This window comes from Hibiscus syriacus, unplaced genomic scaffold, assembly GCF_006381635.1.
Source record: "Hibiscus syriacus cultivar Baekdansim isolate YM2019G1 unplaced genomic scaffold, ASM638163v2 tig00110637_pilon, whole genome shotgun sequence".
Taxonomy (NCBI): Eukaryota; Viridiplantae; Streptophyta; class Magnoliopsida; order Malvales; family Malvaceae; genus Hibiscus; species Hibiscus syriacus.
The window spans coordinates 169,159-235,400 of NW_024062808.1; the positions used below are offsets into that span (position 1 = coordinate 169,159).

Below are 66,242 nucleotides of genomic sequence, written 5' to 3' on the forward strand. Positions count from 1 at the left end.
GAACATAAATGATAAGATGAACATATAAGATAAGCTAGATGGGAAAGATTCATATGTTTAAATAAAACTATAACATGGGTTGTATGATAGAAAATTATGAAGTTATATGAGAAGATTATAGGAGTTATATGAAATTGAATTAAGTAAACAGATTAGATCACATATAAAGAAATAATAGAAGTGAGATATGTTTATAAGTCTGCCCTAGATGAATATGAATACGAAACATAAGAGTGCTATATGATTTATATTAGGATAATCTTGAGGATATATATATATAGATAGATATGAAATGAAATGAGTTATATGAATACACAATTATGTGATGAAATGGTGGATTACCTGAACATGTGAATATATATATATATATATATATATATATGTCTAAGAGAATGCATAAGATTAAGATATAAGCAATGTGACTATAAGTGTATGTGCTCTAAGTGATATGACTTATAGATATTTCTATTATAATGTTACATGATATGTTATGTTGTTAAAGGAATTATGTGATGGTATAAGAATTGATATGAAATATATGTGAAAACAAGTATATGTTATGAGACAAAACCTATGATTATAAGCTACGTGAAAGTGTTCCTATATGTTATATGAAGTATATGATCATATGTGAACAAGATATGATGAGTATGTGTACATGAATAAATGTGGTTGGGTGAGAAATGATAGAAATTATATGAAAACATGTATAGGTGAATTAGCTTTATAATTAGTACTATAGGAAATCATAACTATGAATGTGATGTGAAAGTAATCTATGTGATTATATGTTATATGAATACAAGAACATGAGATATGTTACATGTGAATTATATGGAAATGATCTACGTGTAAGTGAACTACGTGACTATGTGATAATATGAAAAGAAGTTATGTAATAAGTGATATGTGAAAGTGAATTACAAGTTATGTGAATATTTGAAATGAAATAAATGATAACGCCCATGTTATGTGTCATGAGAGCTAGAGGTATAGTTGGCATGCCAAGAGTCGAGGGTCTACGCGGTTCTTCGAGACATATGTATATTCTTTGGAACATGTGTGAGTCTAGAAAGACACATACTGATCCCTAGCATATGTATATGATTCTTAAAGAATTCTATGTGGTCCTTATGGATATTATTATATGGCACTACGGTGCAATTCTACGCGGTTCTTCGGGACATATGTATATTCTTTGGAACATGTGTGAAGTCTGGAAAGACACATACTTGATCCCTAGCATATGTATATGATTCTTAAAGAATTCTACGTGGTCCTTATGGACATCATTATATGGCACTACGGTGCAATTCTACGGGGCACTTCGGTGCATTTATACGAGCTGTGGTGACAGCATAGTACACAACCTCTATAGACTCACATATCGATAGTTCTCACATATGTACATGGGCTAATCCAGAGATATGAACAAATATAAGTTAGTGGTATGATAAATGCTATAGAAATGATATGATGTTGTGTGTGTATAGTGTTTGATTGAAAAAGTATGTGATTATATAAACTGTTAATGATGAATTATGTGTATGTATGTATTTACTGCAATTAATCTGATATGATTTTATACGATATGAAAAATGCATGGAATTGCTATAACATGATAGAACAGAACATGCATGTATCAATATATGTTTTAAAGTGCATTATAAGTTGTTATGCCTCACTAAGTCTTCGACTTAGCGTGTGATTGTTTCACACGTAGGTTTCGAGAAGAGTAAGGAGTGATGCGGAGCAAGACAGGTCAGTTTTCCTTACCAAAAGATCAGATCAGAAATATTTGACAAAGTATGTATTTGGTTATGTATAAAGTGTTGGCATGTAATAAGTCATTAAGTACGAGCACTCTGATAAAGTCTTTATTTTGATTTAAATAAAGTTTTAAATTTCCCGGGATTTTTCTTAAGAGTCAAGGTTTGAAAAGTCAATGTGACACTTCGGACTCGTATCCGGGTCGGATACGGGTTGGGGGTGTTACATTTAATGGTATCAGAGCTAAGGTTTAGCCGATTCTCGGCATAAACCGAAGTCCAAAGTGTCATAAAAGGTGTACATGCCAACATAGATTGAAAAATTTCTGATCTGATAGTGTAAGGAATACGTTGTCTTGCTAATAAAATAAGAATAGTTTAATACAGTAGAAATCCGATCGTGATAATTTCGAAGTAAGTGAAAGGTGATATTCCTGATTGTGATAGTTATTCACTTGCCCTGGCCAGGCAGGATGAAGAGCGGACACCTCAGGAAATGCCTAGTAAGATCAAAAGTTGATTTCAGAAAGCTGAAATCATATCTGAATAATGATAGAAAATTTTCATCGTTTGGAATCGGAAAAACGATGTAGAGTAGTTTTGCTATTATGTGAATAAGATAGAAGATGGTGAACGGGTGTCACCATAAGAATGTTAAAAAGATCTAATGACGTGATGATTACGTATAGAAGAACTCAAGGATAAGTGCATCAGTGACAAGCGTATAAGATGTATAAGTCAGAGCTTATGAGTTTGAAATGAAGTGATAATATTGCGCATAAACAAGAGTATGTTTATGATAAGGGTTTGCAGTTAAGATGGAAAGAGTTAGCATTGGCTAACTAGAGTATGTGATAAAAATGTACTGGAATTATAAGATTATAAGATATTGTCAGGATATGATAACCAGATCTGCAATGGATCTGGATACAGTTGCATAATTGGATCATAGTAATGTGGTATAGTAAAGGAAAAGGAAGTAAGAATTTGTATATTTAAATAAAGCTGAGGATTGATAAGAAGAGTTTGAGAATATGTATATCGATGATCAGATTATAAGACACAGGAAGTCAGAATGTTGAGTTTGAGCAAAAGAAATTTCAGGATATATGAGAATAGAGGTGAAATTGATAAGTTGAGTAAGTGAATTTTTAAGATAATTTCGATTTGAAAGGATGTATGTGTTTGGTTGATTAGGGTTTGTACCCTAGATTGAACATATATTATTGACTAGCTGTCAGAGTAAAAGTGATAGAGTTATAAGATTGAAGGAAAAGATAAAGTTGAGTTAATTTATTATGATGTGAATTTGAATATGATTGTATATTCTGAGCAGATAGCTATGATGTAGAAACTGAGATAAGTATTTGCATGGAACCTTCAGAAAGAAAAAATACAAGTATAAGAATGATAAAGAATGAAGTTATGTATAAGAAATGGGTTATTAAAGTAATGAGGATGCAATGAAGATTGGAACATAAAGATGAGTATAAGTAATAAGACAAGAGTATGTGAACATGAAAGGAAATACATGATTTATGTATAAGGAATAAGGATTAAAGAAATGAAAGGGATTGATTTAAAGGATCAGATACGATAAATATGGAAGTACAGAGGACAATTTTGATATAGAAATAAGACAAGTGTGCAAGGTGATGTGAAAATATTGTTTGACTCCTTAAAGTATATGTTTAATCACATTGAAGAAGATTTAAAGTTGTGTTTTGGTCAAATGATGACGAAATACAAGTTTGGTATGGTTATAAGGTAATTAAAGATTGATAAAGAATTTGATTGATTAAGGATTTTGAGTGATAAGAACCTGATGCTATTGGTTATATGATAAGTAACATGATAAGGATGTATAAAGGAAAAAGGTAGTTGAAGAACTAAGAGAAAGAAATATTAAGTAAAGGAAACAACATGAGAACATTAACAGACATGTTTTATCAATGTGTGTAGTGGAAATTCGATGACGAATTTTCTTTAAAGGAGGGGAGATTTGTAACATCCCAAATCAGGGTCAGTGACTAAATTGCAAATTTTGTAAACTAGGTGCTCGATTTCGAAATAAGTTAAAAGTTCATGGATTTAATTGAAGAAAGTTGATGTTGGATTTAATGATTAAGTTTGGAAATATTAAGGGTACTATGGTAATTTTTCAGGGAAGATTTTTATTTCCCTTTATAAAGGGTAATAAGCACGTAGGAAGAAAAGTCCAGAGCATTCTTCAGTCTTCTTCTTCCTCCTCTCAACCGTGAAGCATGGTACAAGGTAAGTGGGTCTTTAGTTGGTTAATTCTTTCGTTTTAAAGCTTGTTTTGATTCTTGGGATATTAAGAAAGATTAAGGAAAGCTTTAGGTGGCTTAAACCTCAAAGATTAACAAGTTATGAGAAATTAAGAAAAATGATTTTTAAGTGAATTTTTGATATGGAAGGAGATAATAGATTATGAAGTTGAATTTGACTTGTCAAGGGTTAAATTAAGAAGTAAGTGTTAGAATTGGAATTAGAACACATTGAAAATTTGGTATGATTTTTGAATCTCATATGGAAGATAGGATTTTGAGGTTTAAGATGAAATAAATGAATATAAATTGGTTTAAGTATGTGTACTAGAGTTAAGAATGAAAAGGGGATGATATATGAAGTGTTTAAGTGGAAATGAAGTAATTTTCGGGTTGAAAATATGATTTCTGGGCAAGGGGAATCGGTACCCATTCAAGGGGAACCGATACCCCTTCAAACGACAAAATTTCCAGAATGTCATGAGGGAATCGATACCCTCTCAGTAGGGAACCGATTCCCCCTAAAGGAAAATGGGAATATTGGTTTAATAAGTTCGTTTAAGTTGCTAGTATCTAATTAAAAGGTGTAGGTATCTAATGATTACCTCGAAATGTACATTTATGTAGATCCTACGCATAAAGAAATTCCGGAACGTTTGGCAAGTAAGATCGATCAAGGGAAAGATAAGAGATTGGAATTGACTAGTGAGGCCAGGTGAGTGCATATTCAATAGTATACGATGTGCGATGGGAATAAGACTTGCGATGAGTCTATTTCCTAAAGTGTTACACATGAATTCATGATTAAAGGCATGAGTGGAATATGCATGTATGTATGCTTGATTATATGGATTGATCTGTTCTTTTATGTGTTAGATGATAAAGTATAAGTAATTACATAAGAAAGGTTATGAATTATATGAGATATAAACTATGTGATCATAGTAAAATATAATTATTACTATATGATAAGTGAAATAAACTGGATAATATTGATCTATAGGATGAAGTGAGAATAGTACACTAACTAGGAGATTTGAACATAAATGATAAGATGAACATATAAGATAAGCTAGATGGGAAAGATTCATATGTTTAAATAAAACTATAACACATGGGTTGTATGATAGAAAATTATGAAGTTATATGAGAAGATTATAGGAGTTATATGAAATTGAATTAAGTAAACAGATTAGATCACATATAAAGAAATAATAGAAGTGAGATATGTTTATAAGTCTGCCCTAGATGAATATGAATACGAAACATAAGAGTGCTATATGATTTATATTAGGATAATCTTGAGGATATATATATAGATAGATATGATGAAATGAGTTATATGAATACACAATTATGTGATGAAATGGTGGATTACCTGAACATGTGAATATATATATATATATATATATATATATATATATATATATGTCTAAGAGAAGGCATAAGATTAAGATATAAGCAATGTGACTATAAGTGTATGTGCTCTAAGTGATATGACTTATAGATATTTCTATTATAATGTTACATGATATGTTATGTATGTTAAAGGAATTATGTGATGGTATAAGAATTGATATGAAATATATATGTGAAAACAAGTATATGTTATGAGACAAAACCTATGATTATAAGCTACGTGAAAGTGTTCCTATATGTTATATGAAGTATATGATCATATGTGAACAAGATATGATGAGTATGTGTACATGAATAAATGTGGTTGGGTGAGAAATGATAGAAATTATATGAAAACATGTATAGGTGAATTAGCTTTATAATTAGGTAACTATAGGAAATCATAACTATGAATTATGTGATGTGAAAGTAATCTATGTGATTATATGTTATATGAATACAAGAACATGAGATATGTGACATGTGAATTATATGGAAATGATCTACGTGTAAGTGAACTACGTGACTATGTGATAATATGAAAAGAAGCTATGTAATAAGTGATATGTGAAAGTGAATTACAAGTTATGTGAATATTTGAAATGAAATAAATGATAACGCCCATGTTATGTGTCATGAGAGCTAGGGGTATAGTTGGCATGCCAAGAGTCGAGGGTCTACGCGGTTCTTCGAGACATATGTATATTCTTTGGAACATGTGTGAAGTCTAGAAAGACACATACTTGATCCCTAGCATATGTATATGATTCTTAAAGAATTCTATGGTCCTTATGGATATTATTATATGGCACTACGGTGCAATTCTACGCGGTTCTTCGGGACATATGTATATTCTTTGGAACATGTGTGAAGTCTGGAAAGACACATACTTGATCCCTAGCATATGTATATGATTCTTAAAGAATTCTACGTGGTCCTTATGGACATCATTATATGGCACTACGGTGCAATTCTACGGGGCACTTCGGTGCATTTATACGAGCTGTGGTGACAGCATAGTACACAACCTCTATAGACTCACATATCGATAGTTCTCACATATGTACATGGGCTAATCCAGAGATATGAACAAATATAAGTTAGTGGTATGATAAATGCTATAGAAATGATATGATGTTGTGTGTGTATAGTGTTTGATTGAAAAAGTATGTGATTATATGATAAACTGTTAATGATGAATTATGTGTATGTATGTATTTACTGCAATTAATCTGATATGATTTTATACGATATGAAAAATGCATGGAATTGCTATAACATGATAGAACAGAACATGCATGTATCAATATATGTTTTAAAGTGCATTATAAGTTGTTATGCCTCACTAAGTCTTCGACTTAGCGTGTGATTGTTTCACACGTAGGTTTCGAGAAGAGTAAGGAGTGATGCGGAGCAAGACAGGTCAGTTTTCCTTACCAAAAGATCAGATCAGAAATATTTGACAAAGTATGTATTTGGTTATGTATAAAGTGTTGGCATGTAATAAGTCATTAAGTACGAGCACTCTGATAAAGTCTTTATTTTGATTTAAATAAAGTTTTAAATTTCCCGGGATTTTTCTTAAGAGTCAAGGTTTGAAAAGTCAATGTGACACTTCGGACTCGTATCCGGGTCGGATACGGGTTGGGGTGTTACACTATTAGTTAAAAATTTTATCTTTTTTAAGATCTTAAGAATCGAACTTGTGGCCGTCAAAAACAGATTAATTAAAGGAATAATCTTAAAAATAAGGATAAACTACTTGTTTAGTACATCAACTATTTCGTTTGTTCCATTTTGGTCATTCAACTATTTTTTATTACAAACTTATATCTAACGTTACGTTTTGATTTCAAAAAGTTATTAGGTGACGAGAACGAAACAAAAGGGATAGTTGAGGTACTAAACATGTCGTTTACTCTAAAAATAAATGTATCCATGTGTTATCTATAATTCTCGAACTCGAGACATAAAAAAATAACAATAATTTTTTTACTACCACGTCATTTGGTTCATATTTGTACCTATGTTTTAATATGGACAAGAATATTAAAAAATTATAAATATTTATTTATTAACAGAAAATAAAAAGTATAAAAACAACCTTATCCAAACATATGAAACGCATACGATGCGTTTTGCTTTTTCGGATTTGCTTACGGGTGAAGCGTGTGAAAGTGTCTTTTATGGCAGACATAGGACAAGGGTTTGCTTTATGAGAGTCTAATTTATCTTTAGTCCTTTTTCTCTTTTAACTTTTATGTTTTAGTCCCTTTGTTTTAGTCGAGGAATTTAGCCCTTTTGCTTGTCTATTTTAAAAAGGCTTATATCACAAATAAGTACCTAAAGTATACTCACTTTCCTATTTAACTACCTAAAGTATTTTTTGCTCAAAATAGATACCTAAACTATTCGAACTTTTTCATCCAAGTTCAAAAAAAGTTGACATGTGACACTAATTAAAGAATACTTTAGGTACTTAGAAAAAAATTGAACATATATTACTATGTATTCACCTTAAACTGATAATATTAGTGTTATCAATCTGACTTTAATTTTGAAATTAGACAAGTACATGGACTAAAGGTACATTTAACCCTTTAATGAGCTCAAGGTGCTCTTTGGGTCAAGGGAAGTGGCTGGTAATATCAATTCTCAAGCATTTTAATTATGTCGGTATAAAATAAAGTAGGGTAAATTACAACATTTCTCACTGAACTTTTGAGTTGTTCTTGTTTTGACCACTTTGAGTTATTTATTATTATTTTAGCATGACATAACATTTTTATTATTTAATATAAAAAATTAAAACATATAATAAAGTAATATTTTAATAATCTCATTGTCAACCACCATTGAGTCTACAAAATAATAATAAAATTATTTTTATATTAAATAATAATAAAAATGTCACTTCATGCAAAAGTAAAAATACAATGAGTAAAATATGAGAGAGAATAAAGTTCATTGAGGAATTGTGTATTTTGCCCAATAAATTAATAATAAATATAATTTAGAAATGCACTTTTTAATATGATCCGATTAGATAGAGTCAGATTTTTTTACTAAGATTATTGAAGTCGAATTAAGTCAGGAACAAATTTAGATAAAATTATCTTATCTCGATATAGTTATTAAAACATATTTTTATTATAATTTCATAATTTTCTATATAATATATCTAAGTTTATAAAATTGGATCGGGTCAAATTTTTGGTTACATTTTTATGGGTTTGGTCCAAGTCTAATGCATTATTTACTTTGAATTAAATTATTCATCTAGTCTAATATATATTATACAATTTTATTAAAACTCGACTCGAATTCAACTATTACTTTTGTTCCATGCCTCTACACCATGTAAATAGTTGACTTTACTACAAATGTCAACGATTTTTTATAACTCATTTATTATTTGGGTAAATTACAAATCTCCTAAAAAATAGTTGACTTTACTACAAACGTAGTCAACGATTTTTTATAACTCGTTTATTATTTGGGTAAATTACAAATTTCGTCATCGAACTTTACTCTCTCTCTTATTTTGCTCGTTGAACTTTTTAAATTTCTTCACTGAACTTAATACATTGGGGTTTTTTTCATTGAACTTTAATCTCTCCCCTTCCCCCCTCTCTATGCCCCCTATTTTGGTCACTCTACTGTTAATAGTTAACGGCATTAAAAATGATGTCGTTTTAAAAAAAAATGAGATTTTCACCAAAACAATGTCGGTTTGCATCTATATAATAGTCCATTTTAACACCGTTAACTATTTAACAATCGAGTGATTAAAAAAACCCAATATATTAAATTAGGTGAGGAAATTGAAAAGATTTAAAATATAGTGAGTGAAATAGGAGAGAGGGTAAAGTCTAGTTGTCAAATTTGTAATTTACCCTTATTATTTAAAAAAGTCAACCATGTGTACCCATTCATCTAAAGCAGCACATGTCTGTATGTGAGTCACATTCATATTATACATAGAATAAAGTAATTAGGATTTAGTCCATGAAAATATTAGTATTTATTTTTGAAGGACTAAGAAAATTATATATTAAAAAGGAAGGGTCTACACTGATCTGATCCCTTGACCATTAGGAAACGTCAAAACCATGAGAATTTCCTTTGTTTTCTCATCAAGTGGTTTTTTATAGCAAAAACCATTAGAGTTTCCATTGTTTTAACCTTCAAGCGGTATTCATATGTTATATATATAGGGTAAAGTGCACTAAAGGTCCCTAAACTTTCAAAAGATACTAAATGATCGTTATATTTATCGAATTATTATAAAAGGGTCAATTCAATGTTGTGAAATTATCATTAAATTTATCAAACTAAAATAAAATGATCATTAAATTCATCAACTTTGTGATCATAAAAACAGTGCAGTGACCATTTTGTAATAATTCGAAAATTTTAATTAATACTTTTATTTTTTTAAAGTTTAGTGACCAAAAAATTTATTTAAGCATAGTTTAGGGACCTTTCATGTACTTTACCCATATATATATATATATGTGTGTGTGTGTATTTATACAGGGACTAAAATTATCAAATAGGGTATATAGACTAAATCTATAACTTACGTATACTACAAGTACTAAAAGAATAATTTGACCATATATATACCATTTGTAGTTTCTCTCTTAAATTGATTAGGTCAGGCTGCAGGCGGGCTGCCTAGTGTGTATTGATTGACACAAAGCATTTATTTTGAGACCAATTAGAAATGGCAATGTTACTATATGGTCAAATTATTCTTTTAGTCCTTATATTATATGGTCAATTTATTTTGACCATATATACCATTTGTTTCTCTGTCCAAAACATTTTGTCCTTGTATTGCCTATTCATTTTGAATAGAAATGTTACGAATTATGAAAAATAATGATAAATAATCAATCGTAAATCAAAAGAAAAAAAATGCAAATGAACACGTAGATTTACGTAAAAAAATTTGGAAGGTTTGATCAAAATTACAAATTTTTGGAAGGTTTGATCAATAATCAATCGTAAATCAATCAGCAATGTATCTTGGAAGTATTGTTCAGAGGACCCCAATCAAAAATTTTGGAGGTTTGATCAAAAGTTTAAAAAAATTGAGGGATTTAATGAGAACTTTTTAGAAATGTGAGGGTCTAAATAAAATTTTAAAAATTTTGAGAGGCTGAATGAAAATTTTCCATGACTTTAAGAGGGCTTAAGTAAAAATATTCAATTTTTAGGACATCAATATAATTTCTTAAATTTTGTTGAAGACATTAACATTTTCAAAAAAATAATATTTTAGGGGTAAATTACAAATTTCCCAAAATTATGGGGTGCCAAAGTTTCTCCTTTTCCTTGTTACCATCCACCCCTAGCGATAATATTACAAGGAGATATGAAAAGCACACAAATCACCTTAGAAAGTACATGTATAAAATGCATAATTTCAAAAATATCTATAATATTCGATTAGATAGTCATTTTGATCCATATTTTTTAGAGTACTTTCCAACATTTCATTTTAAGATAAAAAGGCCCCTAAAGTTTGACTAAATAGTCACTTTATCCCTTGTCTTTTTTGGAATATTTTGACGCCCAACATTTCATTTTACAATAATGTCCATATTTTTTAGTGTTGCCCATTTATTGGCAACGATTTTCATCTACGTAGTGGTCTTTTTATTATAAAATAAAATGTTAGGGGACCAAAATGCTCAAAAAGAAAAAAAGAATAGATGTCAATGTGACAATTTAATCAAACATTAGGAGTATCTTTTTTAACATTATGCCTATATAAACAGAGATGGACCGAGGCGGAGGGAGGGATTTGTCTCCTGAAAATTTAAAATTATCATATATTATAGATTTCTTTTATATGTATTTTCTATTGAAAATTTGTATCCGCCCCCTGAAATTTTACAAATTTGTCCATTTCTAAAATTTTAAAAATATGCCCCTTAACATAAAATCTTGTATCCGACGCAGTATATAGATATACAAACATAAAATCCTAAACAATAAACATGTATACAGGGACATATCTATGTTGGGGCCAAAGAGGCCCACGACCCTTGTAAAAAATTTATAGATTCGATAAATTTTAGTCTAATACTATCTCAATTCATGTAAAAATAAGTATTCAAAGTAAAAAAATAAAAGAATTTATTGAATATTTAATTAAGAAGGGTTGAGATAAAGAATATAATATCATGTTCTCAATTTTTTCGATTTGATAATAATTTAAGTCACTGTAAGTTTAAATATTAAAGAAACTAGGCATTATCATGTGAATTTTGAATTTAAATATATAATAAATTATTGTATTTTACTTGAAAATTTTAATATTATGATATATGTCAATATTTAATATTAACTATGTCTCTGCAAGTTAGTGCACTTAAATATTATATTATATTATCCTCAAGTGGACCATATATTATATTATATTATATTATATTATATTATATTATATTATATTATATTATATTATATTTATTATATTATATTATATTTATTATATTAATTATATTATATTATATTATATTATTATATTATATATATTATATTATTTATTATATTATATTATATTATATTATATTATATTATATGGTATGCCAATACTAACAAAACCATGGTTTTGATAATAAAATAAACATGCAATGAATCCATATGAGCTTTGTTTATGATTAAGACTAATTAATTAAGGTTTTACCCCACAAATACCAACACATATGGATTTAGGTGGGGCGCGTGAGAGCAGTCACCCCACATTTTTTTAAATTACCATTTATTTTATATATTTTTTTATGTATTTTCTATTAAAAATTTATTTTCTTCCCCTAGAATTTTATAAGTTCAAATTCGCCCATAAAATTTTATAAGTTTAAGTTCACCCTAACGTAAACCCTAAATCCTAAAGCATGATATTTTGAAATTTGAAGCCACCTTGGATGACTTATTGACTTTGGAACATCTTTAAAGTGCAAAACTTGATAATGACCCCACTTTAGATTAATCATTATAGGTTATAGGTTAAAGTAAGGGGTAAGAAATTTAATATATCTTGAATAAAATTTTATTTTTATTTTAAAAAAATATTTTTTTTATAATTTTCCAACATTAGTTGATAATATTTCTAAGTCTTTTCTATAAATATTTCTTGAAAAAGTTAAACTAATTTAAATAAGTAAAAATTATTAATAATTAAATATGGAATAATTTTTTTATATTTTAAAATTAATATAATTCAATAAATATAATTTTTAAATTTTAAATCATAAATCATCTAAACATTATAATTTCATTTAGTTTTGGGTTAATCAATATTTTTATTGCTCGGTCCTCACTGGTGGCGGCCGTTTTAAATTAACTACTGGACTGGTCCCAAAATAGTAGGGTTATTAATTTAAGGGTAAACTACATTAGATACCACTGAACTTTAGGTGGTGTATCGTTTATACCACTAAACTTTTAATTTTGGCAATTATAGCACTAAACTTTGATTTTCATTTCAATTATACCACTGAACCCGTTAAATCATTAACGAAACGATGACGTGACTAACGACTTTCGACGTAGAAACCTCACCAAAAGGACGTCATTTTGACACGTCTGTTAACATTTAACGTGCCAGTGGTATAATTGAAATGAAAATCAAATTTTAGTGTTATAATTAACAAAATTGAACGTTAAGTGATCTAAACGATACATTACCTAAAGTTCGGTGGTATCCGATATAGTTTAACCTTTATTTAATTATATTGGGGGTGCATTATAAACATGTGGTTCGTTAATGTTTGATTAATTAAATGACTTTAAAAATAGATTATTGAATTCAAGTGGCCACCATAGGTGAGTGATGGGTGCATGGATGGAGTCGAAATTATGGAGATGAATGAATAATATTCTGTTGTGTCAACATCACTTTTTTTTTAGTATCTTTTAATATTCAATTTAGATTTAATTAATAAATTAAATCGATAAATTAAATTGATAATTATATTTAAAATTAAAAGCGATCGCAACAACACGAATGATTGAATGTTCATTGTCAAATGGTTGAAAGTATTAGAATAAATAATATTTTGTAATCACTTCAGCTTAATAAAAAAATGCTTAAATATAAAATTAATACACAAATTATATTATTTTCCATGAATAGGTGTCAAAAGTATTTTTGAATCATCTCAGTGCCTAACGTTATTATCATTTTAGGCGTTCGGACCGTTAATGGCGTTAATTTTTTTACTGACACGTGTCATGCTCTAGTAAATTTTAAAATTTTATTTAGAAAAAACATAAAAATATATATATATATTTTTAAAGAAAAGCCCAAAATTATCAAAAATATTAAGAAAAGCCCAAAATTATCAAAAATATTATAAAAACCTCCCAAAACTTTAAAAACCCTAAATCTAGTCCCACTAACCATGCCCACCATTGCTCGCTGTCGTCATTGTCGTCGATTGGTCTTCTACCTGATCGCGCCTCCACTAAAGACATGTTCCCCAACAAACAATCACTATAAAAGCGATGAAATCAACATCAAAATCACCCCGACGAATGCGACAAAGGACTACCATCAGGAAGACCACGTTGACTTCACAATAAGGACGACACCAAACGACTACGGAGATGAAAAAAGAGATGTTGATGGAGGTGGTTTTGGTCAGAAAAGATGGTAGAGTTAAGTTTAAAGTTAGAATTTAGGGTTTTGTCCTTCGACCAACTTTTTTCGTTGTTTAACCATTACAATGTTGTCGTGACAATTTACGATGTTGTGACAATCCACGACATTAACGTGACGATTTATCTGTCACGTTTGAGTAATCAATTTAGCTCATCTGTCATATTATCCGTCACGTATCAACCACCATATACTGACATGTCAATATCATAGACTGCCACATTAACACTGTAACGGTCAATGATGAAAAACATTAGTCAATAACTAGACTTATTTTTTGAGTTGAAGGGCCGCAGTTATTATTGAATCGCCAACTGATTTTTCTCTTTCGAAAAAAAAAACAGAAACAAAAACTTGTCATTGAACACTGAATAAACGAAATGAAGTTGGATCGAATCCCGAATGGAAAAGAAACCCGAGTCATAAAAGGAAAACAAATATCTACAATACATATGATAATGCCATAACCACGTTCAAACTTACTTTGTTATTCCTCCACCCCCACAGCCTACACAAGTTGATATCTTTCCACAACTGTGTTCAATAGTATGCTTTTCGAGGATTGTTCTGCAAATAAAAATAAACACACGCACAACAACATGTTATTAGATCGATCCAAGGCCAAAATATCACCATCTACTTATGAATCACACCATTGTCCGTAAAGGAAAAGATAAAAGTTACCAGGGGATTGGGTCTGTATCGATAGCCGAGCATCATTCGCTTCTTGTATTGCTCGTATATGTCGTCATCTGGGGTCACTTCTCCAGGATTATGAGCGCCGACCCCCAAATTGTTCATCTTTACATCCCCAGCCATGATCGGATCTGAAATACCTTTCCTAGAACTCCCTAAACCATCACCTGTAAGCCATGAAGCCAAGATATTAAACTTCTCCCTTCAGAGGAAAAAATGACGCACCTTTATATGATAGAAATCGAGCATGTTTCGCTGATCTTTGCCATGCCAGACATAAGCAAGCATACATATTAAAGAGAGAAGATAAATCACCTTCTTTCCAGCCCATTTTCGACAAGAGTTTATGCCCAACATTATCAGATTGGATCTTTGCCTTCTGTGCAGTCTCCTTTGAAGCTTTTTGTGCAGCGGCATCATTGCAGGCAGCCAAGAACTTCTCAAGCTCTTCCTGTGGGATATAATCGCCCATGTGATGACCTTTCTTCGCAGGAGCTGCTAAACCAACAGAAAGAGAGAAATGAGTTTTAGAAGGAAAAGAAAACACAGTGTGTCCATGTGAACACTCGCACACACACAATTCAATCAGGATAAAGATTCACCTTGAAGGGAAGGAGGTGGTGGCATCTCATCTTTGGACTGCTTAGGCATTCTCATCTTCTCTTCCTGAGCAGCTTTCTTCATGTAAAATTCCATCATTGCAATAGGATCCGCACCTGACGGTGCACTGGATGAGCCTGCACCATAGAAAAGCGTGTATAAAACATCAGGCAAACAAAATTGTCTATTACTAATGTCTGTTCGTGTCATATATAAAACTGCAAGTTGATAATACTCCATGGCTGTTTATATCAAATTCCACTCTAGAAGGATGATTTAACAGGAAAACATGATGTATATCATTAACCAACAATCATAGGTGTAGACTGGCCAAAAAATAAAAGAACAGTTCCTAATTTTTTTTTATAAAATAGAACAGTTCCTAATAAAACCTAATAACAGAACAATAACACTTTCAGATTATTTTGATAAAAAACCATGAACAACCTTTAAGCAGACAGATGTCACATTGAGTAGACATTTGAAGAATATGATGGAGAAATAAAGGAATGATAATTTTTATTCCAAGAACTTGATAAACCTAGTCATTTCAAGCCAAAGAAAGCCAAAACTCATTGATACAATAAAAAACTGAAAGCAAATATCTCATGCATCATCACCTGCTCTTCCCACTGAAGATCTAGGCTCATCACTATCATACAAAGCAGAGGCAGGTGTTTGATAACTTGATTGGTGTGGGACAGCCCTAATAGTGCTGCTTGTGGACTTGGAAGCTGAAATGCCTGTACCACATAAAGCATTAATCATGTCATTACAGAAGAACAAGACATACCACCTTCAAATATTCAACAATCTTAAATTTATTAAGATTAAAGCCTAATAATACATGACTGGTAACTTCAATTTTTATTGTCTGGTGTAGCACAGAAAATTGAGTAGCAAGAAATAAATAATAGTAAAAGTAACTTTTAAATCAGACAAAACTGCCACACAAAGTTTGCAGTTAGAGAATACTGATCCAAAGAGTTCCTAGCTGAGAGAATGGTCAAGGGGGAAAAGTTACTAACCACTTTGAGGGGTTTGTTGTTCCTTGTCCTCTGAGAGAGCCTTTTCCTCTTCAGCAAGCCGGTATGCATAGTATTTGTAATCGGAACAACTCTCATCAAAAAGGAATCTGAACACAGTAACATATCAGATACACAAAACATGGAAACCCAAAAGGAAAAAGAATGCACTCATGGGCACAAGCATATTGAACAGAAAAGATTGATGCAAAATGAACAAACTTGAAAGGTGAGTCTCCAGGGTTTTTTTGACGAGTAATATGTTCGAACTGCCTTCCATGTTTCGCAACAAAACTAGCTAGTTTGTCGGCAACTTTCTTCACAGTGAGATCGCTTGGGGATGGTGGTGCTGCATATCACTTATAAAACTGATTAATACCAAGTGTATCAAGAAGAGAATGCAAACTACTCTTGTAGCAGGCGTGCCACATATTCCAAATCTTTCATTGAACATCTCTTTCCACCAATGTTGATTGGTAATTAAGATCAAAGAATGTTTTGCCCTCTTCATCAACCACTTTAGGATCAAAGAAGATGGCCAGATGACTTCATAAATCACAGCAGTTTATGAAGAGGACTATTTAACCTAGACACCCATTAATTGTTTATTTACGGAAAGAGAAAAAGAATAATTTTTATCTAGACCTCTATTTAAGTCGGTGAGCACAGAGAACACAAGCAAAATAAAAGGTAATCCAAACATTCATAAGCCCATTCTTTTTTTGATAGGATTCATAAGCCCATTCTAGTTGGAAATTTATCTGTCATGCAACCTATGCATGTAAAATCCTTGAGTATCAACACTCCAACAGTCACCAACAGCAACACAACAATAAAAAAAAACAGTAAATACCAACATCCACTCGTTTTGAAGCTTGTTCAGAGGAATCAGATCGAGCCAATTTTTGCTTTTTAATTGGTTTATCATCTACCAACTTTCCTGCATCCCGGTCATCTGCATCCAACTTAACAGGAGGTGCCACAAGCTTCGATTTCTGTTTCAAGCTGAAGGCAAGTTTGCCTCCCGACGGAGTTTGGGCAGTCTTCCGTTCAGGGTCTACTTTATTAAAAGCAATAGAAGGCTTGACAGCTGAAGACCCTCTTACAACAGTGGGTGGTTTAGATTCCTCTAATGCTGAGGGCTTGTCTTTGTCATCCTTCTGTTGTTGAAGCTGTTTAAACCTCTCCATGAAGGAACCATCATTAACAAAAAGGCTAGATGGCACTCCTTTCTCCATTGGCAAATAGAATCCAAAAAACACTTAAAACGCTATTGACAGGAAGAAGTCACTGCTGGACAAGGAAAAGCTTCCAACATATTTAGATGTTGCAGTGAGTCTTAAGGTACGACCATTATAACAACACAAAATTAGAACGAAAAATTTGCATAACGGACAAAAAATCGAAACAGCATCAAAATAGGACCGGCTACAACCATCAGTTGATCAATCAGATTCTCCAGAAACATAATTTGCGTTTTTTTTTCCAAAAAAGGAAATGTAACCCTAAATTGATAAAACCGACCTAATTCCATAACAAATAACAACACGATAGATTCGGATCTATGAAGAACGGGAAGCATCAAATCCGATCGAAACGTAAATCCGAAGGCTGCCGGATTTTGAACAACAGAAACGTAAAACAATGAGGAAAGGGACAATACCGGCGGCGGAACCGCCGTGAAAGGAAGAGGCAAAGAAGAAACGGATGACTTACCTGAAGAGGACAAGATACTGTAGCTTTCGAGGTTCGATCCAGGTTTTCAAATCGGAAAATGAGAGAGAGATCATGGCTTCAACTCGGTTAGGTTCGGAAATCACCACAAAAAATAATATATACAAATAATGCAAATATTAATTATTATTTGGATATGATTATAAAGTAATTTAATATACTAAACAATTAGTTATTATATTCATCCAACTAATTTTTGTATCTATAACACGAACCAAATCACCTCGATAGTAAATAAATTGTTATAATTCTTTAAGGTATCGGGTTTGAACATCGGGAATGCCAAATGACTAAGAATTATATTTGAACAGATATTGTATTGTATTTAATATTTACTCTAGATTAATAAAAAAAATAGTTGTGTTTATAATGTATATATGATTTAATTGCATAATATGTCCCTAAACTACGACTCTCATTTTATTTTAGTCCTTAAATTTTTTAATATTCTAATTTTATCCTCAAATTATGATCCTCATTCTAAATTAGTCTTTAAACTTTTGATATGACCCTCATTCTAATTTAGTTCCCTATTTTTTAAACCATCTCTAAATTCATCCAAATATGTAATTAGTTTTAACTATAATTTAACCTAAACTTTATTCTTTTCAAACATATAATAATATAGCTTGGTCTAACGATTCTATTAACATGGGATGTGATTAGTATATACATGTAATTTGGGATAAAATTGAAATGTTGAAAAAGTTTAGGAACCAATCTAGATTGAATAATATAGTTTGGGGATGAAACTATTTTTTTAAAAAGTTTGATGACAAATTTAGAATGAATAGTCATGGTTTAAGGATTAAATTGAAATATTTAAAAGTACAGTGATCAATTTAGAGAGAGAATCATAACTTGAGGGATTACGATGCAATTAACTCATGTATATATTACGAGTTTGATTGAGTTCTTGACACTGATTAATCGAATATTAATTTAATTAAAAATGAAATTACAATGAAGCGGTGGGACTGCATCAATTCTTTAAATTTAATTTATATATATAATTTAAATATTTATATAATAATTAAGAAATTGCCCCCCGACTTAAAAAAAATTATACTTTGCCTCCTCAAGTTGAAATCCTGGCTTCGTCCTTATCAATATACTATTGCATTCTCTCATTTAAAATAGAAAACCTAATTCGAAAAATAATATAATTATTTATTATTTATATATATATATTAGGTAATTATAATACTATTTCTTATTTATAATTTTGAGTTAGTGAATGTTGAACCATGTGGGTTGTTAGCGAACCCATTGGGTTTGGTTAGATTTAGTTGTGTTTCATATATTGGTTTTTTTCCAACTAGGCCACGCTGGTGAAAAAAATTGGCACATTAGGCCATTTTCAAAATTATTTTGAGATCTACGGTAAATATTACTGTGTAGGGTAAACTCATCACGTCCCCATGACGAGTTTGCCCAAATAATATTTCTTATTTAAATTTGTCACGTCGAAGTGGCGAGTTCCAATAAAATATATATTTTTATTAGATTTTGTGACGTCGGAGTGACAAGTTTCAATAAAAAAATATTTTTTATTTAAACTCGTCATGTCCACGTGAGGAGTTCCAAGTCACTGTAACAAATGTCGTAATTTCTAAAATAAAAACATTTTATGTCATATTGGACTAAATAATTAGCCCGCCTACGACATTGGACTAATTTTGCTTCATATATTAGTTAGTTGGGAATTTGTTATACCAATGGTCATGTATAAGTGTATTTTAATTCATCTGGATAATATACTTTAATATTATGTTTTCTCTAAAAATAAAGATATATTCTAAAACCTAATTTAAAATAAAATACATTTTTTTATAAAAAAGTTTTTAAAAATTATTATTCGATGTTTGAATGACCTTGTATAAATCATTTTATGATGTTTGATACTATATTCAAAAATTATTTATTATAAATATTAAATATAATAAATAATATTATTTATTATAAAATATTTATTATTATTATTTTTAAGACATTAAAATAATTTAACTAATATTATTTATGATAAAAAATTACTAACTTATTAACAGCCATTGTAAATTAGTTATTTGGATTCAACACCTCTGTTGACATTAAATATTTGGGTTTTAGGGATCGAGGGTGAAAAGCATAACAATCCCATATTATTTTTAAGACATTAAAATAATTTAACTAATATAACTTGACCGGATGATTTTATTAACATGGAATGTGATTAGTATATACATATGATTTAGGATGAAATTGAAATGTTGAAAATGTTTGAGAACTGATTTAGAATGAAGGATGTAGTTTGGGGTTGGAATTAAAATGTTCAAAAGTTTGAGGACTAATTAGAATGATAGTCATAGTTTAAGGATTAAATTGGAACATTCAGAAGAATAGGGACCAATTTAAAATGAGAAACATAGTTTGAGGATGTACAATTTAATAAAAACTACCTCTGAAATTATAAATTTAAACATTCACAGACTCCGCTGCTAAACAGAAGCTTGCTTTCAAGTTCCCTATAGATCAGGAAATCAAATTAAGGTAATTTTCGAAACCCTAAGCTTAACTTCTAACATTGATTTATACTTTGATTAGCGAGAGAGATTTTGAGTCATCTGCTCTCGGCATCACTCTTCTATAACTGATTTGCGGCCGCGATCCGTTGCTTCCGCCGCTAGTTGAAACTACTTCAATTTGCCTCTTTTTTGTTTACAGTTTGCCGCTTCTATAAGGAGCTGCGTTTGCAAGGGCAAAGAAATCTTAACACACGGGTGCCCAAACTACCTACAATATGGTAACTTCCTCTCTCTCCTAGAATTGCCGGTTTACCTTCTTTTTATTAATTTACTTATTGTTACTGTATTTTTTTTAATATTGAAAACAATAACTTGGAATGGATGATTATGTTGTTCAGTCGGGCAGGAAAGAAACAGTATTGGATTTGGCTAAGTTTGTAGACAAAGGTGTTCAGGTCAAACTCACCGGTGGTAGACAAGGTCTGTTGCTAAGCTTTCGGTTTCTCTTTTTCATCATGAAGGGCTGATTTGGTAATCGAGAATCGAATGTTATGTTGGATTTAGATTATGAGAGATGCTAAAGAATTGCCAAATATAAATAATTTGACTGAGAGTCTAAAATACAATCGGTTAATATAACCTTTAAAAAAGGTTGCGATCAATTGTAACAGAAAAACTTACCAATTGTGATATTGCATAACTTTGTAGAGTAATTTAGGTTTAAACTGAAAATTTTACGTTCTCCAATCAATATCATGTAAATTGCATAACTATTCTGGTTGCAACCTAAAGAGTTACCGCCAAGAAATGCACCCAACATTTTAGGTTAAAACCCACTTGAATGTAATATTCTCAGCTGTAACCAAAATTATTATCAATTGTGCAACTTTTTAGAGTAGATAGGGTAACATTTTAGTTTAAAGCTCGCCGCAAATTAGCCTTAGGCTTCTCTTCCGTACGGTAGTTCACCGTAATTTTACATCATGGATCTAGTGTTATCTTATCAAGTTATAGTACCAACCGGGCTCTAATGCCAAGTACTGCAACATGTCATATGCCCTAGATGCATGGAGGTATTTTTCTTTTTCATATGATTTGTTTGATTGAGTTTATGTATAAACTATTTCATGAGCCTTTTTTTACTGTTTCAGTCACAGGGACCCTAAAAGGATATGACCAGCTACTAAATCTTGTCCTGGACGAAGCTGTAGAGTTTCTTCGAGGTAATTGCCTATGGTGAATTGTAAATATGCTTATTGGTGTGGTATGATACATCTTGCTAGGTTTCGATCTATATTCTTTGATGAATGGTGGAGTGTGGACACCTTGTTTTTTGAAGTTCACTGATCTGTGTCAAGTAGAAGGTGTAACTATATTTACCTATATAACAGTTTTTAGTTTCATGGTATGTCGCCCTTAATGTTCATTTTTCTTGATATACCCATGTTAACTCTCCAAGTGGGCACCAAATACATGGTAAAAGAAAATTTGATCATACTTGTATTGGACACATACCCTAGTCCCTTATCTTTAAAGTCTCACCCTAGTCCCTTATCTTTAAAGTCTCACCCTAGTCATAGTATAGGTTCAATGCTAGTATTTCACTTGTTTTCCTCGCATGAATTATTTGGCACCTTCTCTTTTGCTCCACCTCTTCTTATGATTCTTCTATGTATTGTCTGTCTACAGTCAATTCTCTCATACTACAAAGAAGTGTATGCTTCATTTTCTGCCCAGTATAAATGAAAAAAATAGTAGGATATGATGCTGATTTAGTTTGCCCTCTTAAATTGAAAATTGCAATTTGCAATGTGATTGTCGCCTGCTACCCTTTAATTAGCTTCAAAAGCACCCGGGAAACAGAGCATGGAAGTCTGTTCCATAAGTTTCATACATTGCTTATGTTGCTTCATAGAGGCGAAGATAAGGATGTTTAGAGAGTTTTTCCATTACACATGCTTGCTGCAAGATGAGCAATTAGTACCTGGTCGTTCAGATAAATTCTTGTGGTAGTTGCTACATTATGCCAAATCCATTATAAACATAGTGTATGCTTGCTGCATGCCGAGCAACATGGAATCTGGATAATCTGTTCACATGATTGAACTTATGGGAAACTTTTTATAGCAAATTTTTGCGTTAGTATTTAGTCAATTGTTATTCTCAGTAGGCCGAAACTTGCTGTTCTCTAGTTCTATTTGTCCTGTAAGCAATTAAGAATGTGGACAGTTGCAAACTGAAACTTTCTTCTGGGAGAGTTTGGTATCTTCTTTACTTTCTTTCTGAAATTGTTTCATATATCTGATGGAAACAAAAAATTGAATTGCTCTGCTATTATGGATTCTCTGCAGACCAGGATGATCCATTGAAGACTACTGATCAGACTAGGCGTCTTGGCTTGATAGTATGTTCTTTCTTCCCTTCCCTTTTGTACCCTTTACTGTTTTTTGTTCATTTTATGGTGCCATTTTGAGAAGTAATCCAAATTTTCACCAGCAATGCATGTATTTTCTCTGCTGGATTCGTATGGATTTTATAACCTGAACCAATGACCTGAGAATATTTTGGCTGTTTACATTTCTAAACCATATTCTTGGGGAATCCAGTGGAGAAATGTTAGTGTCAAGAAGATAAGATTGCCACCCGATATAGGATTTTATAAAATCCGAAGGGTTTATAGGATGTCGATACGAACACGGTATAGCATTTGAAGTTGATCAATATGTCCATATATCGATGCAGGTTTGTAGGGGCACAGCGGTTATGTTGGTCTCACCAACCGATGGCACAGATGAGATTGCCAATCCTTTCATCCAGCCAGATGGAGCCTGATCTGATCCGGCTTCAAATTGAGCGTATGGCATTCCTTTGCTGTTTACTCTCATTTTCAAACATTTTCAAGTCAGACTTCCTGTATGCATGTTTTTATCTCTTGAAAGCTATCTAAACCAAACCTCCAAACCTTTGATATTATTCGAAGTCGAAGCACCATAATCTCTAGTATAGTACTAGGGTGTTTTCGTTCTTTGCATTTAGTTCGATTGACGTCGTTTAAGAGAATCATTGTAGACACCGACGACGAAAAACGTTATAATGAATGTCTGGCTTTTGGCAACTTGTTATGTTGGTTCCTTGGGTGACTTTTATTTGCTATGTTTATATACATTTATAGCAAATTACTCTGCTCTAATGTTGATAACGCCTCCCTAGCTTATATTATCACTCGAGGGCGCGTTTGGTTAGGTTAATATATCAAAATTAGACCCCTAACCTTGGTTTTTAAGGGCGCAAAAAGTCCTTAGAGCCTAGGCACAAGACGCAGGTGCGCACCTTTCGTATGCGGGGCGTAGCATTTGTACTATATGATATAAATCAAACTAATATTTTGACAACACACAAATACTTTGTTGGGCAAACATAACTACACAAACTTGAATTTCTTAGAGAGAATAACAATTATTTTAATATTTAAAACCATTATTTTATTTATTTTTAAATGATATAAATTAATTTTATTATCAATTTAAAATCTTCATATAACTCTAAAGTATTATAAAAATTAACTTTTGTATTTAATAAAATTTATTAAATTAATATTATTAAATTAAATATTTTATTATTTTAAAATTGAATGTATATATTATTATTAAATAAATTAATTAAAAAACATAAAATATTATATAAAAACAAAAAACTTTTTTATAAAAGGATGTAAACAAAGAATGAAACTATGGGCTTGTTATAATAAACAAATATATTGAATTGAGTATAAGGGGCTGTTTGTTTGCCTCTTAATGAAATCATTCAGCGCTGAATGTTGAATCGTTCAACATTCAGCGTTGAATGTTGAATCGTTCAACATTCAGCGCGTTTGTTTCGCACCTCTGAATGATTCAGTGCTGATTGATTCAGTAAAACAGTGTTGAATGATTCAGCACAGAAGTACATTCTGAATCATTCAGAGCTAGTTATCAAACAACATGTTACATTCAGAGCCAAATTATTCAGTCTTTGAATCATTGAGTGCTTAATCATTCTGAAGTAAACAAACAGTCCTTAACTCTCCTTCACTCGTCATCTGAGTCATTTTGAGTTTAGAGAAATTCCGTTAAATTTGAAATTACATTTCACTCCAATCTAAATTTTCAAAATTCAAAATTTAATATATTTTCCATAACATTTAATATATTTAATACTGATCCATAATCTATACATATTACGAGCACTAACCATAAAATTTAATATATTTTTCCAGGCCTACAACATATTTGAATTTTGCCATTGTTTTTTGGGCGACACCTAAGTTAGCTTAGGGAGGACGATTATGCGCGGCACTATTTATTTAATATTAAGGCTCAATTATAAAATAAATGTCTAAAATATACCGCTTTCTTTTAAATAAATGTTTAAACTTTTTTGAATCATCCAGGTGTCTAACGTTATAAATATTATCAATTTAGGTGCTCCGACGGTAACTGCCGCTAAATTTCTCCGTTAAGTGATATGTGTCACGTTATGGTAATTTTAAATTTTGATTTAAAATTAAAAATAATTAAAACTATATTTAAAAAAATACAAATTTCGAAACACTTAAAAAAGTCCTAAAACTTTGAAAACTCTCATTTTAACTCCTAAACCCACACTGTCATTTATCATCGACGAACTTTCACCCGACAATCAATATCCCTATGAAATCGCGATCAATCTATGACCGATCAAAATGTGTACCCTGACAAACCCTACGCTGCAAATCACAATCCCACGCGATCCCAATTGCCAATCAGCGACAAGTATGACGACATATAACTAGGAAGATGACAAGGATTACGTCGACGGTGGTGGCCATGGCCGACAAGGACGATGTTAGCGGGTTAGGATTTGGGGTTTTTATAATTAAGATAAAATAGGGTTTTTAATAAATATAATATTTTTTAATTAAATAAATTTTTCAAAATTAACGAAAAGTGACAAATGTAACTTAAGGGGTATATTTAACGATAGTTACAGTCTGAGCACCTAAACGATAACGTTTATAACGTTAGACACATGAATAATTTAAAAATAAACACTTATTTTATGATTATGCCTAATTTTAAAACACAATGTTACTTTTACCGACGACAAAAGACAATCATCACTATTGTTACTACTCTACTTATAAAATCAAGGGTAAACTAAATTGTCATTAAAATGTAAATTTTTATTTTATGATTATGCCTAATTTTAAAACACAATGTTACTTTTACCGACGACAAAAGACAATCATCACTATTGTTACTACTCTACTTATAAAATCAAGGGTAAACTAAATTGTCATTAAAATGTAAATTTTTATTTTTTTCATTGAAGTTTCAAAAATAATAAATCGATTAATGATATTATCGATTTGTAATAAATCGATTACTCATAATTAATACTCGTTACTGAGATAATAAAACACTAATATAGTACGTTAAACCGATGACTTAACACGTTTTATCACACATTTAACTTCCCGAAGTGTTTGACCAATGTTTTTTCTCTCTACTTCACTTGTCATGCAACCACCACTAGGGGTGTAAACGAGCCGAGTCGAGCTCGAGTATTATTGAGCTCGACTCGACTCAAAAACTTTGAAATGAAGCTCGACTCGACTCGAAAACTCGCGAGCTTAAAATTTTCAAGCTCGACTCGAACTCGAAATCCTAAACTGAAGCTCGTGAGCAGCTCGAAATGAAAAAAAAATATTAAACTTAACTCGATTGAAGCCCAAACTCAAACTCGAACATGAACCTTAAATACAAGAAATCTTACTGTATTTTTTTAAATCAATACATAAATATTAATTTTATTAATAATTTATTTATAAAAAAATAAAATCTTAATATATTATATTTTCAAGCTGTTCACGAGCTTTTCGAGTCGAATATCGAGTAGCTCGTTTCGGCTCGTTAAGAACTCGAGTCGAGCTAGAGCTCGAGTCGAGTTCATTCGATCCGAGTATTTATCGAGCCTTAATCGAATCAATCTCGAATAGCTTGCGATCAATCTCGTCTCATTTACAACCCTAACCACAACCATAAAAAGAGTGTTATAATGTAATCATTGCTCATTAAATATTATTAGACTCTCTCTATTTCTTTTGCTTCGATTATTATTTTTATCTTTACTTACATTTATTTCTACATCAAAATAAAAAATAAATACCAACGAGATTAATTCAAAAGGTAAATAATTTGATATGGTTTAAATAAGATTTCATGTTCGAGTTTTTTTTGTTGTATATAGAAAATCTTCACGGAAAGGTTGACCTATCAAAATCAGATGTACGATCCGAATCGATCTAGATTACTGAAGGTAAAGTTTTGGAATTAGAGGGTGAAAAGAAAAAGAAAAAGAAGGTAAACTATAGCCCATTTGAAATTTAGAATAAAAGAAAAATTAAATTAATCAAATATTATATTTTTAAATTCAATAAAATATATATATATAATTAACAAAAAAATGAACTTATAATTCATCTATTTTAATAAATGTTCAATTAATCTAGGTAAATATGATTATTAAAGTAAATAAATATTAATATTTGTTAAAAATAACTCACAAATACTAAAAATATTTAAAATTTAGAATAATATTTATTTTTCAAGACAAATTTATAATTTTTAAAAGAAGTTACATCTGAAGGCAAATACTAAAACAATCAAAATGTCAGAATCCTAACCCACAATCGATTCTTCAATTCCTTTTTTTCGAGAAAAAGAAAAGAAAGTAAAATGAAAAAAAAAAACAGTTAGATGAGAGAATCATCTTCCCCATCTTCAACAATCTTGACGTGAATCTCTTGATTTGATCTTTTGAAACGATCTTTGAGATCGAGCATCGATCTCAGAAGCTTAGCTGATATTTCCAGGTCGGAAGAAATCGAAGAGAAAACGATTCAGACTTTGATTATCTTCGCCGCTTTTACCACCGGATTCTCCCTCGCGATCGCCTCGCGTCCCGCCGTCTTGTAATCGTAGCTGCAGTCGTGTCGATCTGAATACCGGTGATCGGCGCAGAAGAGCTCGCCGCATCGACACCGGAACCCGGTCAAACCGACTCGCCTCCTGCAGCCAGAACACCGGTTCACGACCTTCTTCTCCGTCCCCGATGTCCGTAAAAACGGCGCCGTTTTCAGCGGTGAAAACTCGGATCGCTTGTTCGACGAACGCGACGGCGCGGATCTCAACGCCTGGGAACCGGATACGGCGACCACAGCGGTCGTTGAGGTGGCGGCGGTGAAGCAATTTTGACACAGGTTGTTGGTGGCCGGATTTCCTGTAACGCCACAATTGTTGACGCAAAGCGGCATGGTTTCGGGCACCTTGAACTCGGCTTCTTCCTTCCCGGCTCTTTGGGCCATTGTTTTTTTACGAAGGAAATCAATAAGCGTAGAGAACAAAAAGGAAGAGAGACGAAGAGGAATTCAGGGGTTTTGCTTTTGGTAGAGAGAAAGGGGGATTGACAAGATTTAAATGCCAATTGATTTGGGACCTCATAGCGTTGCTCTCTTTGTGTGTGTCTATATATATACACACACACCAACTTGTATTTACGAAAGTAACCTTCTCTTTTTTTGCCAAATAAATGTATAAACTTTTTTTTAATCATTCAGTTGTTTAATATTATAAACATTATCAATTTATGTGTTCATGTCATAATTTCTGTTAAGTTTCTCCGATTAATAAAATGTGTCACGTTCTAATAATTTTGATTTTTTAAAATTAAAATATCATTATATTTATAAAAAAAACATAATTTATCTTAAATTACAAAAACTCGAATTCTTAAAAATCTTAAATCCCTAATCTTAACATGCTAGTGTCATCCTTACCGGCCACAACCATCGCTACCAATGTAGTCCTTACCATCTTCCTAGTCATACGTCGTCATACTTGTCGCCGATTGAGGGTCACGATTTGTTGCGCAGGATTCGTCGGGATACAAACGTCGATTGATTGCGATTTCATAGGATCATCGATCGTTTGGTAAAGGTGAGATTGGGTGAAGCTTCGTCAATGGTAAAAGGCAGTGACCGACGTAGATTTAGAGGTTGAAATGAGAGTTTTGCAACTTTTAACAGTGAAGGGACTTAATAAAACATTATTCTATTGTCAAAATTATTCGAGTCAATAGACTCAACAAAACATCATATAGTCAAAATATCATTTAATAATTGATAGATTCAACAAAATAGAGTTCTATAGTCGGGATCATTTGTGTACTTTACCTTTATATGTAATTATATTGCAAAAATATTTTCTGAAATTAATATTCGATAATTATATCAATAATTATTTAAAGAGTTAATTACATCACATATCCTTAAAGTATGACCCCATTCCAAAATCATCCCTAATTTGTTAATGTTTTAAAGTCATCCATAAACTATGACTATCATTTTAAATTGGTCCTCAAAATTTTAATTATTTCAGTTTCATCCCCAAACTATAACCTTCATTCTAAATTGGTCTCCAAACTTTTGAACATTCTAATTCATCCCAAGCTATATTTATATACTAATGAAATCCCTTGTCAATAAAATTGTTAGGCCAAGTTAGACTATTATATGTTTGAAAAAAATGAAATTTAGGTTAAATTATGATTGATAATAATTACATATTTGGATGAAATTGGGATGAAATTTGAATATTCTAAAGTTTAGGGACCAATTTAGAAATCAGGTCATAGTTAAGGATAAAATTAGAATGCTCAAAAGTTTAACGACTAATTAGAATGAGAATCATAGTTTAGGATGAAATTGAAATATTCAAAAGTTCAAGGACCAATTTAAAATTAAGGTTATAATTTGGGGACACATGATGCAATTAACTCTTATTTCAATTAGAATATATTTTTTAATATTTGATTGAACTAAACTCGAATTGGTATAGTAAGGAGTGACGTCATTATTTGTAAATGCGCTTACGCGTCTTTTACTCCGCCGTTCGTCAACAGCACACCATAAAACTAAAATAGTAATAACAATAGCATGAAGGGTAAACTACGTTAATAGTCACTTAAGTTTGAGGGTATTTTTATTTTGATCATTGAAACCGAAAAACTTTTATTGGAGTAACTATAGTTAAGAAAAACATTCATTTCGATAATTGAACCTTAACGACTATTGATGTAACATGCTTAAAAATCTAAATAAATTTGGAAAGCGTCGATCATTCTTTCGCATTCGTTTATGCCATTGTTTCGAGGTTTATTTGATCGGAATAGATCACTGCACTACACGTCTTATTCTTCTTTCTTTTTTCAATTCAAAATCATCGAAAAAGTCTTATAATCTCCTCAAATCATAATCGAAACTAAAGCTAAAACTTCACGATTCATCAATGTCAATTGTTATACCAGCTTGAAGCCAAACAAAATCTTTTCACCTCCGAGATTAACCAGAGATTGTTTCGTTCATCGAACACTTGTCCTTTGTGTTGACAACCAATCTTAAACTTTATGGTTCTTTTAAAACGACAACAAACGACGGTGGCCGAAATAAAAATGAATTAAAGTTTAGTGATTACAATAATTTTTTGAAAAGTTCAATAACTAAAATAAAAGAACATTAAAGATTTAGTGACCATCATCTTATGAGAAAGAACAAATTTTATTCTTTTCAATTTGGTCTCTAATTTTTCATATCAATTTTAGATTTGTTGTCCTTTCTGATGAAGCAAGACTCTAAATAAACTAGAAAAAGGAGAAAAATGGTTGAATTCAAAAACTAATATGAACAAAAAAATTGTTTAAGGACCAAATTGAGAAAAGTCACTAAGGTTAGGGACCAATAGTTATTTTATCCCTAATTCTACCTCAGTTTAGATTTCCACGTTGAATAAAAAAATAGAAAATTCCAAGAATATCACTTATAAATACCACGTGAACAATATGGTCCCCAAAATAAAATAAACACCAAGTTGTCATTTTCAACATTTTCAAGTTGCAATTTCACTTGCATGGTGATGTGTTGAGCAATTTGTCCCAATTTGAACAACTTTCTCCATCGACGTAACATCGCAGAGACCAACATGAACATGAGTTCCTTCCTAATTTTTTTTAATATTAATTAGTACTGAAAAATTGTATTTTTTAATAAATAAATAATTTTTATCAGAACCCTTCAATTAAAAAATACATTTCTAAAAATTAAAAAAAATCATTTAATCCTTTTAATAAATTTATAGTTCCGTCCCTAGTAGGAATAGGCATGGGTCAGATTAGATTTTCGGTCTACTAGATCCGACTCGAAAAATATAAATCCTCCATCCGATTCGACAAATATACACCTTCCACCCGACTCGAACATGACCTAATTTTTTGAGATAAAACCCGAACCCAACTCGAAATAATATATTTATTAAAAATATATTTTTTATTCAATAAAAATAGAAATTTAATTGAAAGAAAATAATATATAGAGGGGTTTTATCACAACTATTCCTTCATATATAAGATAAAATTATATTTTTTTAGGTCGGATATTTTTCACCATAAATATGAATTTCGACCTGATCCGAACATAAACCTAAAAAAATTGATTCGACCCAAACACGATTTTTAAAAAAAAAATCCTTCCCGATTGAATCAAGTCAAATCATAATTCGTCGACCTCATCTCTCATCCCTAATCCCAGCTTTATATCATCCCCAATTGTGTCCTCGTGAGAAAGTCTCACGTGCGACATCCTTAATATACGGCTAAGGAAAGATGCTACCAGTTTTGTTATTATTTTGTAATCTGTAAAAAAAATTACCGTAAACATTATTATTTCCACCGGTTCTGTTATTATTGGGCGCTTTACTGATTTTGTTAACATATCTGGTAAACCACTATGTAAAACATTATTTTTTTCTACCGGTTTTGTTATTATTGGGCATTTTACCGGAAATGTTAAAAAATGTTAATGTTTTAGGTAGAAATAATAATGTTTTAGGTAAATGTTTTTACTAGTTTTGTTAAAAAATAATAACAAAACCGGTAACGTCTTTCCTTAGTCGTATATTAAAACTGCAACACGATATAACTTCCCCTCAACATGATCACAATAGTTAATTTTCATTTTAAACTAATAATTTAATGTTTTATCATTTATACATTTTGTTGAAAATTATTTTAGTTAAAATTTGAATATATCGATGTCATCGTGCATCATATTTTTTGAATTATATTGATTATATTGAGAAGATATAATCAAACTATAAATTGATTCAATATTCGGGATGATAAACAAATTTAGGGTAAATAATGCATTTAGTACTTAAACTATTAATTTTGGTCTGTTATAGTACCTAAACTTTCAATTTTTTTCAAAACTATATCTAACATTTAGTTTTTGTTTCATTTTAGTACATTGTCGTTAAAAACTTAACGCATTTAGTACATAAACTATTAGTTTTGGTCCATTTTAGTACCTAAAATTTTAATTATCGTTAAATTTTGAACGATGTATTAAAATGAAACAAGAATTAAACTTTTGTATGGTGTTAGGATTTTCGTTGCTCTATCGATCAACTTAAAATGTACCAAGAGGGCATGAATTGGCCAAATAAAAATTTAGGGTTTATGGAGAGAAATGATAGGAAATTTGCACTATGATTTAGAGTTGTTCGACTTCTCAACCAAATTCACTAATTTATTCTTTCTTTTTTTAGGCTTAAGAGTAACCTTTTACAAATCCCTAATTTTCAATGACTAAACTAGAACCAAACCTTTTTTACAAAAAGATAGAAGAAAAGTAAACAAGAAAACCTCTAAAAGGTAGGTGTTTACAAATTAAGCTCATAAAACACTATATGTACAAGAGAAAATTATAAATAAGATTGAAAGAGTTTCTCTTGAAGTAGGTTGCTTTGATAGGTGTTGTAACCTTCTTCAAGTGTCCTCAACTTGTTTTTATATGTTGGAATGAGTTTGTAGGCATTTCTAGTTGGAGATTAATTTTCTACAAAAATAAACTACTCAATATAGGGATTATCAGTCATGCATTTAAGAAACTAATTGTTTTTTACCGTTGAGTTGAGTGAGTATCGATACTAGGGTCTCGATATCGATACTATTATACAATATTATCGATACTCCTTTAAGTATCGATACCATTTTTGCTTACTAGAATATGAACACATTTGAAAAACACTAGGCAATATCGGTATTGCCATGAGAGTATCGATATTTCTCTTACCTTTGGTATCAATACTGCAATAACTATATTGGTACTGTCCATGCGATATCAACACTGTACGAATAATATCAATATTGCATATGTAATACCCTAAACTCGATTGGGCCCCACATTAGGCTGCCGAGACAACTCATGATTTTTAAAAACTCTTCATTCTTCTTTTGAAACCTACAAAATGGTATCATTCGAACGTAAATAACAGTTATAAAACATTCTATAAACTAGAGCTTTATGACACATAATTTAAAACAAATACATAAGTAAGGTTCTTTAAATACACATGTCCATTAAAGCTACATTACAATACTATGAAGGAGATGCTGAAAGTCCTGCTGCGACGATGCTCTATGAACGACACAAACTAACAATCAGCGAACGGAAAACATCCTAACGTTGAGCTTACAAAGCCCAACAATATAATTGTTAATCTAGAGCAACAATAAGAGTTTCATAAACATAAGCGTGTTAAAGATGTAGTACTAAACAATAGGTAATTGTATGATCTAGATTAAGTGCTATCTACTTAAGGTCTTACTGTTATACCACTGAAGTATGAATCTCATACTTGCCTTAATCGTCTGCTAAAGGCCTCGCCCTGAGTATACCTCTATCTGGTGTCTACTCAGACTGACTGCAACTTCTTTGCATTATCTAAATGAGACTCTAACTCGACTAAGCATTATCTAAATGTGACTCTGACTCGACTGGGCATTATCCAAATATGACTCAACAGGCATCAAACACACATACAATGGTAGGCATCATGGTGTAGTCGGAGGGTCACATAACATCTCGGGACTAACACCCCATTAGCCTACCTAGGGTAATATCCAAAATTCAACATTGGAAACAACACCCAGCTAACACACTCTTCGCACCCAAGTTAGCCTCTGAAGTATACATATCCAAATATACTAATAACCCGGCTAACCCACCCATCGTAAGTGTTAGGCCTCGAACCCAAGTTAGTCATAGAAGTGCCTTACGTACTTACTTAGATATATCTGGATATTTTAATAAACAAGACACATACACACAAGACAATCATCCTCTTTTATACTGGATTGATGCACTATACATACATATCTATGGGCCTCAAGGCCATGCAACACTGACATCGCTAACCCACTCTTTGTAAGTATTCAGGCTTCGCACCTAGTTAACCACTGAAGCGCCTCGCGCATTGACAATGCCCTACCAGGGCAACTAAGGTAGCATGGGTAAACCCTAACATAGATGGGCATATTAAAGTGAGGTCTCATTCTCACTAGATGATATCTCGTTCCTCATCTAGAATATTTCAGAATGATTTATTAGTCGTTTATTTCTATTAGTTTTTAAGTTTATCTATTCTGGTTGTTCGTTACTTAAAGACATTTTAGTCATTCCATGTCTGTAAGAAAGTCTTTACATATTTCGTGATTCTACAATGATCTCCGTGGCTGCTACTCACTAGTTGTACTAGTCACTAGCCCGATACTTGACTCGGGTTCAACTCTGAGTAGTGACACTCTGGTCGCTCTTACTATGCTTTCCTCCAATTCACCCTCGAATTGGATGGATGATTGTACGTCTATCGTTCACTGACATTCATGCAGTTCACGACTCCGCTATCCTGAAATCTGTTAAATTCATGATATCGTTTATCGGTACATCCTTAGTAATGGTCCTTTATTCTTAGATACTCGCTACGTACTTGACTAAAGAAACTTGAACGTGTTATGCCTACTATGGTTACTTCGGTTGTAACCCACTCCTTCGAGTGTATTCAGGCTCCTTTGGCCATTTGCGTCCCTCACGGACTAAGTTCAATCATTATGGATCATCGTTTGCTCTTATGGGTCTTAAAGAGATCAAATCTAACCTTCCAATATATTTTTTCCCCAATATCGATACCCTAGGGTCAAGTATCGATACCCCTATAAGTATAGCTACAAAAAATACATTTTGTTGCTGAAATTTAGCCCAATATCAATATTGTCACACTGAGTATCGATACTCTTAGATGGAAATCTCTAATTTTGCCCAAATCATCCAGTATCGATACTCAAACCCATAATTATCTTATTTAGGCTCAGAAAACACCTAAAAATTGTCTCTAATGTCTTAGTTTGGTTTTAATCATGTGCTATAACTTTAGGGAGTTACTTAGGGTTATAAAGTGGCATAAAAAGTCTTCTTAACATCTAAAATATCATTTGATCATTAAATCAAATATAAACCCTAAAATGCTTAAACACTCAAATCCTAACAAATCTTTATACTTATGAAAACCTTAACACTCCAAAGGATTAAAAATATAATACCACGATGTTTGAATCCTGAAATGGAGCTCATTACTTAGCCACACACCCTTCTTCTATGATTTAGATGAACACCCTCACTTTTCTCTTAGCTACAAAGGACCCAATGCTTTGAATCACTAAAACGACGATGCTGGATGGATTATGGACTAATTTAAAACATGAAAAGAGGCTAAAGAACTTACTTTTGTGTTATGGGATTTGGAGAGGAAGAAGAAGATGAAAATCAGAAAATATGAAAGAAATGAAGAGAAAAATGAGACGAAAGAGTTAAAAACCTTTCATCTTTATAAAATGGTGAAACTTCACATTTGATCCTTCATTATTTTCTTATAATTAAAAAATCCCTTTTGTGGCTAATTGGGCTCAATTCCAACCCAATTAAGCCCAATTTGACACAATGAATTTAATTATAAATTCCACGAGGTCCACAAACCTCTTAGGTAAACTCGATACTACTAGTCCGAAATTTGGGGTGTTACAGTATACCCAGAAAAATTGTTTTGTGTTCAAATTCAAATTTTATGGACTTTGAATTATTTTTGAAAATTTTGAATAAATTAATCAAGTGTAAAAACATTTTTCCTTTAAATTTGTTATATTAAAATAGGTTCAACAATCTCCCTATTTTTTATATAACAAAACATTTGACAAATAGTTTTGGCAAAACTCCCCCTTAAAAAAACATTTAATGAAAAAGAGAAATATTTTGGAAAATATTAAAGTTCCCCTTTTCATTCTTGAAATTGATTTTTTCAAACTCATACTTCTCCCCCTTTTTTATATAAAAAATAATTCAAACATTTAAGTTCAAAAATGACAATGGAGAGTAAGTAGAAATTTTTAACATAAAATCATTTGAAATTTTTTAAAAGCTCCCCCTCAACAAATGCATTCCCAAAAGAAAATTTAACTTAAAAACTTTGACACTTAAAGACTATTGAATTTTAACAAAGATGAATACACATGTTACAAACACATGAAATTCAATAAATCCAAGTCTATTATACTTTATGTAATATTGACATGAGGCATTAAAGTTCATATGCATAAAACTTTTTAAAAATGTTATGCATTTGAAAATTGATATCAATTGTTAGAGAGATATAATTTGCAATAAAAGGTGCATGTATGAACATTCAATTTAAGGTCAAAAATTAAAATTAAAAATTAAAAATTAAAAATACATATGACCAAATATCATTATGATGAACAAAAGTTTATGAAAAATCATTAACAACTTTAAAATGTTCACTATAACATAATTTAGCATACATGAGATAGGCATCAACACACAATCATTTAAGTTCAAAACTCACGCATGCATAAAACAAATAAGCAACCAATAATGCAAAGTCAAAAAACTTTAAGATTAGAGGTTACCAATTCCTCATCATGTGTGGTTAGAGCATTTAAATTTCTTCATTTTTGTCAAAATTGCTCCTACACGTCTACAAAAGACATTTATTTAGATTTTGGTATCCAAATATCTTTGGATCTTTGATTGTGAGTGCTAATGCCCCTTGTTCCCTTAAAAACCCACATTTGCCTAATTTTAAAAAGATTTTTAAGTATTAATTAATACTAAAAATTATATTTTTAAAAATAATTAATTTTTTACCAGAACCCCTTTAATTAAAAAATATTTTCCTAAAAATAAAAATTACTTTAATCTTTTTAATAAATTCTTAGTCCCGTCCTTACTTTCTCTTATCTCCAGTTGTTGCCTCAACATGATCGGAAAATGAGAGAATATCTCAATAATTAATTTTTAGTATCTAAACTTTCAATTGTTTTCAAAACTTAACGTTAAATTTTGAACGAGATACTAAAATGAAATAAAAACTAAACTTTAGGTATGATTCTAAAAAATTGAAAGTTTAGATACTAAAATAGACTAAAACTGATAGTTTAGGTACTAAACGCATAATTTATCGAAAAATTAATTTTTTTTAAAGTTTTGATCTGATATGATTTAATTTTTTTATGAAATTTAAATTTTGATGCAATTATTTTTCTTAAACTTAACTATATTGAATTGGTTCAGATTTAAGAAAAGTTCAACACACCTCGCTCGATTAGGGTTGTAAATGAGTCAAGTTGAGATCGAGTATTGTTGAGTTCAACTTGAATAAAAAACTTTAAAATTAACATTTGTTCGAATTTAAAGCTCGCGACCTTAAAATTTTCGTACTCCACTTGAAATAAAAAAGTTGAAGTTTAGCTTGAACTTGAACCCTTAAGTACATGAATCCTTATATTGTATTTTTTCTAAAATACCATATAAAATTATAAATGTTAATATTATTAATAATTTTAATTTAAAAATCTAAAATTTTAATATTTTTTTTTCGAGTTGCTCGTGAGCTTTTCGACTCGAGTACAAGTAATTCACTTCTACTCGTTAAGAATATGAGCTTGAATCGAGTCCATTCGAGTGTTGATCGAGCTTGATTGAGTCAATCTCGAATAACTCGCTATTCATCTCATTTCATTACAGCCCTATGCCCAATCCAAGATAATTATGATAATATAATTTTGTATATTTATATATAAAAATATTCATACAACATATAAAATTATTAATCAAACTCAATAATTAAATTATTATAGGGTTAACTACATATTTAGTCACTCACTTATTCCTGTTATTTCATTTTGATCATCAAACTATTTTTTCCAAAATCATACTTAATGTTACTTTTTAATTTCGTTTTGGTCACTCAATGTTAAAAATGAATGATAATGTTGAAGCGTCACCATAAGGTAATGTCATGTCATTATTGAAAAATAAAAAGAATTACTACGCAGTAGTTTTATTAATTTTTTAACATTAGGTGACCAAAATGGAAGTAAAACATAACATTAGGTATAATTTTGGAAAAAAATAGTTGGTGATTAAAACAAAATCGTGAGAATAGGTGAGTTATTAAATACGTATTTTACTTGTTATTATATTGAATGAATATAACTATATAAAAATAATTCAAAATATCAAAATCTTGTACTAACAAGTACACATAATAATAAATCGATAGTAACTGAAATTCATCGAACCATATTAATTTTGGGTAAATTACGTATTTAATATATAAACTATTAGCTTTAATCTATTTTAGTATCTAAACTTTTAATTTTTTTAAAATCATACCTAAAATTTAGTTTTTGTTTTATTTTAGTATCCTATTAAAAATTTAATGCTAGTTTTGAAAAAAATTGGAAGTTTAGGTATTAAAACGGATCAAAATTGATAATTTAGATATTAAACGCGTTAAGTTTTTAACAACGAGTACTAAAATGAAACTAACACTAAACATTAAGTATGGTTTTGAAAAAAAATAAGAGTTTAGATACTAAAACATACTAAAACTATTAGTTTAGATACTAAGTACGTAGTTTACCCTAAATTTTTCTCCCGAATAAAATTTAAACTGGTTGATTGATCTAAGGGTAAGTCATTTTCTTTCCTTCGCTCCACACCGAATTTCGATCGATCCAGTGGCCTTCTTCCCCTTTTTCCCTCTTTGTTTTCTATCTCTCATCTTATCGAGTCCACGACTCATTGACGGAGAAGCTGGAAGAGCAGCTCAAGGAGCTGGGATCCAAGTTGGAATCTCCTCCATCCGCGAAAGACGCCATTCTCAAGCTGTTAAAGGCACGCATTCTTCAACTTTTTATTACTTCTCCACTGAACTTTAGATTGCTTAGCTAAAGTTCGTTCCTAATTGGTTGAATTAGGGTTGTTCCCATAATTCACAAAGTTTCTCCTAATCATGGTAATTCAACATCCCTTCTAATCCTTTTTCGTTTATTTAATGTTATGGGCTTTTGTCTCTCTCTATCTCTGAATTCAACAAATTGAAGAACATTTTTTAGGCTTTTGCTTAATCATAAAGGTTATTATTCGCTTTTGAATTCTGTTTAGCTTTTTTCCCTCTTAGTATATATGTTTGGTGGTTTTGATTTGTTGTAATTTCGTTATTTATGTTCGTTTTTATTTCTTGGGCATTTGATCTTATTGATATGATTTATGCTGATTTTTTTGTTTTTCGTTAAGGTTCTTCTACAACCAGACCCTTTTCTTAATGAACTTACGAGCATGTTTGAGCGAAGCACTGAGACCGGCTCTGTTTGGGTTACTCTTAAACGATGTAAGAATTTCCCGATTTCTTTAGGTTTTGGGAGCTTGAATTTCAAACAGTGGATTTGGATTTCAGAAATAGGATTGATATTTGTAAAATTGAAATTTATGGCAATCATGTTGGATCTCTGCAATTTACACATAATGTATGCATGTTCTGTTTTGAAATCTGAATTTTGAATTTTATGTTTCCAACCGTGGAATTCAATTTATGTTGGATTTTGTAAAACTGAAATTTACTTGATCAATAGCAACTAGGTATTTAAAGAATTATTGTCTTATCCAAACATAGACCAAAGAGATTTTTTCGAATATGGATTGGTTTTATTTTGGTCTCACATGGTGCTTGGAATCTCTAATGGTGAACTTGTTATGACATGAAGAGATATCTTGTTATTCATGAAAGATGATAGTTCTTTTATTTTATGGACTCAAATTTATTGGTGGTTTAGTGAAAAGCTTAGATATTTTTATCTTTTAAGTTTGTTTGAATCACTGATTGTGCATTGGTTGATAATTCTTAATGGTAGTAAAGATTTTTTCCTATATTTTCTTTTATTCTTGTCTATTTCACATGTTCTTTATCATTTTACTTACACACATCTAGCATCAGACCTATGTGCTTGGACAGTCGGGTTTGTGGTAATATGTATTACTTCATGAATCTTATACATCTTGTTGGATGATTGAACTTGTGAATTCATATATATATTGTGTATCAAAATCAGCTGCAGCCTTTTAATTTGGTTATTTGGCATATATCATTGAATGTTTTCCGTCTAATCCGCAACAAGCTGCTACATGTCTCTCTGAGATTGACCAGTCTCCACCATCATCAATAATGGAATCAATGCAGCCTCTTCTTAATGCAATTGTCAAGCCAGAATTGCTGAATCATCAAGATCGGGAAGCCAAACTCCTAGTTGCAACCTGTATTTGTGAGATAACTCGGATAATTGCGCCTGAAGCGCCTTATAGTGATGATATTCTAAAGGTGCTTTTTCTTTCATGAAGATTTATTGTTTTTGGTCTTAGTTTTCTTAGAAAATAATAAATTTTCAACTGTCTGGTGATTGATTTGTGGCATGCTTTCAGGATATTCTTAGCTTGATTGTTGGAACTTTCAATGGATTGAGCATTTGGAAGGAGAGTTGTAATTTTGGAGACTCTTGCAAAATATAGATCATGTGTTGTGACGTTGGATCTTGAATGTGATGTTTTGGTTAATGAAATGTTCAGTACATTTTCTGTTCTTTTAAGACATTTATTTGTTGTTTTTGAGAAATTTTGTTATATTCTGAACTAATTCTTATAATATTTGAGAAGTTATGTATCATTGTTGTTTTAATGTGGTGTACTATTAATTAAACCTACATAATATTTATAAACTTTTATAATATATTTTTAATCAATTATTAATATTATATCAAATAAACTTACAAAATATTAATTATATGTTGAAATTCATTTCTAAAAATACGAATGAATAAGCACCATGAAGATTTTAAACCTAAAATAGTGTATTTATAATACAATCAACATAAATTATTAATATTATCTAAAAATTTAGTTTGGCGTTCTTATAAAAATATAAATTTTTATAAAATATAATTATATATATAAAAAATGAACCTTTAAAAATAATAAAGAATAAAAACATATCGAATATGTTTACTTCTTTATTAAAAACAGATTTTGAAAACTGTTTTCAGAAAAATTAACCAAACAGTGTAAAACATTTTACAATATACCATCCAAACACTGGAAAATGTTTTCCAGAAAATGTAATTCATTTTCTAGATTTCATTTTCCGAAAAATGTTTTCCCCCAACCAAACGAACCCTAATATACCTTTTCCGAGAAGGTAGTAAATTAAAAATAATAAAATTATGGGTAAACTACACATTTAGTATATAAACTATTAATTTTGGCCTATTTTGATACCTAAACTTTCAATTTTTTCAAAATCATACCTAATTTAGTTTCATTTAATTTTAGTACCAACTGTTAAAAACTTAACACATTTAATACGTAAATTATCAGTTTTAGTCCGTTGTAGTACCTAAACTTTCATTTTTTTTAAAAACTTAATGTTAAATTTTGAAGTGTACTAAAATGAAACAAAAACTAAAGTTTTTTACAACGGGTACTAAAATGAAATAAAAACTAAACTTTATGTATGTTTGAAAATTTGAAAATTTAGGTACTAAAACAGACTGAAACTGATAGTTTAGGTACTAAATACGTATTTTACTCTAAAATTATAGTAGAAGGATTAAATTCATTACAACTAGACATTACAGTGGCTGTATACATAATTTGACCAAATAAAGTCCCATTCACAGTCGATACATATATATGAACCTAGACGCAGATAATCATCGTTTGCTTCATCTCCCCTATAATCCGATCCCAAATTCCTTCTCTTACGATCGAGGGATTCCCATATGCTATGAAACCCGACCCTCTCTCTCTCTCTCGCAGGCACTACGATCAGCTCAAGCTCCGCCGTGTCCCTCCAATTCATCCGCCGCTCCCTCCTTTTCACGTCGCTTGCAAACCCCTGGTGTTAGGGTTTCTGGAATAGCAGGATTATCCGTTTGTTTTTATTTTTCCCCCTCTTGTTTTTATCGGTAGAGGTTAGATTAGGGTTTGGAAGAGGAAATCGACGGAAGATGGGCAGCGTGGATCGAGTTGATGATTTGACATTTAAAGTTAATTTTAGCGGAGATGGAGCGGCCAAGTTGAAAGATAGAGTCAATAAAAAACTCAAGGAGTTTATGGGCGACTACACTGATGATACACTTGTGGTACTTCTTTTCGCACTTTGCGATTTAATATTCGATTTATGTGTTTCACATGTTTCTCCTTTTGTTTATTTAAATGTGTGATGATTGGATTTTTTTTTCTTTCTGAACGGTTGCATTGATCATAACGTTGTTTCTGCATTTTGGTTTGCTGTGAGATTTGGCTTATCGAATTTCGGCCTTTTGAAGTTGAACCTTTGGCGTTTGTTTTTCTATTCAATTTCATAATGATAGCATGTTTTTGAGTGGCATTTGTAGAATTTGAACTCTTTAAAATACTCAGGTTCGTTCCTTTTATTTTAATGTTCTGTGTTCTTATCAAGAGTTTGTGGCACTGGTTAAAAAGAAAGGATTGGGAAGAAAGTGAGGAATTAAAAGGCACCATCGTCCGTAATGTTTTGCTTGAGATTTAATGATTACATGGATTTTCATAAGCCCTTGAATATTTTTTTTTTCAGTTTTAAGATTGTTTGAATGATATATGGTTTTAATCTTTCCTATAACAATGTATCTCGCCTTTGTTGTAGTTGGTTAGCATTCTTGACCTTTCAGTTTTGATGTGGTTCTCTGATTATATCCAATCTCTGAAAGAGTTGGAGTACGCAAATTACCAAATCTGTTAGAAATTGTGAAAGATTAGCTATTCCAGGTGACAACTTATGGTATTCTCTCATTGATTTGATTGTCAGGAATATGTGATTGTATTATTGAGAAATGGCAGACGTAAAGATGAAGCAATGAATGAGTTGAATGTTTTTCTTGGAGATGACAGCGATTCTTTTGTCACCTGGTATTTAGATTATTTTTCCAACTTTCTCCATTTTGGAAAATCAGTGCTTATATAAACATAGCTGACAGGATTGAGCCCCAAGTTATCCTCACCTCTGGTACTTCTAATTTTTCTTATATTAGTGTGTATGGATATAATATTCATATTTTGCTTTTGACTAGGTTGTGGGATCATTTGGCTTCAAATTTGGATCTATATATTCCTTCTCAAGAACTTCATGTTCAAGGAGCCAGAACAACTGCATTGGGGAACCAGTCTATTGGTGCCGACCCTCACCAGTTGGACACTGATTCTGAAAGAGGACAGACTACTAAGGTTTCCAGGAACCGGCACAACAGGGAGTGGAAGGGACTAGTTAGGGATGCAGCTGAACCACCTCCTCTTAGGAGCTCTGAGGTTGAGAGTATTCGTTTTGAAGAAAAATCTGGTCGTAAAGTAAACCGTGGAAAATCTACCTCTCCTCGCCATTCTCAGAAGAAAAGGAGTAGACCTGATGAGCGACAGCCTATAAAGGTTTGAATATATAGGATACATATTATTGACTAGTTGATGACCACTGACTAGAATTAAGAGCATATTGTTCTCCTTTAATTGAAAAAATTATATCCTTATGGAAATGATTTAGAGCTGATGTATAGGGGTAAATTTCTTAATTTTCCTAAGGTCACATATTAATCATTAATTACTTATATTTTTTGCTCTAACAATAATTCAGAAGGATTTGTTTCTTCAAGAAATAATTTTATGTAAATTGTATAGCGGTTTGATGTTGTGTCAAATGCCAATGTCTTTTTCGTTCCTTTGGCTATGGTCATCTGATCCATGGATGAACTCCTTTTGTAGAGGAAAGCAGTTTCTCAGATGAACATTGATGCCCCTAGGCGGCTGCTTCAGTTTGCTGTGCGAGATGCAGTTGGAACTTCGAGGACACCTGTTTCATCAAAGGAACCATCATCCAAGCGCCTTAGATCTGTTGTCTCAACAACTTCTGGAGATTTGCCTGTTCGTCCTCGGAGAATTCAGTCTGTTGCAAGAGTGCCAAATCCAATGGCGACAGTGATCAAGGCTGTTGCAGAAGCTGCTAAAGATGTGACAAAGATAAAAAATGCTGGAAGTATGTTTGACAGGCTTGGTCCTGGAATGGATGTTTTGGACAGCCATGACCTACTTCCAGGATTCAGAGAGTCTCTTCCCCAGGATGAAGAATATGGAGATCTTGACCAACCTTTGGAGACAACCGATTCGTCATATTATCAAAGAGATCAGTATGGTGGTCGACATCTCGGTAACATAACTGCGTTAGACAGTGAGACTGGGTTGGCTTCAGATTCTCTGTCTGACAATGAATGGTACGATGATGTTGATGTTGTTGGCCTTGGAGGCATGGACGTGTCTCGTACTGGTACATCAACTGGAAACAAGGGTGATAACTCACTTATGGTGCAGTACAATGTAGCTAAGGATAATGAAATCTTGCAAACAAGGAACACAGTTCAAAATCAATCTACAATAGCAGCAAATTCTCGTAAGATAGTTAACATTTCTGTCAATGTAAACACGTGGAAACCACCTCATTATCAAGAGCCAAGGGAGGTTTCAGAATTGGAGAGTCAAAAATCTCTTCTGGAGAGGGAAGTGGCTGCTAACAAATCTAATGTTAGATTGGAGAATGACAACCCAGTTACAGTCGGTAATGGAAATGTAGGATCTTCTTCCTATATTTATTCTCTCCCTTATTCTTTGCATTTGGGCAGTGTAAATTTACTTTATTTTTTGTGTGTAAATTATAGGATAAAAGTGCTGCTTATAATCAAGATATGTCTCAGAAAGCAGTGCAGTCATCTTCTGGTGAGTTGTCTTCTATTGTTAGAATTGGTTTTTTAGCTGTTGCGTGTTCAGACATGAAAGTCCCTTGTGTATTATGACCTTTTTTCATTAAATCCGTTTTTTTAAAATTCTGTTGGATTTTTCCTTGCATTCTTAACTTTTTTTTTAATTTTTTGCCATTTTCTTTTTGCAGTTTTACATTCTGCCGGTCGTCCTTTAGAGGATGCTGATTCTCGAACCATCTTTGTTAGCAATGTAAGAAACCAAACTTATCTGTCTAGTTTACAAAGAGGATTGCTCCCTTACACTGTTTTGACAATATATGATTCTGTAACATAAGCAGGTCCATTTTGCTGCTACCAAGGATAGTCTTTCCCGACATTTTAACAAGTTCGGAGAAGTGCTAAAAGTTGTTATTTTTATGGATGCAGCGACGGGGCAACCAAAAGGGTAAGTTGCTTTAAATACTCGTTCTGAATATGTCTGTAAAACATCCTCTTTTTTTCCTAAGGTGCAATGCTACACAGGTCAGCTTATGTGGAGTTTATGCGAAAGGAAGCAGCAGACAATGCTTTGTCTCTTGATGGTATCTCATTCATGTCACGGATTCTTAAGGTATTTAATCCTTGTTCTCTGTTGTTTTATTCAACCTTTTTTGTGTGTTTTCTGTTGAACTTCCCATGCATATTGATATTTCTCCATCATAAGTCGAGAGTTAAGCGTGTTAAAATTTTTACTCTATTGGAAACTCTATCGTGGCTTAGCCTAGTGTCATAAGGCTGCTTGATAGCCGAAACATTTTCGGCAAAAACACTGCTGATATAGTTCATATTTTGGCAGTCAATGGTTGCGACTTTCGACAATTTTGTTTGTATGACATGTTACTGAACAGCTTGTAAACATTATAAAGTAAGTTGGTCTATATTCCAATGGCCATGCTATACTGTTTACTGTATGATTCACTTCCGTTGAATGTGTTCCACTGCCAATTTCTTTGCATTCATGTTGATTTGTTGCTCCAAAATATATGACGACTAAGTCACAACTTGTTTGATTTCCTTCTTGCTGAAGGTTGTGAAGAAAACTTTTGCTCCTCAAGAAGCCGCTCCTGTCATGACATGGCCCCGCGTGGCTCGGGGTTCTCCATTTGCTACTGCGAGGTTTGCTAGTGCTCCTTTTGCCCGAGGTATCCCAGGTGCATTTAGGCCTCACCTCCCCATAAAACCTGGTGCAAGAAGCTTTCAGTGGAAGCGTGGTGCTCAGGCCACTCCATCCGATGCTGCTGCAAGTAAATTCACTTTTCCCACTGCCCGAAGTCTCACCTACATCCGAACAGAGCCCAAGCCGTAAGGGAATGCCACTACCTCCTAGTTCAGTCTCTCTCATTTTCTCACATTCCGCCCCATGGTTGCATTGATTTCTCTTTTTGGCATTTGTTTTTTTTTTCCGGAACATTTTTTCTAACGGACCGACTGCATCAAGTACATAAATGGATCGAAAAATGGGGTAAAAATCCGAAGGCGATGAATCTTCAACACCTTGAGACATGTCTTAGAATAGAGAGATGTATGTAATAGAAGCGTGAAAATGGTGTTTTAAGAAATTTTGCAATCACAGGCATTGGCTTCATACTGTGGGAGGGGGAGGGTAATATGTCTAGTCGGGGGAAGCAAGGGAAAGTGATCTTTATATATATCTGATGATTTTGCTTGAATGCAACAAAAGATTACCGAACTTGTCTGGATTCCATACGAATATGTCAAGATGACAACTATATAAACACTGCATCAGCCGACGGAGCCGGCTTTCTTTCATCGGACATCATTATAGTCGACAATACGGGCATCGCCGAAACTAACAGATTAAGATCCCACTGCCTATATTATGAAACTCTCTAAATCTACCACAACCCGAGACCATATCACAGCATTGCATAACCCTATATATATGTACAATTTCAGAGTGCTACACTGATCAAAGGGGAAGCATGGAGCAATAATCACAGCCACCCCCGCATATTCGATTATTCGAACGAATATTCGAAACTAATCGTCATTGGCTACTACTAATATTCCAAAGCCTTCATTCAACAAGCATTTTATCCATCAATCAGTTAGCATTGTCACCCCCAAAATAGTTTTTACTTCATTAACATTTAGATGCAGTTTATTGCATATAACCACCCCCATGATTCCAACCTTCAACCCTGCAATTCCGGTTTCAAATTTACGTGTTTTTTCAAGCCGTACAGTCTGTAACACCAATGAATGGAATTTGTTCAATACTTTTACCTTGTGAAATGGAGTGTGCAACACTAGGAACCGAAGAAATGTTTTCCATCAAAGCTGTGAGGCGATAGGCCCTTGCATTATTTAGATATCCTGCATGCATTGAAAGAAGTACGGGAATTGATCGACTTCCCGGAAACAAAGACGGGTATTTATTCGATCGAAATTGTAGTTTTCGCAAATGGCTATCCGATGTGTTGTACAAAGCATTACAACGTTCAAAGTTTCAGGGTCTCCATAAATGATTTCATACTACTCGAACGGGGGAGAGGGACCAAACCAGAGAACAAGCTCCGTGACATGAACGTAGTAGACATCAGAACTTGAAAGTAGTAGAGAAGAAAAAGCAGAGTCAAAGAACTCACGTTTTAGAAGATATTGTGAACATTCATCTAATGTGCAAGTCACTGAGAAAGTCTGACAGCCTGAAAACACAATCTAATGTGAACAATTCGGTCCAACGAACATTTCTTTATCCACAAAATATTGGCCAACATAGGGAAAAACATTTGTTTTTTCAACATACGCATTCCAGGATTGCAAGGCAAAACCTTTACAACTTAGGGTGCGTTTGGATGGGGAAAAGAAGATTGGCGGGGGCGGGGGAAGTTTTTTTTTCCAGAATGTGATACCCATGTTTGGATTGCAAAGATTCCCAATAAGTAGTAATAAGTCATTCTCAACAGTGACATTTTGAGGGCTTATTACTGAGAATGTCATCCCCTCAATCACTTGGATATTAATATTTTCTCATGACTTTGGACTAAAATGCCCTTAAAACAATTTTTTTCTCAAAAATATCCTTCTCCTTACCATTGAATAAATTTTTTTTACGAATAGTAAATTACAAATTTATCCTTAAACTATTTTACATTTACAAAAAAAATCCACAATTAGAATTTTATATGAAGTTCAAGGGTTGAAATAAAATTAAATCCTTTCATTAAACTAATTTATCTTTTAAATTTTGTAAAAAAATTATATAAATTTTATGAATTTAAATTTTTTAAAGAAAATATATAAACTAAAAATAATAAAATTATATATTTTCTATGATCTTTTATACAAATATTTTCTTTTGAATATTTAGAATTCAACTTGTTTAAAAAACAAATATATAACAAGGATAATTTAATAAAATATACATTCTAATAATCTTTAATTCTTTTAACCAAACATTGTAATCTTACATTCATACTAAACAAACCAAACACAACAATACAATATTCCCAGTAATGTATTAGGTAATATTATATTCCGGTAATCTCATTCCCGGAGATAATGCTACATTCCATGAACCAAACGCACCCTTAATACCCACCACATTGAGCCTCAAACTAATGTAAACTGTGAAGAAAAGTATTTCAAAGTCTAGTATAACTTAATCCAGATTTCAATACTAATAAACGATGTTTTAACCACATTTCAATATTTCCAACAAAATGGAGCACAACTAAATATAGCAACTTAATAGTGAAAATCCTCCTCATCGATTGAGGAGTCACTTGATTCATAATCTAGATGCTGCATTAGAAACAAGGCCATCTCCATAGACATAGCATCGTTTTCCAAGTCTTCATCGTCAAAGATATTCAGGTCATCTTCCTCAATTAAGTGCTCAAAAACATCGAAAATTATGTCCATATCTATAACATTGGATCGGCGAGGAGGTGGCCTGTGGTATTTCCATGCATAAGATCCTGGCTTGACATGATGCTGGAAGACAACCCAAGTGCATCCATTAAAAGAATCGTAAAACTAACACTCTCTATAACTAAAGTAAATTGCATAGAAATGAACAAAACACATGATATATATCACAAAAATGGAAGCTAAAAAACAACCTCTGGGCTAGAAAAGTATAATTGAACCGAACAGCAACATTAAATAGATGATGTATTAATAATCACTTCGACTTGGTGAGATGACACTTGCAATTTGACACAATTTCCCCCTTAATTATAGCAGCAAGAATGCTTTCAAAAGCAGCACCATAATAGAATAACAGAAGGAGAAAATTTTGGTATAAAGGCACCATAGATATTCTGTTTTTCCTATTGGCTTATTTCTAACAAAGTTCTTAATTTATCATCATTATCCTTCTCTCTGATGATTACTCATACAAAAATCATATTTGGCAAATTAAAATCTTTCCTTGCATCCACTTAGTCCAAATCTCAGCCATGATTAATCATCTTTGCCTTACCAATTAGTTTTGCCCCATAATCCACTGCTCTCATACTTGTTCCTCTTACCAAATATTAGTAGCGGTCTTATTCAAGGAAATTGTGATCAAAGCTTGTGGTTTTCAAATGTTGAGATAAAATACAAAATTTTATTTCTACACTAACCTCTTCAGATAAAAGTCAAATTGTTTGATATCCTGATAGAGATTTGGCAAAGAAATTGCTCAAAGATTGGGCAACCATTGTGACACGACAAGAGAAGAATAACCATAAACACCGAAAAGCACAAAATTGAGACTTAATAGGATATGAAATGGTGCAAACTGGGAAATACTAAGAAAAGGAAGTTCTCCATTTCAAAAAGCTGAATAAATAGACAATGATTACCTTGTAGAAACAACTAGTCCCAAAAGGGCAGTTCCCATTACCAAAGTTGAAGCGCTTGCAATCTATTGACCTGAAGATAAAAACAATATAAAAATGGACTTGCTAGTTAGAATAATAAATTCACAAACTTACAGATCTTAAGCTCTGCAAGCAAAAAATTAATGCTTGTCGAATCCTTAAAAACTTATACATGTACATAAGACATATTATAGATCATTGAAATGTTGTATACCTCAGTTTTGCCTTGTAGCTATCAACAATTCCCTGCTTTTCTTCTGGAGTGCTATACCAAATCACACTAGGAATGATAAAATATGATAGCTTACGACAGATTGGGCAAGCCCTTACATCCATTCCTGACGACGGGGAACTGCTACGCCAATTTCTAATACAGGATATGCAAAAAGGATGATCACATTCTGAGAGCAACCCAAATTTCCGTTCAGCTGCTGTGGGTTTCAACAAAACACGATCCAGGCACACACCGCATTCTATTTCTTGACTATATTTCAATGCCTCAAGGTGCTTTTGCTTTTTCTCACATATTTTTACATGCTCCTCCCTTTCTTCAGGTCTGAAAGGATGCAAACAATGTTTTCTGCAGGTGGGACACAAGTCTCCATGAATATGAGGACATGCTTCTCCATGGGGACAATTACCAGCTGCAGCAAACGAGCAGATGGAACGATCAGCTAGTTTACGACTCCTAGGCTCTAAAACATCACCATCATCCAATATATCTTCACGCACAGGTTCCAAATTCCATGCATTTTTGGTGGGAGGAAGGAACCCTCCATTGGAACCGCAAAACTCTGTTGAAGTAGCTGAAAGTACAGCAGAACCACGAAATGTGCTCGTGGAAGGTCCTTGTGGAACAGAACCCGATATCCCGAATTGACGAGGCTTCGTAGACGAAGATGAAGCAGATAAATCCGATTGAGAAGCCTTAACATGTTCATATCTGCACCGACTACCGAATGAACATATTCCTTTCTGATAGTATGTGCAAATCTGTAATAACCAAGTAAGAAGCAACAATTAAGGTAACAAAAAAAAGGACCAACAGCAGATACAGGGAAAACAGAAAGGTCAAAGGGGCACTTCCTACATTGTTTGGTGGATCCTTCCAATCATGGGAAAACTCACAATTCTCCCCTTTGAAGCATGCTCCATGAGCAAAAAACTTACAAAGAACCCTGAAACAATACGAAAAATATATTTTTCAAAAAACCCATCATAAAAAATTCTAGAAAATCAGCAATTTCAATAAATAGATGATATATCCCCCGAAAATTCAACTAAACACTTCATTAGTCCTCCAATTTCATTTAAAATTTTAGAAACATTAGCAATATTATCGAGCAGAACATGCCCACAGTCATCATAATCATCGTCAAATTCATAAAAACAAAAAATCGAAAGAATCATCAAAATCATCGTCAAATACCCAAAACAAAAAACCCAAATTACGATTAGAAAAAACGATGAAATCGAAACGGGAAATTGGCAACCCGGGGATTGATTGATTGAAGGATTCTCACCTCCTAGTCTTAGGCATGGACGAAACAGCGAATGGCGATGGATTGAGAGGAATGAAAGAAGCCAAAGGAATTTAATTTAAATTGTTGAATTCATTAATTGCAAAAAAAAAATCAAACAGTTTGAATGATAGGTGAAAACAGAGGGAGGGGAAGCGAAATTGAAGCCCCAAACACAACATTTTGATTAACGTAGCAGCCTAGGGTTTTTCTTTTGGGTTCCCCGTATAGTAAGGGCCCATAGATTTTGACATAATTACGGAAATGGTCCCTTCTAAATTCCCTTTTTTAGATTCAAGGCATAATTGGAGTTACAATGAGCATTTAATCGAGTCAAATCTAGTTTAGATATAATAGTTTTAGAAAAATTTTGAATTAGTTGAGTCAAAGAGTACTATTTATCATTCAAAGTTTATCTGAAATTTTTTTAATTGAATTTTAAAAAAATATGAGTCGAATCGAATATATTTATTCGAGTTTCAATTAAAAGCTAGGCTAAAACTAAAAAAGTACTTAAACTATACCATTTTTTTGCTTTAAGTATCTAAACTATTTTTTTGTTAAAATAAGTCCTAAAAATATTATATGTAACTACTTTAGTACTTCAACTATATTTTGGTCAAAATAAGTCCCTAAACTATACATCTTTTTTGCTTTAAGCTCCTAAAATATTTTTTTGATCAAAACAAGTACCTAATTTTGTGTGACAACTCAATATATAATTGATCAAAAAATAATTTTCTAATTGAAAAAATATTAGGATTAAAATATTTAAATATAATAGTTTAAGTACCTAGTTTGACTAAAAAATAGTTTAGGTACCTAAAGCTAAAAAAGAACATATTTTAAGTACTTATTTTTATTTTAAGCCTAAAATTTAGTTATAATTATTTATAATGAGATGATACTGATTAATTTTATTTTTATCTATTCAAATAAACCATATACATATATTGTAAGAATACTGGTAATGTTACTTAATAAAAGCATAATGTCAAGAATGTTCCTAACATTTGATTATATAGTCATTTTAGTTCATATTTTTTTAATATTTTTACTTCCAATGTTTTATTTTAGGACAAAAAGGTCCTTCTACGAATAGAAATCATCGGTCACCAAATGATCAACGCTAAAAAATAGGAATATTTTTGTCCTAAAATGAACCGTTGAAGGCCAATATCAGAGATGTAAATGAACCGAGTTTGAAAGAATAAAGTTGTGTTTATGTTCATTTGTTTATTTTTAAAGGATTTTATACTCATGTTCGGTTCACGTTCATGTTCGTTTAACATTCGTGAACATATTCATTTAACGTTCGATAATGTTCGACAACGAAAACTATACTTTTATCTTTTTATTTGAAAACCAAAGAAAAAATGATTAAATTAAACCACTAATCCTTAAATTCCTTAGGCCTTTTCAATTTGAACTCCAAAGTTTACCTTATGTTCAATTTAGTCTCTTCACCAAGCAACCTCAGTGTTAAGGGACTTGTTGTTATCTCTTGATGTTCCAGTTTCGAGCACCACGTATGCCAAGGGTATGAGCGTTCATTGTCAAAAGATCGAGAGTGAACATATACTACTTTATATTTATCCCAGATTTATTAAAAAATTAAAAGAAAAAAAATACTTTTTTTGTTAGAAAATAGGAACGAAATAGTTTTAATATTTGATTTTTTTATTTTTCAAACTCAAAATTCGAACAACTAATTTGAGTTGACTCAAATAACTTAACTCGAATAACCCAAAAATAATTTTTTAATCAAATTGAATTTTGCTCACCCCTAATTATAGTTAAGCAAAGATAAACATTTCATTATTTTTTTAATCTTTTTGAAATACATATCAATTAGAATAAAGTATATATTTGGCATCCCACCTATTTTCCTATTTATGTTTTGGTCATTAAACTATTTTTTTTTCAAAATCACACCTAACATTATGATTTATTTTTATTTTGATCCACATTATTTTCTCCCCTAATAAACATATCCCATGCCATTTTTCTAAACAAGGTTTGTAGCTAGAAAAAGAAAGATTAAAACCTAAGACCCTTGCACAAAGGATCATACACATAACCCATTAAGCTAACTTAAGAATTTCAAATTTTTTTATTGAAACTAATATTTAACTTTATTTATTTTTCATCAAGTAAAAATTAAATCAAATTATTTTCCTTTAATTTAAGAGTAAAAATAAATTAATTAAACAACTATTTATTTATAAAAAAATCAATGTTTTTGAAATTAAATTTTAAATTCAGATAAGAAAATTTACCTTCTTAAACAAAATTAGATTTAACTTGATTCAGGATATGAGTAGTCTAAGCAAAGAAGAAACAACAAACAACTAGTTCATTTCGACACGAACGGCTAAGCTCTTACATCGATTCAAATTCCGATCCGGGCTCCTCGTCGTCGTCCAAATCAATGCCAATCGCGCCGTGACCGGCCGGACCAAAAGCCTTGATATGGTCCTTCAAGGACCGCTTGTGCTTGAAATCGGACCCGCAAACACAATACCAAATCTTCCCACAGTTCTTCTCGTGGGTTCTCCAGTCCCCTTTCACAGCAAAAGCTTTCTCACACTTCCTGCACACGAAGGGCTTGATCCCATGCTTCCTCTTGTAGTGCGTTTGAAGCGTCTTGAAGTCCTTGAGTGGCCTTGCTCTCGGGTGGTCGATGTTGTGCGAACAGCCACGTGCGCAGCAGTAGCACGGCAGCCGTAGCATGGCGGTCGGTTGGCTTCCCCGTAGCGAGTCGGGTCCTTTCCTGTACTGCGATCCATGCCCCCACATATGCATCTGCACAACGCATAAATACATACATTCATGTATATATGTATTTTTATGCTGTTAACCAAAGATTATATGTATGTCTGTGTATGTATGTATGATGAAGCCAAAGATGTATCGACAATATATTAATCGAACATTGCATGTGTTTAAAATACATCATTGTAAATGAAGAACTATAAGAACCCTAAACGGTATAAAATTCATTAGTTTTGCACGAAAATTTAATCATCCTATTAATTATATGCTTATGCGCATGTTTGATTAACTAACGATCAACATCGATAAAAACAAATGGATCAAAAGCAGGAAGGGTGTCTGCAGATGATGCATGCATCTGCAGAAGTATCCAAGAGTTTAAACCCTTAATTATAAACCCTAATCACAACAATTACAGTGATAAAAATGCTAATTTTCAACAATCATTTTGGGGGTTTAACATGAGATATTTGTAATAACAAAGTACTAACAAGAGTCCTATAATTTACAATGCTGAAGTGTCAGAAGGTTATATATTGCGAAAGCATCTGATATATATATATATATATATATATATATATATATACTGTAGCAAACAGTTATCTGAAGAACTGGAGCATTCAAAAGACCCCAATTGATATCAGTCTGAAACCCAGAAATCCGATCTGCAATCCATATCATCACTTATGCACACTGTTCAAAGGAGCATCTTCAACTACATTAATATATATATATATATATATATATATATATATATATATATACATGTATGCAGAATGATATTTGAGAAAAACCCAAAGAGGCTGCTGGTAGATGCTGCTCTCTTGCAATTAGGTTATAGATTTAAGCGTGTTTACCTGCAAGTTGTTGTACCTATTAAACGTTTTGCTGCAAAGGGGACATGAGAACTGCGTAGGTCCAATGAGAATCTGGGAAGGCGTAGGGATCCAGTACTGTCCCTTGCTTGTAGGGTTCCCTTGAACTCCAGCACCACTAGTGCCTGCTGTCAAATCTGCAGATGGGGTTGCCCTAGACCTCAGATCGGAACCAGGGTTAGGTAACCCTATGTGCAGGTCTACGGTTACACCGTAATTGTCGTCCGCGTCGGCTTCGTCACCGGCGGCGGTGGAAAACGAGCACTCTTCTATGGAAGCACAGCCGCTCGACGATTCATTGGATGCTGATAGATAATTGATGAGAGGGAGAGCTTGTTTTTGGGTAATTTGAGGTTGACAAGAAGAGTTTGGTTGATTTAGGGGGATGAAGTTGAAGCATGGATCTGTCATGGTTTCAAAAGATTTGGACTAAATGGGAAAAAAGAGAGAAGAAAATGGAAAAACAGATATATACAAATTTACCTATTGCTTTTGCTTTGTACTTGGGCAACTGGAATGACATGTTTATACAGATGGGTTGCATGCATTCATATTTTGGTTTTGACACCTCCCCCTAACCAATAATTACATTAGGTTTTGAAGGGCCCTTAGATCTCGAACTTATTACTGAGTAGGCACACTTGCATTGTTTTTCCAAAAAATAATTTTGCTTATTAACAAGATTCAAACTTAGGATCAACAAAGTCATGAGTCCAATGATCTAACCACTACTCTATACCTATTTTTCTACTTCTTAATGACAACAACTGATAGATATATTTTATTTCGGGACCCATGTTTTTTGAGGCCCTACGCCGTCGTTCACTCTGCGCCCCCTCAGCCATGCCCCTGATTGTTGCTTAAATAAAATGAACTTTTTCTGTCAGGTATCCACGAGATTTGAACTCGAAATTTTACTTAAACACATCAAATTCTTTTCATTTAACCCGAGAAGGTTTGATGTACATATTCATAGTCCAATCATATTGGAATCCTATCTTCTTTCCCTGTCAGTATGGAGGGAAATTCTTTAAAATTGTCATGTTTAAAAAGTATTTAAATAAAAAAATAAGGGTAGTAGTTTAATTTGTCTAATTCCAAAACCCGTAAAACCCTAAAAAAACTCAACAAAGGTGTCAAAGGTTTCCTCGAGCCGAAGAGACATTGATGCTCGAACTCAAAGGCAAAAGAGAATTTGACTGCAATACTCACCCAACAAGAAGAGACGAAAATTGGCCTTAATAATCCGATGGTGATTGGTGTCGAGTGGAAGGGATGCAACCCTATGAAAAAGAAAAGTTACTCTAGAGATAACAAACTGATCTTCTCTAATAATTCACATCCCGGGCCGTGGCAGGGTTTTCGGAGGGCCTGTACAAATTCGTATAAAAGGGCTTCTATTTTCTAGATATATTCGATTTCGGGGCAATAATAGTGACGTTTTCTTGACAAACGCTGCGATAGATCCATCTATAATGGCGTTTTATCAATAAAGCCGTAATAATAGTGGCGTTTTTTGAAAAAGCGTCGCAATAGGTCCATTTATATTGCGGCATTTATTGGTAAAACAACACTATATAGATACTTTTTTGGGGCCCATTTTTTGGGGGACCCTGTGCGGTCGCGCAGTTCGCGCCGCCCCAGTCACGGCCCTGCTCACATCGACGCGAAGGTTTAACACCTCGATGTCACCTCTTTGTCGTTTGAGACTATAGTATGTTTCAAGGGCTGAATTTATCCTCCCATTAAATCGTTAAGCAAGTTAGGTTCACAACCTCGATGTCATGATACAGTTCAATCCATATACAGTGTGAGTGTTAGATCATTGAGAGAATCCTTCCATAATACGAAAGGATCGAGAATGACACATCTCTAATGTACTAGTTACCATACTCACAGTAAAACGCTGGATAGTTAGGTATGAAACGAGAAAATTATGAGAGACGAAACTTAATTCGAACCCCGAACCTTATCTAAACAACACCAAACTACTCCCTCCTTAACCTAAGACCCTGAGGAAAAAGATCAACTAGGGTAACTTTTGAAAAGTAAATATATATATATATAAAGCAAGTGGGGGAAGGGAGGGGGTAAAAAGCAAGTGCATGGAAAGTCAAGAAATTACCCTCTGCAACTGCAGATAGGGAAGAAAACAAGAATTAATACATACAAGGACACAGAACAAAAAGGAAGTGAGAAACTAGGGTTCCACGTTGCTTTGCCTCCAACTAAGACAGACAAAGAGTGTGACAGCAGTGGTTGTTTCATTAATGTCATCTGTCCTGTAAGTAAATTAAACAAACTCGGATATTCATACAATTCTCAAAAACAAAAACAGTTCAAAGGTTTTATCTTTCATAAATTCGAACAATAATAGAAGAGTTGTTCTTTCTTTCTCTTTTATTTTCTAAGTAGAGGTGGTTGTATCAATATGTTGAGAATTAACCATCTACGATATTTAATAAATGTATGTATGTATTTATGTATGTATGTATGTATGTATGTGTGTGTGTGTGTGTGTGTGTGTATGTGTGTATGTGTGTATGTGTGTATGTGTGTATGTGTGTATGTGTGTATGTGTGTGTGTATGTGTGTGTGTGTATGTATGTATGTATGTATGTATGTATGTATGTATGTATGTATGTATGTATGTATGTATGTATGTATGTATGTATGTATGTATGTATGTATGTATGTATGTATGTATGTATGTATGTATGTATGTATGTATGTATGTATGTATGTATGTATGTATGTATGTATGTATGTATGTATGTATGTATGTATGTATGTATGTATGTATGTATGTATGTATGTATGTATGTATGTATGTATGTATGTATGTATGTATGTATGTATGTATGTATGTATGTATGTATGTATGTATGTATGTATGTATGTATGTATGTATGTATGTATGTATGTATGTATGTATGTATGTATGTATGTATGTATGTATGTATGTATGTATGTATGTATGTATGTATGTATGTATGTATGTATGTATGTATGTATGTATGTATGTATGTATGTATGTATGTATGTATGTATGTATGTATGTATGTATGTATGTATGTATGTATGTATGTATGTATGTATGTATGTATGTGTGTATGTATGTGTGTATGTATGTATGTACTTAAACTATTCAATTTTTTTTATCTTGGTTAGACTTATGAACATTAATATACTTAGAAAATATTTTATGTAAAAATCAACGACCCGACTCAATTAATATATATATAAATAGGTACACATTATATCTTGATAGCCTGTCTTTATTTTGGGTAAATTACACATTTAATATCTAAATTATCAGTTTTTGTCTATTTTAGTACCAAACCTAAGGTTTAGTTCTTGTTTCGTGTTAGTACCCCACCGTTAAAAATTTAACGCGTTTAATACCTAAACTATCAGTTTTGATCCGTTTTAGTACATAAACTTTCAACTTTTTTTTGAAATGATTAAATTTTGAATAAGGGTACTAAAATGAAACAAAAACAAAACTTTAGGTATGGTTTTGAAAAAATTAAAAGCTTAGGTATCAAAATGGACCAAAACTGATAGTATAGGTACTAAACGCTTAATTTACCCTTTTTTAATTGATATTGAAAAAAATAGGCTTATATAACAAATAAGTACCTAAAGTAACCATCTTTTCCATTGTAGTATATAAATTATTATTTTTGTCAAAAGAAATACTGAAAGTTATCTTTTTGGTCAAAATAGATACCTAAACTATTCAATTTTTTTATCCAAGTACTTAAATATTCTTCAATTAATGCCACATGTCAACTTTTTTAGAAATTAGATAAAAAAAATTGAATAGTTTAAGTACCTATTTTTACATAAAATATTTTAGGTACATATTTTTACTGAAAATATGCCATGACCCTATCACATTAATTCCTCTTAGATATGTTGAAAGCAAACAAAACGCATGAAGTCATAAAAAATTCTATTAATTTAGCCATTAATTCAAACAATATTACTCAAATTTAAGTATCCTATTTTAATTTTTTTTATTAAGTTAAGTTGATTATAGAGTAGTATCTGTTCTAAATACTCTCAACCATTTAATAATGAACACCCAATTTTCCTATTGTAGTCGTTGTTGTTCGTACCCGTGACCTCTAGGAACAACAACAACTCCTTTAACCTTTGAAGTAAGTTAGTTCGTGTCTTATTTTAATATTCTTAAAATATCTTAATTTCATTAACGTTAGTAAAATGAAATTGTCATCTAATGAATACATAATACGTGGCTTGATTCTCAATTTTCTTTAATTTAGAAAAAATCTTTATTTTTTTTAATTCTCTAAAAATCCTTAAATTAAAAAAAAATCTTAAAATCACTTCTCATACTACATTTTTCGTCGTCAGATCAACCATCGTCTTTCATCTCTTCTGTTATCGTACTCTATTATCGATTATCTCGTTTTTTCAATAATTAAAATAATATAATTTATAATAATATATTTACAATTTTTTATTATATTTAAACGGTTAAATTAATATATTTTAATAATATAAAAATAAACATTATTAAAATATTAAATATAATATATATATTTATATATATATTAATTGAGTCGGGTCGGTGATTTTTCACCTAAAACCTGATCTCAATCCGTCTCGAAATTTTATGCCATATAAATTGTTTCGTCCTACTTCGAGCTCCAAAATTAAAAGAAAAGCCCCTAAGATTGAGTCGGATTAGGACCCATCGGATTTAGATATTTTAACCATCCCTATCGAAGATAAATACCACAAGCAATAAGTGTGAAGAACAAACAGGAGGTGTCGTAAACCGATCCTTACGACTTTTGCTATAAGAGGAAGGAACTTCATTATTGCTATGATACGGTGGCGTTCAAAGACGACAAATGATACCTTAAGAGTTTATTTATTTATAGAAAATGGAGATTTTAGATGTTTTCTTTTGAGAAATTAATTTTTTTTCAAATAAATATAATTTAATTATATGCCACATGCTAAGTAATAATTGGGTGATGGATTTTTTTAATGACTATTGAAAAAAAAATGACCTTAAAATGATATGGAGCAAAACACTAAGGATTGATTTTGATAAAAATAAATAAACTTTGGGCCAACCTTGGACTGTTGGCCTTCATAAGCCATCTGCTACAAGATCTGTATTTGTTGGTACATTGAGCTATTTTTATTTTGGGTAAATTACGCGTTTAGTATTAAACTATTAATTTGATCCGTTTTAATACTGAAGCTTTCAATTTTTTCAAAATCACACCTAAAGTTTTTTTTTTCATTTTATTACTCACCATTAAAAAAATTTAGTTTTTGTTTCATTTTAGTAACCCGTTTTTAACGGTGGGTAATGAAACGAAACAAAAAATAAACTTTAGGTATGGTTTTGAAAAAAAAATGAAAGTTAGTTACTAAAACGGACCAAATTTGATAGTTTAGGCACTAAACGCGTTAATTTTTAATAAAGGATATTAAAACGAAATGAAAACTAGATGTGAGGTACAGTTTTGAAAAAAATAAAAGTTTAAGTATTAAAACGGATCAAAACCAATAATTTAATTATTAAATGTGTAATTTACCCTTTTATTTTCTAATTAATAAGAAAAAAATCTCCGTACATTTTTTTTATTAAACTAAAGTGGTTTACAAAGTAATATTTGTTCTAAATACTTTCAATCATTTAATAACGTTAAATTGATGCTCAAATCCGAGACTTTATGAATAACAATCATTTGTTTTTGATCTGTATTGTTATTTTTGCTGTTAGAGGTTATTCTTCATCGTCATCGTTGTTATTATTATTAGATCTGGTTGTTTCCTGCTGCTGTTGATCTGTGGAGAAACGGTGAAATGCGTTGAACTGATTTTCCTTTTTTTTTTTGCTTGCGTTTGATCTGATCCATCGCGAATGTGTTGTTTTCGATAATGTTTACGCTCGATTCATTAGATCTATTGGTGTTTACTGCTTTTGATTTGTAATCGGTGGTGAGAAAATCTGTTTGTTTTGTATCTGCGCTCACTTTGCAGTTAAAAGAATTCTTCGGATCCACTGATTTTCTTTTACTTTTTTTTAACAATCTTAGGCTTAATGATTCTAACAAGCTTAAGCAATACGAATCAATATTTATGTTTATTTGTTTGTAATGTTGAATTGTAACTGCTGAAATTTGTTACCTCATACTGAAATACGTGCATACTTGCATCCATACGTGTATATGTGAAGGATTTTGATATGTTTATGCATGCAGTGCGTTTTAGTTGATTGTTTAGTCTGTTATATTGTTTCTATTAGACGCTTTCTGTTTAAAATTCATTTGATGTTTATTTTCCTGTATCTATAATTGTTTTAGGATATCAGTTTGTTATCTGATTTTACATATAGTGATACTTTTTTCTTGCTGAGGTGTGTCACTCCTGCAAGATCCTCTTAGTTTACCGAGATGCACCTCTTGCTTATGCTTGTTAGGAATCACTATGCTTCTGCCTGATGTTTGCTGAAATCTTGGTTATATTATTTTTCTGTCCTTGATCATATATTGTTTCAATGTTGATGATTAATGATGGATTGAACCATTACTATGTTTTAGATGACTTTGCTTTATTTGGTAATTAGTATTATGCACTTCTACTTCATTGCATTCTCCATGTATGTCCATGTCTTTGTGTGCTTTCTTGCATCAGAATGGATCAGGTTCAACACCCGTCTATCATGCAGAAGGTAGCTGGTCAGCTCCTTCATTCTAGCCATTCTCAAAACTTCCAAGGCTAGGTGGGTCTTTCAGCAGGCCTGCTCTATCCCAAAGGCGTGTTCCATACGGTAATTACTCCAATGCAGCACTGCAGTATCCTGCTGTCTGGGCTTCTGGAGCTACCAGTGACCTCTGTATGGTTCTATCAGCTGCATCTGCTATCTGCGTTCAAGCCCCGGCCGAGAAGGATTTACCAGCTTTGCTATTTATTTCCTCATGGGTGGAGTGTCTGCTGCCGCACCAATTGAGCGTGTTAAGCTTTTGATTCAGAACCAAGACGAAATGATCAAAACTGGTAGGCTCGCTGATCCCTACAAGGGTATCGGTGATTGTTTCAAGCGAACAATCCGGGATGAAGGGTTTGGTTCTTTGTGGAGAGGAAACACTGCCAATGTTATTCGTTATTTCCCCACTCAGGTTAGCGATTGTAAGTTTAATTCTTTGTTCAATTACATTTATTCTACATGCTTTATGCTTATTGCTTTGTTCAATTTTCAACGGGCCTTGAACTTTGCTTTCAAGGACTACTTCAAGAGGCTTTTCAACTTTAAGAAAGACAGAGATGGTTACTGGAAATGGTTTGCCGGAAACTTGGCATCTGGAGGTGCAGCCGGTGCTTCTTCCCTTCTCTTTGTCTACTCCTTGGATTACGCTCGAACCCGTCTTGCCAATGATGCAAAGGCTGCAAAGAAGGGAGGAGAGAGGCAATTCAATGGTCTTGTTGATGTCTACAGGAAGACCTTGAAATCCGATGGTATTGCCGGCCTTTACCGTGGTTTCAACATCTCATGTGTTGGAATCATTGTTTACCGCGGTCTATACTTCGGAATGTATGACTCTCTGAAGCCCGTGCTTTTGACCGGAAATATGCAGGTCAGTATGATGTTTAAAGCCATGTAATGCTACTACTGTTTCATTGATTTTTGCAATGACATCATGCTATCTCTTTCTCTGATGATTACAGGATAGTTTCTTTGCTAGCTTTGCCCTCGGTTGGCTCATCACCAATGGTGCCGGCCGTGCATCATACCCGATCGACACTGTCCGTAGAAGAATGATGACGACATCCGGCGAAGCCGTCAAATACAAGAGCTCACTTGACGCATTTTCTCAGATATTGAAGAATTAGGGCGCCAAGTCTCTGTTTAAAGGTGCCGGAGCCAACATCCTTCGTGCTATTGCTGGTGCCGGTGTGCTCGCCGGATACGACAAGTTGCAGCTCATTGTTTTCGGAAAGAAGTACGGATCTGGCGGTGCTTAATTTTGGGGTATACCTCTATCTTTTCGTTGTTCTTGTTTAGGGTTTAAAGATGGCGATGAAAAGCTCGACTGGAGAAATTTATTTTTGGCTAAAATTCATCAATAATTCAGATCAGGGTTTTAAATCGCGGTTGTGGTCGTATTTTCGATCATTTCAGATTTACCGTGATTGTGGCCGTCACGGGCGTTATTACGGTTGTCACGGGCGTTATTGTGGCTGTCATTGGCGCTATTGCAGGTGTAACAGATAACTCAGAGACGCTATCATGTTTTCAGACCGTGATTTAAAACCCTGATTCAGATTTTGAGGATTAACTCCCTAAACGATTTATATTTTTCAGATGGTAAATTTGATTACCCATCTCGGATTTTATCTTGATTCCAATAAATTTAATTTAGAGAAAATAACCTCAGTGACCAAAAATCCCATATAATATACGATTTTAACCAACTTTTTCCGGATTTGCCAAAATGACCAACAAAATCGCAATGCGATCGCTAATTCGTAACGCGATCTCCATTATCGCAAATTCGCGTTGCATTTTCGCAATGCGATAGTTGAAAATCGCGTTGCGATGGTCTACAGTATCGTTGCGATTTTCCCAATTCGCAATGCGAATAAGTAAATCGCAACGCGAATTGGGAAATTCGCAATGCGAATAAGTAAATCGCAACGCGAATTGGGAAAATCGCAATGCGATACTGACTATCGCAATGCGATAATAAAAAATCGCAACGAGATACTTACTTTCGCAACACGATACTGACTTTCGCAACGCGATAATACATAATCGCAATGCGATTTTCAAAGCGCCATTAGTATCCTGGCCAAGTATTTTATTTTTAAATTCCAAACATGAATATAAATATATTGGAACACTGAACTGTCCACAGTATATCCCGTAATCGCAACTCATAACTTAAAACCTAAAATCACAACTCAGTCCCATCTCCATCTCTCACTCTCTCACCCATCTCCGACGAAATCCGTCTATCTAAATCTCTCAGAGCCACCCTCACAATCAGAAATGGAAAATCAACCAAATCAACCAACGAGGGTTAGTTTTTTTAATTATTTTCTTTTTGAAATTTTTGCATTATTATTAGATTTTTCATATTGAAATTGATGATAGGTTTACTGGTAATTTCAATAATAGATTAACCATTTCACTTAGATTGCTTATTAAATCAACCAAGAATCGCAACGCGAAATGCAAATCGCAACGCGATTTTAGTTTCGCGTTGCGATTCTCTCGTTGCGATAGTCATTTTAGTGTTGCGATTTTCATTTTCAGAAACTATTCTTCTTCTGCAAATTGAAACTTGAATGAATTGCATTACTTCAACCAAAAAATAAAGACAAATACGAAATTCACAGTGTTGCATATTTAAGTTTGAAGAATAAACTACTACTATTTATGTTTATTATTGTTTTTGGTATATCTTCACAGTGTAGTTTTTGGTATATCTAATTTAGTATGTTTATTGTTTTTGTAGAACTTTTATTCGGCTCAATTGACCTTGAGAAATAAAGTCAGCCTGGCCAAAACAATTGCGTCGAAGCTTTCACCTGCACAAAGAAAAATGTTTGAGGATACATGCTTCGGGCCATGGCTGAAAGTACAACATCCCGGTGGAGATGCGATGTTGACACACCTGTTTCTTCAAACCATGACTAGAGATCTACCAGAGACTATACAACATCGTGATGAAGAAATATGGTTTGATTTTCCACCGGCGTATACGTGTTTTGGGCAGGAGGAGTTTTGCTTAATCACCGGTCTACGCTTCGGACACGATGATGTAGGTCGGTACACTAGACACATTACCCGCCCATCATGGCTATCCCGGGTTTTCCCTGAGCTGGAGAGGCCGAGTCTACACGTAGAAGACCTGACAAGATTTTTGAATAATAAAGATGGTTTTACTCGGATGGATGACGTCGACGTTGTCCGAGTATGCCTTCTAATTCTTTTGCATGCCGGATTTTTAGGCAGAGAGGCCAGACAACCTATTCCAAATGATCTAATCAAATTGGTAGAAGACCTAAATGCGTGGAACCTGTTTCCGTGGGGCTCGTATTTATGGAAAGCTACATGGAATAAGTTATCGTCTGCCTTGGATGATCGAAAAAGTTTGCATGGCGATGGTTCCAAATACACTTTGACAGGCTTTATTTGGGCCTTTAAGGTAAGAATTTTTATATAATGTTTCCAAAATTATAAGTAATTATTTAACAATCACTAATGTTTGTTATTATATTGTTTGTAGATTTGGATATTTGAGGCATTTCCCGCCATGAAGACATATGCAATAAAAACTTCAAATAATATTCCCAGGGCTATTTCCTGGAAGAGGAAACGAACCTTGCAATGGGAAGATTTACTACGGTATACGACAATAAATAATGTAAGTTAACATAAATACTACCATATGTTTATAAACAAGTTATTACTAGTACACATTTAACTTTGTTTAAACTTTTATATTGTTAGGAGGCCAACACTCCTCTACAGAGGCTGACACCCACGGAAGCTGAGCTTGCCACTGATTGGTGGCAAGCTAGTAAGCGTTTTTTTGATGGAACGGTTGATGAGCAGCCTCCACTTCGGGAGCCATCACCTCGCCCAGAGCTATCACCTCACCTAGAGCCATCATCTGATCGACCCGGCTATACACCTCCACAACGACAGCCATCACCTATTCTTTCACATCATCGAGCCTCTTCTCCACCATCACCGCAAGATAGGCGACCGGCAAAGATGTCACGACGTTTATCTTCCTGTTCTCCACCTCCACCTCAACGGGATGAGTTAGGGGAGTTACGTGATGAGGTCAATGCCTTGCGTGAGGAGGTCGGTACTTTACGCAAAGACGATGGTGCATGGCGTGTTGAGGTGTCTACATTACGCGGTGAGGTAGCCGCTCTACGTGAGATGGTAGCATCGTTGCAGAATGAGGTTCATACTCTACGCAACGAGGTAAGTTTAAGATTTTTCATACTCGTAATTCATTCGGTTGCTTCCAATCTGTTTTTGTTAGTATTTGTTTTTGGTTTTGTTTTTGTCTTTTGGTTGAAGTAATGCAATCCATTCAAGTTTCAATTTGCAGCAGAAGAATAGTTTACTTTCGCAACACGAAAATGACTATCGCAACGCGGAAATGGCTATCGCAATGCGAAATGAAAATCGCAACGACAAAAGCGCAACGCGAAATGAAATCGCAACGATAAAATCGCAACGCGAAATGAAATCGCAACGACAAAATCGCAACGCGAAACACAAATCGCATTGCGATTTTCATTTCGCGTTGCGATTTTGTCGTTGCGATTTCATTTCGCGTTGCGATTTTCATTTCGCATTGCGATAGCCATTTCCGCGTTGCGATAGTCATTTCGCGTTGCGATTTTAAGTTTCG

The 66,242-nt window shown here is 32.6% G+C and overlaps 6 protein-coding genes, 1 long non-coding RNA gene and 1 pseudogene across 15 annotated transcripts; 4 read left to right on the forward strand and 4 right to left on the reverse strand.

Moving 5' to 3' along the window:
- Nucleotides 1-8,976: 8,976 nt before the first annotated feature.
- Nucleotides 8,977-18,195, reverse strand: LOC120136682 (SURP and G-patch domain-containing protein 1-like protein). 5 transcript variants are annotated; one of them, XM_039152642.1, is made up of 9 exons: nucleotides 17,304-17,744; nucleotides 16,673-16,799; nucleotides 16,454-16,560; nucleotides 16,046-16,168; nucleotides 15,428-15,562; nucleotides 15,141-15,323; nucleotides 14,814-14,992; nucleotides 14,644-14,696; nucleotides 8,977-8,987 (listed from the first exon to the last, which is right to left on the reverse strand). In XM_039152642.1, the coding sequence occupies exons 1-8, from the start codon at nucleotides 17,686-17,688 to the stop codon at nucleotides 14,670-14,672; spliced, it is 1,266 nt and encodes a 421-aa protein (XP_039008573.1). In that variant the 5' UTR covers nucleotides 17,689-17,744; the 3' UTR covers nucleotides 8,977-8,987; nucleotides 14,644-14,669. The 5 variants fall into 5 exon arrangements, with proteins under 5 accessions (XP_039008573.1, XP_039008572.1, XP_039008571.1 ...); XM_039152641.1 differs by lacking the exon at nucleotides 8,977-8,987 and adding an exon at nucleotides 14,568-14,618 and having other exon boundaries at nucleotides 14,649-14,696; XM_039152640.1 differs by lacking the exon at nucleotides 8,977-8,987 and adding an exon at nucleotides 18,167-18,195 and having other exon boundaries at nucleotides 14,595-14,696; nucleotides 17,304-17,740.
- On the reverse strand, nucleotides 17,932-28,195 carry LOC120136684 (zinc finger A20 and AN1 domain-containing stress-associated protein 5-like). 2 transcript variants are annotated; one of them, XM_039152648.1, is made up of 2 exons: nucleotides 27,605-28,195; nucleotides 17,932-18,158 (listed from the first exon to the last, which is right to left on the reverse strand). In XM_039152648.1, the coding sequence occupies exon 1, from the start codon at nucleotides 28,070-28,072 to the stop codon at nucleotides 27,608-27,610; it is 465 nt and encodes a 154-aa protein (XP_039008579.1). In that variant the 5' UTR covers nucleotides 28,073-28,195; the 3' UTR covers nucleotides 17,932-18,158; nucleotides 27,605-27,607. The 2 variants fall into 2 exon arrangements, with proteins under 2 accessions (XP_039008579.1, XP_039008578.1); XM_039152647.1 differs by lacking the exon at nucleotides 17,932-18,158 and adding an exon at nucleotides 27,384-27,567 and having other exon boundaries at nucleotides 27,614-28,195.
- LOC120136686 (sm-like protein LSM7) lies at nucleotides 20,672-23,803 on the forward strand. 2 transcript variants are annotated; one of them, XM_039152649.1, is made up of 6 exons: nucleotides 20,672-20,713; nucleotides 20,888-20,966; nucleotides 21,087-21,168; nucleotides 21,840-21,911; nucleotides 23,040-23,092; nucleotides 23,431-23,803. In XM_039152649.1, the coding sequence occupies exons 2-6, from the start codon at nucleotides 20,964-20,966 to the stop codon at nucleotides 23,518-23,520; spliced, it is 300 nt and encodes a 99-aa protein (XP_039008580.1). In that variant the 5' UTR covers nucleotides 20,672-20,713; nucleotides 20,888-20,963; the 3' UTR covers nucleotides 23,521-23,803. The 2 variants fall into 2 exon arrangements, with proteins under 2 accessions (XP_039008580.1, XP_039008581.1); XM_039152650.1 differs by lacking the exon at nucleotides 20,672-20,713 and having other exon boundaries at nucleotides 20,870-20,966.
- A 10,455-nt stretch (nucleotides 28,196-38,650) lies between the features above and the next one.
- LOC120136687 lies at nucleotides 38,651-40,309 on the forward strand. Its single transcript, XR_005517368.1, has 3 exons — nucleotides 38,651-38,972; nucleotides 39,254-39,347; nucleotides 40,132-40,309. It is a non-coding gene; the product is annotated as an uncharacterized LOC120136687 (long non-coding RNA).
- Nucleotides 40,310-41,737: 1,428 nt separating this feature from the next.
- LOC120136681 lies at nucleotides 41,738-46,413 on the forward strand. Its single transcript, XM_039152637.1, has 9 exons — nucleotides 41,738-42,147; nucleotides 42,834-42,934; nucleotides 43,096-43,447; nucleotides 43,778-44,635; nucleotides 44,725-44,782; nucleotides 44,955-45,016; nucleotides 45,105-45,211; nucleotides 45,289-45,376; nucleotides 45,833-46,413. The coding sequence occupies exons 1-9, from the start codon at nucleotides 42,013-42,015 to the stop codon at nucleotides 46,109-46,111; spliced, it is 2,040 nt and encodes a 679-aa protein (XP_039008568.1). The 5' UTR covers nucleotides 41,738-42,012; the 3' UTR covers nucleotides 46,112-46,413.
- Nucleotides 46,414-48,289: 1,876 nt separating this feature from the next.
- Nucleotides 48,290-51,347, reverse strand: LOC120136683 (putative RING-type E3 ubiquitin transferase C3H69). 3 transcript variants are annotated; one of them, XM_039152646.1, is made up of 6 exons: nucleotides 51,164-51,347; nucleotides 50,731-50,818; nucleotides 49,855-50,633; nucleotides 49,623-49,692; nucleotides 49,401-49,455; nucleotides 48,899-49,290 (listed from the first exon to the last, which is right to left on the reverse strand). In XM_039152646.1, the coding sequence occupies exons 1-5, from the start codon at nucleotides 51,178-51,180 to the stop codon at nucleotides 49,405-49,407; spliced, it is 1,005 nt and encodes a 334-aa protein (XP_039008577.1). In that variant the 5' UTR covers nucleotides 51,181-51,347; the 3' UTR covers nucleotides 48,899-49,290; nucleotides 49,401-49,404. The 3 variants fall into 3 exon arrangements, with proteins under 3 accessions (XP_039008575.1, XP_039008576.1, XP_039008577.1); XM_039152644.1 differs by lacking the exons at nucleotides 48,899-49,290; nucleotides 49,401-49,455 and adding an exon at nucleotides 48,290-48,765; XM_039152645.1 differs by having other exon boundaries at nucleotides 48,897-49,455.
- Nucleotides 51,348-53,542: 2,195 nt separating this feature from the next.
- LOC120136828 (zinc finger protein WIP2-like) lies at nucleotides 53,543-55,221 on the reverse strand. The gene is made up of 2 exons (XM_039152786.1): nucleotides 54,793-55,221; nucleotides 53,543-53,965 (listed from the first exon to the last, which is right to left on the reverse strand). Exons 1-2 carry the CDS (start codon nucleotides 55,219-55,221, stop codon nucleotides 53,543-53,545), a joined length of 852 nt encoding a protein of 283 aa, XP_039008717.1.
- A 6,262-nt stretch (nucleotides 55,222-61,483) lies between these two features.
- Nucleotides 61,484-62,950, forward strand: LOC120136673 (annotated as a pseudogene).
- Nucleotides 62,951-66,242: the final 3,292 nt, after the last annotated feature.

Coding starts and splice junctions, on each gene's coding strand:
- LOC120136682 (XM_039152642.1), bottom strand. CDS start 17,688: ATGGAGAAAGGAGTGCCATCTAGCCTTTTTGTTAATGATGGTTCCTTC. Junction 16,561..16,672: donor CCTGGAGACTCACCTTTCAA/GTTTGTTCATTT, acceptor TACTGTGTTCAG/ATTCCTTTTTGATGAGAGTT. Junction 15,563..16,045: donor ATCTTCAGTGGGAAGAGCAG/GTGATGATGCAT, acceptor TCTATGGTGCAG/GCTCATCCAGTGCACCGTCA.
- LOC120136686 (XM_039152649.1), top strand. Junction 21,169..21,839: donor ACTCACCGGTGGTAGACAAG/GTCTGTTGCTAA, acceptor TTACTGTTTCAG/TCACAGGGACCCTAAAAGGA. Junction 23,093..23,430: donor CTAGGCGTCTTGGCTTGATA/GTATGTTCTTTC, acceptor ATATCGATGCAG/GTTTGTAGGGGCACAGCGGT.
- LOC120136684 (XM_039152647.1), bottom strand. CDS start 28,072: ATGGCCCAAAGAGCCGGGAAGGAAGAAGCCGAGTTCAAGGTGCCCGAA.
- LOC120136681 (XM_039152637.1), top strand. CDS start 42,013: ATGGGCAGCGTGGATCGAGTTGATGATTTGACATTTAAAGTTAATTTT. Junction 42,935..43,095: donor AGCGATTCTTTTGTCACCTG/GTATTTAGATTA, acceptor GCTTTTGACTAG/GTTGTGGGATCATTTGGCTT. Junction 45,377..45,832: donor TCATGTCACGGATTCTTAAG/GTATTTAATCCT, acceptor TTCTTGCTGAAG/GTTGTGAAGAAAACTTTTGC.
- LOC120136683 (XM_039152644.1), bottom strand. Junction 50,634..50,730: donor GGAAGGATCCACCAAACAAT/GTAGGAAGTGCC, acceptor TGGTTATTACAG/ATTTGCACATACTATCAGAA. Junction 48,766..49,622: donor GGACTAGTTGTTTCTACAAG/GTAATCATTGTC, acceptor GTTGTCTTCCAG/CATCATGTCAAGCCAGGATC.
- LOC120136828 (XM_039152786.1), bottom strand. CDS start 55,221: ATGACAGATCCATGCTTCAACTTCATCCCCCTAAATCAACCAAACTCT. Junction 53,966..54,792: donor ATAGGTACAACAACTTGCAG/GTAAACACGCTT, acceptor TGCGTTGTGCAG/ATGCATATGTGGGGGCATGG.